General features: G+C 36.3%; 2 protein-coding genes across 2 annotated transcripts; one reads left to right on the forward strand and one right to left on the reverse strand.

The window, feature by feature from the left end:
* Positions 1 to 2,141: 2,141 nt before the first annotated feature.
* On the reverse strand, positions 2,142 to 22,440 carry LOC145116630 (pleiotropic drug resistance protein 1-like). Its single transcript, XM_079052951.1, has 23 exons — positions 22,001 to 22,440; positions 21,785 to 21,905; positions 15,055 to 15,143; positions 14,883 to 14,967; positions 14,606 to 14,765; positions 14,413 to 14,489; positions 13,864 to 13,917; positions 13,698 to 13,788; positions 13,322 to 13,623; positions 11,727 to 12,008; positions 10,290 to 10,606; positions 10,047 to 10,207; positions 9,546 to 9,649; positions 8,287 to 8,443; positions 8,054 to 8,214; positions 7,614 to 7,946; positions 6,943 to 7,233; positions 6,443 to 6,526; positions 6,210 to 6,343; positions 4,012 to 4,239; positions 3,753 to 3,924; positions 2,739 to 2,993; positions 2,142 to 2,639 (listed from the first exon to the last, which is right to left on the reverse strand). Exons 1-23 carry the CDS (start codon positions 22,339 to 22,341, stop codon positions 2,382 to 2,384), a joined length of 4,257 nt encoding a protein of 1,418 aa, XP_078909077.1. The 5' UTR covers positions 22,342 to 22,440; the 3' UTR covers positions 2,142 to 2,381.
* Positions 22,441 to 37,500: 15,060 nt separating this feature from the next.
* Positions 37,501 to 38,959, forward strand: LOC145116633 (caffeoylshikimate esterase-like). Its single transcript, XM_079052952.1, has 2 exons — positions 37,501 to 38,143; positions 38,276 to 38,959. Exons 1-2 carry the CDS (start codon positions 37,601 to 37,603, stop codon positions 38,729 to 38,731), a joined length of 999 nt encoding a protein of 332 aa, XP_078909078.1. The 5' UTR covers positions 37,501 to 37,600; the 3' UTR covers positions 38,732 to 38,959.
* Positions 38,960 to 72,089: the final 33,130 nt, after the last annotated feature.

Genomic DNA, 72,089 nt, shown 5'->3' on the forward strand with positions numbered 1-72,089 from the left:
ACTCAAACCATGTTATCTCCTCTCAATCTGCTACGAATCATGGTACCCGAACCATGTTATCTCCTCTCAACCTGCTACTTAGAACTTCTGGTATTTTCCCTGTTTCGAGTACTTGTCCTCTTCTTTCAGTAGTACGAGCCCATACTACCTGCCACATCTACCCATACTTTCCACATGGATCATCCCAGAATTCCTAAGTAGCTGCTCAACCTTCTCGATCACCAATCCCGTTAATCCTGGTCGCTATCCAGCGAATACTCTCCTCTATCAGTGTACTCTTCTGACTAAAGTTACTTCCCAGGCTCTTCCTAGGTTCTCACACTTCGTTGCCATCAGCTGCTGAAGAACCCATCATGATGCCAGCCATCTACCTCCTGAATATCGTCATATTCACTCGGTAGCTGAATCCCATCATCAAGAGATCCACAAAGCACAAAGCAAGCAACATTCGGGGATCGAATAATCTCCACGAACTCGTAAAACCACTCTAGGTTACCACTCCACTTGCTCTACTCATGCTCAAAAGGTATCACCAAACTCAAGCAACTCTACCCCCCGCGAGTATCTAACTACTCTCTCTGTAGGCTCCTCCGATGCTCATCTAGGTATCTCTCCTAGATTACTCCTCTACTCAAAGTTCCCTCTAAAAGATTCCTGTTGGACACTCTTACTCCACACATAATCAAAACACATCACAGATAGAAAAATTCCTAAGCTAAGACATCACAAATCAGGCAACTCTAGCCCTAAAATATGAAATACCTAGCCTATCTTCTAGCATGCATCACTAATATCTCAATAATAACTCATGACACAATAAGTAAGAGTATTTTGGGAAATCACTGTTCGGGCTCTGGCTGATTGTACACACTGCTCCTTCTCGTTTTTCTCTTAGAAACTCTTGCTCGTTTTAGAAAAATCATTTCTTTTGAAAATTTTTCTCAAATCCTTATTTTGAGTCCAGATTTACCCGAAGGTGCATCCGAATCCCTCAAACCAAGGCTCTGATACCAACTTGTAACACCGTAAATTTTCAAACAATTTTTCATTTTAAATCACATAATTCTCATAACACATTTCTCAAAAATCCCATTTATTTAATTTACAAATCGCAACTCCATAATTATTTGATTAGTAATCCAGGATCCTCCAAACATAACTCTTTCTCTGGTGTGTACAATCAAGCCGGCGCCTTCCCGCGATCCTGAGAAAAACCTGAAACACATATCACATAACACGGTAAGCACGAAGCTTAGTGGGTTCTCCAAAATACCACACATATCTTATTAGCCTTCAAAATATGGGAAGAGGTGTGCAATGAAAGATTAATCCACGCAAGCCTTCAAAATATGAAGGTAATTCCATCAAGAACTAAACCAAACGTTGCCCTTCCCTTCTATCAGTATAAGGCTTAAAAGCGTTCAACTCAACAGGTTCTGTAAGAGCCAACTGATCCCAAAAATACGACATAGTTGCATAGAATTCCTGAACATTGAGATTGTTCTGTTGGAGGGCTCGGATATCAAACTCTAACTGGTACTTCTTTTCAAAATTAGACTGAGTATACAACCTATCTAAGTGATCCCAAACATTTTTTGTTGTGTCATACTTCGCCAACTAAGTACCAATAGATTGGATAATAGAATTATTAATCCAAGTAATGATCTTGGAGTTATCAGTCTCCCATAAATCCAGTAAGATTGCATAATTCACAACCTTGTCATCTGTTGGTTTTTCTTGTCACCTTTAACAATCCCCCACAAACGCTTACCTCGCAAGAAATTCTTCATAAAATAACTCCAATAGGCATAGTTCTTGCCATCGCGTTAGGTACTAATGGACTGAAGAGAGTCATCTTTCGGGGTCATACTTCCAATAATAGTCAAATGAAAATAAACAAAACCAACAGCAAATACGAATAGCCGCAGCAACAATCAAGATCTTGAAATAAAAAAAAAATCGAACAAATCATACTAAGCAGAATACAAAAATGAAGCAGGAAAACATACCCAAACCCTTAAAATTTTCCAAGCATAATACAGTTCGATCCGCCCAACGCCGTGCCTACTACAACTCACCCCCAAAAACGAAAATACAAATGATCAACCGCGCTCTGATACGATGTAAACTAACAAGAAAAAGACATAGAACAGCTAGGGTTTCATATTATTATCAAATGAGAAGTACAATTACAATGAAAGGGAGACATAATTTATAAACTAACTAATTAGGGTTTCCTAGCTAATGTGCCAACATAATACCCAATACAAAATAAAGCCCAAAATCTTATTAGGCCAACACAAATCACATGCCATGCATGAACGTAACAAGGTGTTTCATCTTCAATAGAATGCTCATATTTAAACTCCCTGATAATTGGCCTACCTCCTTTGAAAATTAAAGGACCTGATGGCAAAGGCAAAGACAAATGCAAATAGTAGGGTGAATCCAACATGCATACCAGCAACTACACCAAGAAAACTTCTCTCAAATCCAAAATATCTCTCCAAGAAATCTTTTACAGTTTCACCATTCTCAAGCATATCTTCAGAGTCTGCAAACTGTGAAGTAACCAATCCATAGAGAGTCCAAGCAGACGGACATGCCCAATAGTACCATCTCCACCAGATAGGTATCCTCTGTTTACAAAATGGAGAACAAGAACATATGTGTAATTAATAAGGAAGATTGTAAATCTCAAATTTGAGGCAAAAATGTTGAGGATTAATGGAGCTTACAGTTCGTGGGATAACAAATCCTGAAAAGAGATTCCATATTCCATAAAATGAGGCAGCAACAATGGCAGCAACAGTGGGGTTGGGTGTCATGGCCACAGTCATCATGCCATAAAAGGTCATGTATAGTAATGTGAGGTACATGAAAAATAAATACCAACAGAATTTGGCTGCTGTCCATTGAAATCCAATCATTGCATACACTAGGAGACCGTATGTTGATGTTTGTACAAACACGTAGGGTAGTTCCACCAGAACCTGCGAAAGGAATTTAACAGCAGGTTCACATTTATAACAAATCATGTTAAGGGTTATGTACTAAGGGGTTGTTTCTTTTCTACTTAATGGGCTTAATGGGTTAAGCACATTATCTTGAAAACTATACATGGTTGTTCCTTTTTTCCTTAATCCGGACAGAATGACTTAAAAGATTAAGCAAAAAAAACCCTGGCTTAATGTATTCAGACACTAACCCTCATCTATTTCCCCTTCTTTTTTCCTCCAACCTCCTCTCATGTTAAACTTGATGATTATAGTTAGAAAGTAAGGATAAACGGTCTTCTAGTCTCATTTGGACAGTTATTCGTTCTAGAAAAGAAACATACCTTATGTGTACAACACTTAATTTGTCTAGACAGAATTCGTTACCTATTCAAACACTTTCTGAATAATAAGCTAAACTTATTATTAGTGTTAGGTGTTAGTTTAGTAACAGATTATGTGGCAGTTACAGTTATGTGACCGTTACGGTAGTTATAGTTATTTTAACCGTAAAATGAAGGGGGTGTGATGGTTAGGGATGAAGAGTCAAGTTGATTTAATTTCAATATATACATATGTAAACAGATGTAAATGTTGTTCTTGGGGTTTTGATAAGAAATCTTTGTTTGTTGTACAAGAATCCATCTTCTTCATAAGTTTCTTCCAACAATCTCTCCAACAGATTCTGTGTTTTTGGTTTGTTTCCAACACCACTTAATCCATACAGGACTTGATGAAAAAAAATCCCTTAAGTACCTGTGCGAAAGCATATGATAGGGCGGAATACATTCCTGCAGCTTTTTCTCTATAAAATACTGTCCTCTCAACAGCAACCACTGGCTGCACGGATGACGCATTTTGGGTCCCAATAAAAAGAACAGCAGCATACATAGAACCCATTGCATTAAGCAAATCTTGTTGTGATGTCCTGAAATTACAATCACACAAGTAAATTAATAAAAATACAAAACTAAGTTGAGATGTTTTCAATTCTATTACTCTTAAAGTATCTTACCTTTTGCCACCTAGATCCCAGAACATTGTCCCAAACATCAATCCAATTCCCAAAGTGAATAAAAATCTTACTGCAGTGTAAGAAGGATTTCGCCAGTATGACAGGCGTTGTTTCCATAGGCAAGCCATGCATTGTGTGAAGAAAGACTGAGAGTATCGAGTTGGGAAATAGAGATCTTTTGATCCGGGAAGCGGTGTATTCAGCTCATTAATAAGAGCTTTATTTCTCCTATCAATACGTGTAAGACATTACTAAAAGACAAAATTGCAAAAATGGTCCCCGTGGTTTCTTATTTTATGTGGTTATGGTCCAAACGTTTGAAAAGTTGCAAATTTGGTCCTTTTCAACAAGTTTTATTGTGGTTTTGGTCCATGATCCGTTAAGTTTAACTGGTTGGCTGTTAACTTTTTTAAAATGACAATTTTACCCTCAGGGACCATTTTCGCAGTTTTGTCTTTCACCATACCATAAGGACCATTTTTGCATACATTCTTTTTTATTTTATTGAAGTATTATATATTAATAAATATTATTTTTAATATATAATATTATATATTAATAAATATTGTTTTATTGGATTATTAATTTATTATAGTTGATTTTTTTTTATTTTTTTTTGTTAGAGTAATTCTTTTTATTGAGTTATTATATATCAATACATATAGTTTTTAATATATAATATTTATATCATAATAAATATATTACTAGATTATTAATTTCTTTTAGTTAATATTTGTAATTCTTTTTTTAAAATTATTTTTATTGGATTATTTAATTTATTATTTTCTTCATATACTAAATATTGTTTTATTGGATTATTTAATTTATTATTTTCTTCATATACTAAATATTGTTTAATTTATTATTTTCTTCATCTAGCTTATAATGAGAAACCATAGGGAAAATACCACCACCATCACTCGGTCACCACCACCACTTATAAATGTTATAGGGGTTTGCTGCGCATTATGTGGGATATGAAGGATTCCAGTGGATTATGAAGAGGTTGTCGCAGGTGGCTACCAGCAACGCTAGGTGGAATAGGGTAGGGTATCTATTGAACCTCCAATGAAGGTGTTTGGAGGTGATCCTGCTAATTTTTTACGATGATAAGCGACACTTTTACGTATTTCGACGACTTTGTGGTGAAACTAATAAAATTAAAAACAATTAATAGTATACATTAAAAATAAAATAATAATCCAATAAGATAATATTTATTATATTAAAAAAATAATAAATTAAAAGTAATATTTCAACAAATTAATAATTCAAAAAAACAAATTACAAAAATTAATAATCCAATAATGTATTATTTATTATGATGTAAATATTATATATTAAAAATAATATTTGTTGATATATAATAATCTAATAAAAAAAATTGCTCCAACAAAAAAGAAATTATAATAAGAATCAATTAAAAGAAACTAATAATCAAATAAAATAATGTTTTTAATATATAATAATCCCATAATATAATATTTATTATGATATAAATATTATATATTAAAAACTATATGTACTGATATATAATAATTCAATAAAAAAGAATTACTTCGACAAAAAAATTAAAAAAATATATAATTAACTAAAATAAATTAATAATCCAATAAAACAACATTTAGTATATCAAGAAAATAATAAATTAAAAGTAGTAATACAATAAAAAATAATTAAAAATTACAAAAATTAACTAAAAAAATTGATAATCCAATAATATAACATTTATTATGATATAAATATTATATATTAAAAACTATATGTATTGATATATAATAATTCAATAAAAAGAATTACTCCAACGATTTTTTTTTAAAAATCAACTAAAATAAATTAATAATCCAATAAAAAATATTTATTAATATATAATATTATATATTAAAAATCTATTAATATATAATACTTCATTAAAATTAAAAAGAATGTATGCAAAAATGGTCCTTATAGTATAGTAAAAGGCAAAACTGTGAAAATGGTCTCTGGGGTTAAAATTGTCATTTTAAGGAAGTTAACGGATGAGGGACTAAAACCACAACAAAACTTGTTGAAAAGGACCAAATCTGCAACTTTTCAAACGTTTGGACCGTAGCCACATAAAATGAAAAACCGTAGGGACCATTTTTGCAGTTTTGTCTTACTAAAATCATGAAACAGTTTAATGAAATGAAATTATTGGTATTGACTACTTGACTTACCTGTAAAGTTCAGAGTTTTTGTAGATTTGTGTGAAATCAATTCCAAGAGCCATTTCTTGTGCTGAGGTACTAACTTCTAACATCCATGTGGCAGGGTTATAACCGTCTTTGATCTTACTTATTCCTTCGATATCCTAGAGGCTAGAATGCTCAGTGGTGTATCACATTTTAAACCATTTTATGCAGATTGTGTTTTGTTATTTAAAACTTGTTAATAATGTAACCTTAATTACCTCAAAATACTTGATCAAATGGCAGGAATGGCGACCGACTGGTCCAACATATAACTCTTCTCCTCCTCGTTTCATCAAAAATAGCTGCAACCCATATATAAATTTTAGTATTCCCATTCAGGAAGTATAATCCCGAATGTAAAGTTTTGTTATCTTTACAAAAAGATATTGAAAGAGTACTGTTAGGGGCTGATTGATTAAATTGAATCATTTAGTGTCAAATGATTTCATCCTCTTAATGATTAAGAGAAGGTAAGGTTCCTTAACCGTTCACAGGCCTTATCAAACGCGTCGAGTGCTAACCAATTCAGAGGTGACCTCTAAATGGTTCCATCTAGAGGTTATCAAACAATCCCAATCAATTTGTTAGATTTGATGATGACTCAATAGCAGTTTGAACAGGTATCGGTTTGACCAGATAGAGAAGTGTCAACTACTTCCTTCATTAAGTTAATAGTCAATATTATATGATATTACAAGAGATCCTTAATTTATTATACCTCATCAAAAGCTTCAAATATATCAATGCTAGGTTGATGAATGGTGCACACAACGGTTCTACCCGTGTCCACGGTGTTCCTAACAGTTCTCATAACAATAGCAGCCGCTCTAGCATCAAGACCAGACGTTGGTTCATCCATAAATATTATAGATGGGTTAGCCACCAGCTCAACCGCTATGGTTAACCGCTTACGCTGTTCGGTTGATAGTCCATTTACACCTGGCAACCCAACTAATGCATCTCTTATTGGATTCAGTTCCACAAGATCCATAACTTCATCAACAAACATCTGCACATGTAGTTTTACTATTAAGTCTAAATTCTCCTTAGGGGCTGTCTTTTCTTCCAGTTAAGTTCTATATAAGTAAAGTGGTTGAATGAGTAATAAATTTTTGTGTGGATAATATGTTATATACATAAGAGTTGTTTCTTTTCTAGAATGAATAATCCATATGAATGGAAGTAAATTACCAATTTACCCTTACATTCCATGTTTTCCTCAATATTCATAAATTTAAACAATATTCATCAATTTAAAATGACAGGAGTTGGGAGGATAAAAGAAAAAAAAAATAGTAAAGTGTTAGTATCTTAATACATTAAGCCAGGTTTTGTGGCTTAAACCCTTAAGTCTTTTAGTAAAAAAAGATCAATATATTCCTTAATTACCTTTCTGGTTTCAGAATCAACATCTGCTGGCAGCCTTAGCCAAGCAGAGTAAATCAAGGACTCATGCACTGTGACATGAGGTGAGTGGATGTCATTTTGTTCACAGTATCCTGAAATTCGAGCGAAAGTTTCCTGCCTCTTTGGGTACCCTGAAATGACAATATTACCCTCTATATATCCACCTGTTTTCCTTCCTGCCAGCACATCCATCAAAGTAGTTTTACCAGCGCCACTAACACCCATTAATGCTGTAAGAACACCCGGTCTGAATGCCCCACTCACACCCTTTAATAACAGCAATCGGTCCTCAACTACTCCTTGCTCTTTCATTTCCTTTAATGCCAAAGTTCATTAGTTTCAATCAAATATGATAAAGAATCTTGATTAATATTAGGAAGTAGGAACTAAAACAAGTTTATAACAAGTGTGTTTATAACCACCTGGGGCATATCAACTGAGTATTTAACATCATCGAAGGTGATACAATGTGGTTCAAATGGAAGAATCATTCCCTTTTTCTTGCTCATGGAATGTAACTCAACAGCTGAAGGATTTTGGGCTTCGTTTTCATCTAATATAACAGTTTGATGTTTCTCCAAAGCTGCATATGTGTTCCTATTTTGTTAAAGTTCTATGAATTAATTCATAAATAAGAAGAAGGATGGATACGTACGATTTAGAAATGTGAGAGCTAGCGTGTAGGTAAAGTTGAAGAGGAACACATATCCAATCAAAGCCGCTACTGCAATCCAATACCAATATGCATATGGGAAGAAACCTCTAGATGTTATAATCCTCACTCCTAGGGACTCTGTTGAGTTAGGCAATACCTGTACTTAATGTTAAAAACGGTTAGCTTGAATGAACATATAGTGTGTATATATATATATATATATATATATATATATATATATATATATATATATATATATATATATATATATATATATATATATATATATGTGTGTGTGTGTGTGTGTGTGTGCGCGCGCTCTTGTGCGGGGAGAACTCTAGAAAAACCTAAATTATTATCTCCTAATAATGGAAAAACCATTATGTTATTATGTGTACAATAAAACCATTTTATTTTTAATAATGCCTAAAATAATGCTTCGTAAATGACAAACACTTGATATTCGGTTATCTAGCATTTGTGGTTATAAATAAAGTCGATCATTATTTTCTAATGCGCGAAAAAATCATTATGTTATAGTTTTGTACAAAAAAAACTATTTTATGTTATGATTTTTTACAATAAAACCGTTTTATATTCTTGTTTTATACAATAAAACCTTTATTTTTCTTGGCCCATATTTTTTTTTTGTTGAGAAATCATACTTGATAAATTTTTTTAATGGTTCCACAGATGAAGCATAAAAACCCAACATAGGCCAATATATATATATATATATATATATATATATATATATATATATATATATATATATATATATATATATATATATAATTTGGGTCAAATAAGAGTAAATATTTGGTAGATATTATAAGAAGTGTATTATTTGTATGTTTTTGCCAAAACAGTAAAATTAATCATTAGATAATACAAAAATAACATAATTTTTGGAAAAAAAAATTGCCAAAAATACATCTCGATAATTCACTTTTTGTTGAATCAAATTTTGATGTGTTTTTCGAACAATTTTATTGAATCATTACAAAAATGAATCTTCGGTATTTTTGGAGGTTTTTTTTTTGTGAATGATATTATTTATCATTATTCAGTGATTTAGTTTTTTTAGTTCATCATAAAACATGCAAATAGTATTTGTTACCTTTCCCACCAAAAGTTTCTTTCTTACTATATATATATATATATATATATATATATATATATATATATATATATATATATATATATATATATATATATATACACACACATTATATTATTGTGGTATTTAAATGACTTACTCGGTTCCAACTATGCCCAAGAAACTCATTAACTACAATCCCATTCATCGCATACATCATTGGTGATGACCAATATCCCCAAATCCACCAAGACTTTATAGCATCTGTGATATTGCAAAAAAGACCACATTTCTTAATCAATATTTGATGGAAGATTTTCTTTTGTTTAGGAGTATATTGGGTGTGATGGAGTGAAATCGCAAAAGAATGAAAAGACTATAGAATGGAATGGATCATTATGTTTCATTATTATGTTTTGTTGGCTTGAATGAACAAAGGACTCATTCAAGCATAGTTGTAATATATTCAGCCATGCCATGAAGGAATGGAAAAATTAACATCCATCCCCCATAGAATGAAAATCAGCTGAGAAGAAAGGAATGTTGCATTCCATTCATATATGAAAAACAAACATGATTTTTTTTATTCGGTCATAATGCTTAAGTTTTATTCCCTCGTCTATTGCTGCATATACCAAACACTGTCTAATTAATTATGTACCTCGTGATAGGACAAAGCCACCCAAAGCGAATAGTATGAGAAGTGCAAATGAACCAAATGTGCTTGCAACAATCATATTTCGACCTAGTGCTGCAATAAAGCGAAATAATCCTGATGCCATCTGGTTGACGAGAAAGAGTAGCAAATACTGTTTAAAGAATCTGTAAAAAGGAGATTATTTAGTCATATATGTTACGCCCTAGGAGGCAAACAAGTAATGTTAGTTAATTTGAAGTAACAAACCTTTCAACATTTGAATCAAATCCAACTACATAATATGTAAGAAGAGTCCAAAGAAAAGTATCCATAAATGAGCTGGGAATCTTGATGATCCATGAAGGAAGTGTGTAAGCCCACGAGGGGTAAAACAGGAAATCCCTTTGCTTGTAAAAGACAGGAAGCTTTGCTATGGTCATGGAAAGCTCAGAAAATCCATTGAACATGATCGTAGTTACACCAAAAAAGAGTGCACCTGTGTATATCCCTCCATCTTCCACCGACCTTTTGTGCATTTCGGTTCGGAAAAAGACTGTCATTGTCAGAAATGACATCACAAGAAGCTGAAAGTAGGTAAGAAAATAAATTCTTTAAGTTTTAGAATTAATCTTTGAAAAATTAATATATGATTGTTTTTTTTTCTCATATTAACTCGTAAAGAGGTTGAATGAGCAATGATCTCTCTCCACATAAAGTGTTATATATATAAGGTCTGTTTTTGTTTCTTTATCTAGACAATATCAACCATCTTCATGAGACTAAATGACCATTTTACCATTACATTCCATAAAATAAATTTTACAATTTTCATCAATTTTAACGTGACAAGAGTTGAGAGGAAAAAAGAACAGAGAAAAGGTAAAGGGTTAGTGTCATAATACAATTAGCCATATTTTGGCTTACCTCATTAAGTTATAATGTCTGTATATTAAGTAAAAATAGAAAACAAAAAAAAAACTGTGTGTGTGTCTATATATATATATATATATATATATATATATATATATATATATATATATATATATAATAGGGTTAGGTTATTTTGTTTCTTACATTTATTGTGTGCTAGAATGCACCAATAGGAATTTAGTAAATTAAATAATTATTTAATTAAATAAACATAAATATATTAAATGATTTCCATAATTATAATTTTCTTTTTATGGAAACTAATTAAATCCATCTTTAATGTCAGCAATAACATTCTTTCAGAATGAATTCGCATGTAGGTTTTTATATAGGAGTTCGTATTTTGTTTCAGGACTCACTCACTTAAAATACAATAAAGTTGCATGGAATATGAAGAACGATAGTGTATTCTACTAGAATACACTCTCATTCTGCTGGAATACACTCTCATTCTTCTAGATATGGATTCATTCTGAAATAATATTATTGTTGACAACGAATTTAATAGGTTTCCATAAAAATGAGTTATAAGTATGGATAACATTTAATATACTTATAATTAATACTAAAATCATATTGGTACATTCTAGCACACAATAGATGTGAGAAACATTTGAACCTACCTATATATATATATATATATATATATATATATATATATATATATATATATATATATATATATATATATATATATATTCCGATCAAGTGCTTAACACATTAAGCCCATTAAATAAAAAAGATACAACTCCTCCAACTTAATTGAGTACGTACTTGAAATAGTTTGAATATGTAGACGAATGAGTTTCTCTTCATAAGCAAAAATTCTCTTGAAATGCAGGCTTTCAAGAGCTCCTTTTTGTTCACTCCATATATTTTGGTTGTCAATGCAGCAGGATGGCTCTTGTTTTTGTCATATGGGATCGAAATCTCTTCTGCCATTCTCCTTCCTTCATGGAAGGATTCATATGCCTCAGCAAATTCTTTGGATGTGATAAACCTGTAAGGTTGGTCTCTCTCTATCCAGTATTGCTCCTGGTCTTTCTTTGATGTTACCTATGGATATATGTGTGTTTGAGCACGCTGCTTTTACATAAGCTTTTCTTGTCAAATAAGTTCTTGAAAGTCAAATACGCTATAGCGGAGCTTTTTCATGATTCATTTTATTTTTTATTCTTTTAGCTTATTATATTACAGATAAAAAATGTTATGCCGTTTAATATAAATTTTCTAAAACTCACTAACCCAGTTTTTTTAGTTTTAGAAAAATGTAAGTAAGAAAAAGTTAATTAGAAATACTAGTAACATTAAATAAACATTTATTATATTATATTATATTTCAAGTATTGTGTAATGAAATATTGCTTACCAAAGGGCTTCTAGCCCAGCGGTATCCGGTGTTGCCTCCCTCTTTGAGGTTGAGGGTTCAAGTCCCGTTGACATAGGTGGATTTAAGGTATAATTTAGGAGTAGATTAGATTTACCGTTTTATAAAAATTTAAAATATTGCTTAATTCATATTAGTAAGTTTAATTTATTTTCATTTGTTGTTTGTAGAAAGATAATGTATGTATACTATTAATTCAAAATAATTAAATTTTAAATATATTTATTTACATAAAAAGAGTAAGTAGATCTCAATTAAATTGTATATATTTTAAATTTATTTTCTTTATTACGAAAATTAAATATACTACTTATTTATTTTAAATTTAATTTTTTTTATTTTTATATAAAATAAATGATATAAACTGAAATTGATATGACTTGTTAATAAGCTTAGTGAAAAATGGATATTTTGAGGTTTTTGACTTTTTCGTTTGGTGATCTGTTGACCTGGTTGACCCTTTTAGCGCCCGGTTCTTTTATCTACCCCGTCCGTTCTCACGAACTGAATTCTCCTTAATTTTAGGTAATTAAAAGTCACCTCGACAATCCAAAAAAGCTTAACATATGTCAACTATATAGCAAAGCAAAGCTTCTTCAATAAGCTTATTTGTGGGTCCCATTATCAAATTAGTAGTTATTTTTGGTGTATTTTATACACTAAAAGAAATAAAATATATTAAAAATGATGAAAAAGCTCATGTAACAGCTTGTAACTACACTAGCTTATTGAAAGAGCTTGTAGATGTAAAAGCTACCACTAATAGGAAATAAGTTTTTTCAGGAGCTTTCTCACCCAAAAAGCTTTTTGAAAAAGCTTGGGAATGAAAAAGCGAACATCATAGGAGATAGGCTTTTACATCCAAAAATACTATTGAAAAAGCTCCTGCTATGGATGATCTTAGCAATTAAGAAGTTAGTTACATCCATATTTGTTAGTTTGCATAAGAAGAAGCCGAAACAAATCTAGAAATAACACTTACTTCTTGCAAGAAGTCAGCAACACCTTTCCTTTCTGGACATTTAAATCCCATTGATTCAAAAAACTCAAGCACTTTTTCACGTGGACCCTGATACACAATCTTGCCATCCGTGAGCAATATTATGTCATCAAATAGATTATAAGTTTCGGGTGCAGGCTGTAGGAGTGAAATAACAGCAGTTCCTTCAAAAATCTGAATATATTGCCTCAAAGAATTCACAATATGAAACGTTGTAGAACTGTCTAAACCCGTAGATATCTCATCCATAAGAAGAACCTTTGATGGGCCCACTATCATTTCACCTACACGTTTTCATCAAATCCAGAAAACATGTATCAAATGTCACTCTCTGTGTGTCATATGAAAGCTTATGTACCTGTAGTGACTCGCTTTCTTTGTCCACCAGATATGCCTCTTATCATTTGATCCCCTACCATGGTATCTGCACAGATATCTAGTCCCAAGATCTAAATGGGACACAAAACATTATTGTTATAGTTTAATGTTTTAGAAGTCAATAATTTTTAGTTTTTATAGTATACCTTGAGAATATAATCTGTGACCACACTTGTCTCTTGACCTTCTGTTGCTGCTGCCTAAAGCATCATAGAACAATCACAAGTTATTTTCTTTTTCAAGTTAAGTCAAGGGGTTGTTTCTTTTTTAGTTAATGAGCATAATAAGTTAAACATTTAATCTGGAAACCTATATATCGTTGTTTCGTTTAACTTAATTAATCTGGAAAGAATGACTAATGGAATAACCCGAAAAAATTGGCTTAATGTATCAAGACACTAACCCTTTACCTATTTGTCCTTTATTTCTCCCTACTCCTGTCACATTAGAATTTATGAATACTGTTATAATCGTTGAATATTATGAATATTGTTTTTTTTGGAATGTCAAGGTAAAATAGGCATTTAGCCAGGTTAAGATGGTTTATTAGGTCCAAAAAAGAAACAAACTTATGTATGCAACACTTCATTACAAACATCATTACCCATATTTAAGCCCTTTGACCCAAGTAAGACTTAATGGAGAAAAAAAAGCAGCCCTTAAGGCATAATAACCTAATGTAACTCCTTTATTACCTTCATGTATATATCAATATCAGGATCGGGATGAATATTTGCATCTTTTTCTCTTTTTGACAACTCTGCCAACATTTCTGTAATTTATTGGACAAAAACTATGTCAGTAAAAATATTCCACCACAAGGTACATAGTGAAAATATACAGGTTGACATAGTGTAGAAATTAACAGCTAGGGTTATGCCAACTAACCATAACGTGATCCAATGCCCTGACATCTAGCAGAAAAAGCCAAGGTTTCTCTAACAGTCATTTCACCAATATGAAGATCATTTTGACTGATGTAAGCAGAGGTTCTCTGAGGCACGAACTCATGCATATCATGCCCATTGTATGACACCCTTCCTGACCACTGGTTACAAAAAAACAAGTTTTTTTTTTTTTTTTTTTACAAAATTGAAGTGAGAGATAACATAATATAAGTTTTCCTCAAAAGGGTATTCAAAAAAGTAAACGCATCGTAATTTACTGTAAGCTCCTTGGAAAGCTTCCCAGCCAAGGCTAATAACAAAGTTGTTTTTCCAGAACCTGGAGGACCTAAAAGTAGTGTCATCCTGTAAAAGAATAACATTAATAATTAATATATAGTTCATGTTTACTCAAATGGGATGCTTAAAAGTTAAAAACTCGGCTTTTTTCACCTGCCAGGTTTTATAATTCCACTTAGATCTTCAAGTATAGTGATATGCTTCTTCCTGTTTGGTAGTAAATGGAATATATTCAAGAATGCCTGCGAAATTCAGCATGACCATGAGCTAGATAGTTGTTGGGCTAAATGCAAAAAATAACAATATACTTTCATGCATTTGTGCATAATACTATCCTACTTTCATTTCTAGATATTACAACAATGTACTTTCAATTCCATTTCTTATTAGCGCCTCTATAATAGGAGCTTATTGAGGAGCTTTTCCGGTCAAATAAGTTTCGCATGATACGGGTAATATTTCCGATGATGATTTCCATTCAATACAACAAAAATATATACATGTACACTGTGGACTAGGCTTTAGAATACATGGAGCGACTAATACTAATACAAATACAATAATACATATACACACTAACATCCCCGGCAGTTGAAATGGGAGTAGATGACCAGACATTTAAACCGGATATGAACTCCTCGAAGAGAGACATAGGAAGCCCTTTAGTGAAGATGTACATCGACTGTGATGAGGAGGGGATATGAAGTACACGAATATGTCCCATGCATGACAACTTTGCCGCGAACAAAAAACGGATACACTACAAGGAAAACGATCATTAGCGGCGACAAAAGTCGCCGGTAATAAGTCAAGTTTTCATCGGTAATAGTAATAGTGGCGACGCGTCGCCGGTAATAAGTCGCCGCTATTGCTTCGTCGCTATTGATCAACTTGTCGCCGCTAATGAGAGATGTCGCCGCTAATGAGGTGTGTCGCCGGTAATAACGAAGTCGCCGGTAATAACTCTATCGCAGGTAATAGTGTCGCCGGTAATAACAATTTTCATTTTTTTAATTTTTTTTTAATTAACGATTTTGGTTGCCGGTAATATTGTAATAATGTCCTCGGTAATTAGATAACAACATTCGATTAAATATCAAAAATAATAGTGTCGACGTTAATTACAAAACAAACATCCGATTATAATTAACTAAATATCAAAAGTCATAATATCCGATTAAATATAAAAAGTAATAATGTCGCCCGGTAATTACATAACATCCGATTAAATATAAAAAGTAATAATGTCGCCCGGTAATTACAAAAAACAACCAAAGTTTTACAATCTACCCATGTGATTGGTCATCTGATGTTGGAACGGATTGGTTGATAGAAAGACCATGTTGATGTAATCACAAAACACAGGGGGTAGATTTCATGAGCGGAGAGTGAAGCTCATGAAGATTGGCGTAACCATGTGGTTTTTGCAACGGCGTTTTCAACGTCCTGAGACTCTACTTCAGCACTAGAACGTGATACGGTGCCTTGTTTTTAGAAGTCCGAGATCATTGGTTGTTCTCAAGAAATACACAATAAATCGAAGAAGATCTCCTGGTCAAGTGGCATCCCCTAACCGACGTCGGATTAAGCAATAAGACCTCAAGCTGGAGAGGCATGGTGTTGAAAATGATCATGAGGAATTGCATTTTTCACATCTAGCTGATGAATCGACTAACGATATGAAAGAAATAGACTGAGGACGGTACGTATCCTTTTCGGTTTGTCAATCAGACTAAAAGTCTCATCACATCGGATACCTGGTCGTTGACTTTTGCCATTAGCAACCAAATGTGCTTTGTACTATGCCTAAGACTCATCAACGTTATGTTTCTTCTTGAATAATTAAATGGATCAGGCAACATTATAACCTATGTGTCTTTGAACAAGTTTTCATCATCTGTTAGTAATAAGAGCATTGTATTCATCATTCATTGCATTAAACCAATTATGGTTATTAAAAACCTATAAATATGAGTGAGAGACTGATGACTCATTTTGAACAAGAATATTAACTCATTTTGAACAAGAATATTAACATGTTGAATGGGTTTGGTCACACTAAGTTTGCTTTGTGTCATACGAGTGATCGTCAAAATAGACTGGTTTTCTATGATAAGAGCCTTGACTGATTGATCTTGTGTCAAGGGGGAGTGAGACGAGAATGCGGTTGTTGGGGTGGATGTGGCAACATGTAGAGGGGCTGTCGAGAAGGTATTGGCAGCAAGTGAAGCAAAGATGGTGGCAACAAGAACATGAGCTGCCAAGTGAGTAGATATGGGGTTGATTAGTGTTTATGAATTGGAGTTGGAGGTGGAGTTAGAGGGCCGGTGAACTAAGAAAGTGTTGAAAAATGAGAGAATTTTTGTAAATGTCATCTAGAAAGTCATTAGGGAGTTTGGTCACAGTATCATAAGCATTTCGGGAAGGAAAATTTTCTTAGAGTTATGGTCACAGCATCGAAAGCCTCCGTGATGGGATGGGTAGTCGAGAAAGGTGGATGGTGATGAGCAAGGAGCTAGCTTGTGGGTGGAAGGTAATATGTTGAAAAGACGACAAGACATATGAAGATATTCCTCCCAAAATGTTGGCGGAAGATGACCGGTAAAGAGGAAAGAACGGATGATGTTGTTAATGGTACATAACATCTAGTCAGATTTTTCGTTTTGTTGAGATGCATGAGGACAAGCAAAATCTTATTTATATATATATATATATATATATATATATATATATATATATATATATATATCATTTGCATCACAAAAGTTGTAAAAGAGTTTGTTATCATATTCACCCCATTATCATTTTGGAAAGTTGGGTTCTATTGGGTTGAGCTTGATGCAACGAAATGGGTTTGCTCCTGATTCGACAACTAGGTTAGTTTTGTAAGCCCGGTGACGGATTCTATGCAGTAGGGCTTTGTTAGTGGGCATTAGGATCGTGGTTTTGATGAGGTGGAGTAGGAACCATACCATTACCGAGAGAAGTAGGATCAAGGGTAGGATCTAAGGTTCCTTCGACGACCATAACCCCACAAAGAGCCAAAGAAAGCAAGGTAAGGCGACGAATGTTTCTGTTTGAGGTAAGGGTGCTGGCGGTTGTTGCTGAAATTGATGACGTTGTCGGCTATCAGAGGAACAACGATGTCCATTACATCCTCCCCTCCGATACTGTCACAACAGTGAAAATTAGGTCAATTTTAGTCAAACAATATCACTCTTAACACTTATGTAATAGACCTAATGAGGAATATTCGATACATTTTCATGTATGTAAAGTTTTACACTTCGAAATACATAAGAAATATCAATTAAATATTAAATAGTACGTATTTGTGACAAACAAACATTTTCATTATACATAAGTAATGATTTGATACATATGATTGCAAGAGATGTATGTATTAAGTATTATTATGCATAGATGATACGATAAGCATATAGCACATGTAATTACGAAACCATTGACAAAAAGAACGTTGAAAACAGAGTTTATATGTAAAAGTTATGTCAATCCGTAGAAAACAGACAGTTGAACAAAAGCACATGGCATGTTGTCGTAATAAAGCAACTTCAAACGAGTTCTACTACGTATTAGAGAATGAATTTTCAACTCCTAACAACTTTTCCTAAAGACTAACTGAATTTATAAATTTATCACGTTCCTAACTTTTTTTACCTGAAAAAGCCCAATACAACTATGGATAAGATCAAGCAGTAACGATAACAGCTTTTTCATAAAGAAATCTTTGATCAATTTGTTAGGTTAGTTACGGGATTCGTCACAAAAATATATTTATATCTTACAAACTAGGAAATGGTGTAGTGTTTGAATCAATCGCTAACTTTTCCATTACATGACAAACCGACCCTTTCGCAAAGTAAAAATGCGTAATTGCAAGCAAGTTTCTACCGAAAACCAACCTTCAACTGACTCGTTAGGATAGCTATGCTATGACTCACAATCTAATTAATATTTGCGTTTTCTGAATCATGAGAAAGTATATTATTTGAATTATTAGACGGAAACATTGCAACTGAAATTCCACGAAATACCTACATCTTGTTAGGATAAGATCAAAGTCACATCAAAGATTCGGACTGTTGGATCATTTTTGGAATTAGTATAAATATGAGGGCACCCTCATCTCTCTATACACATCAAAAATCTATCCCATCTCTCTTCCAAGCCTCTGCCCCTCTCCCTCTCTTTTCCGGTCGTCGATTGGTTGCCGACATCCCTCCTCGGCACAGCCCTCCTCCGCCCCTTTTCGTCGAGCACCGTCGCAGCGGACCATCGTCATTGCTCTAATCAATCGGCTTCCATCCTTCGCTGCTCCAACCAACCACACCACAACTCTGTCCAGCCTCCTCTCCATCGACAACATCCCTCCGCCACCTCATCACCAACAACAGCTGCCTCCAGTCGTCGTTACGTCTCCGATCGCCGCCACCGGTTACTATTCACCGACAAACTTTATGACCAAACTCCGATAAAAGAACTTTTCATCCATCAAAGTCACTATTCATCAATAGGAGAAGATCTTTCCAACTATTTTCTAGATTATCTCGATAAATTTGGATTAAAGCTACGCAAACTTCGAAGTGAGTTTACGGCCCCACTTTTAAACCTTAGCTTTCGGGGAAGAATACATGCATAAAACTGCTATATACATATTATTTAACTCGCATTTTATACAAACGGGTATGTAAAACACTGCGAACCTCTGCTTACAAAACTAATACAGTAGGGTTATATGGACGGTCGAACCTCTGCTTATAAGAATAATACAGTAGGCTTATATTATCAAACCTCTGCTTAACTACTACAATAAGAAGTATACTTTCAAATATTTTCCTAATAGACTTTGGCATTAAATGTTAAGGCTTATAAACCTATAAACTATTTTATTTAATGGTTTATGTGAGAGACAATCATCAACTAATTACCAAATACTTAGGAAGACCCCTAACTTATAACCTTAATTCTTCGGGAGAGAATGAATTATGTATATATCTATACACAGGTTGACACCCCTACCTGTGGTTGCTAGCTACGACCTGGACGGTCGAGTCAAGCCAGGTGATAATTGTCTACACTACTATGACGTCAGGAGGGCATAACATACAGTCAGGAGCTCAGTTGTAGGAACTCACAATAATGTTAAATACATTTATATATAGGGTAGGAAACTACCTATATACATAGTAACACACTTTTGGTATAGAAAGTACATTTAGATTCAGACATTACAAACATGTGAACTCACCAACTTTAAGTTGACACTCTTTCAAAACACATGTATTCTCAGGGAACTAAGAAGCTAGAGGTCATACTCTTGGAATAATCATGGGATTGTAGTCTATCTATCGTATTCTAGTACTTTCATAGTTGCCTACTTTTCTGGCATGTTCTGTAGTTTCTGATTTTCATATACCCTAGACTAGGGAATATGTAATTTCCCCTTATCAAGCAATAAAACTAGATATTTCATGTTTTACTGTTGTATTGTTCGGTGTATGCAAACGACTGTGATCCATGATGTCGTCTCACCGCCCAACGTTTTCGCCGCCGACTAGGGGTGTGACACCTACCATGGAGATGATTTCCACCACTGTGAGTATGGTTCTCGTCCAACAGAATAGTAGGAGAATAGGGATTGTCATAATGAGAAGCTTGAACATGCCTTACTTGATTCATCCAATTCTCCTCGAGAAGGAGCATGGATCGAGTCACTAGAAATGAAGGAAGTAGGGATCAATGTCGGATCAGACTCGCGATGTAGTCATATTTCGGGGAAAGACTATTGATCATGTACATCACCAAGTTCTTCTATGGAACCTTACAGTCAACGTTGTCCAGTATATCAACAATCGTTTTTATCCTAGTGTAGTAAATTGGTGATTGACGAGTCACGATTGGAAATCGTTATGAGTTCACTATCAAGTTGTACAATCTTTGTTGTCGCGAAATAGGGTTTCAATACTTAACCTAACTTATGAGGTTGTGCATGTTTTCATGTTCATTTGGAATTGGGACTGAGAGATCCCATATATTAGGTTTTGACAAGAGAGTCTATAGGAGTTCATTATTGATTTGTGTTTGTTGGTGAAGCTTTGTCATCTAGGTGTTTGTTGGGACTGAGAGATGGAACGATGAATATATGTTGGTGATTTCATATGTTTTCTTCATATGGTGGAGGATTAGAGGTTGGTTTGAGAGAGAGATAGAGAGAGAGAGAGAGAGAGAGAGAGACCATGATAAAGATAATATTTCCCATGATGATTTCCATTCAATAGAATAGAAATACATACATGTACACTATAGACTAGGGCTTACAATATGAGAAGTAATTCGTACACAATAATTTTTTTCCATACATAACAAATTATGTTTTGTAGAGTTGTACGATATAATATTTTAAAGCACAAATTAATACAAATACAATAGCACATAACATGGCAAGCTATTGTGAGAGCCTTTGCATAACTAGTTTTTTCACTTTGCTTCTAAATTTACAAGCTTTCTACATAGAGCTTTTTCATAATATATATTATATTTTTTATCTTATTAATTACAAATAAATATGCTTTGTAAAAAAAGCCTTACGGTAGTAGAGATTTTAAACTTTATGGTTTGTTGAGTTGACCTTGATCTGGTATAGTGAAAAAAAAAATCTTTTCTAAAAGCTCTTAACACGGTATCCAATGAAAAATCCATCTAATTATAGCATTGTACTTACAGTGAAAACTGTTTTTTATTAATTTTCAAAAGTAAGGTATTTTAATAAGAAAAAATGAGAGTAGGATCCTATAATAAACAAACAATGAAGATACATTTCTATTTCTAGCAATAGTTTACTGTATATTCCAAAATATCATACCTCTAGGATTTCAATGATGAAATTAAGGAAACTAGGCAATGATCTGCAGCCTGTGAAAGCATCAGCTTCCACTGTCAAATGCTCAAATCTCACTTCAATTGTAGGCAAATCAATTCCCACCCTGAAAATTCAAAAAAAAAAAAAAAAGACCGAATTTTAAAAATAATAATAATAATAATAAATCAAGTTTTTGAAAGGTTTTAATGCTCAAATTACGTGTCAATTCTGTCTCTGAGCTTCAACAAGAACTTCTCATTATCTTCTTCAGGTACTTTTACCAGTCTATCGAGCAAATGCTTCCTGTCTTCTACTCCAAGATTATCAACAAAAATCTCATCAGGTGATCCACTAGATCCATAAAGCAGACCTTTTTTCAACCTATCAGAAGTTGGTAGCTTTTCAAGAACAGCACATTTCAGAGCTTCTTCATCATCATCATCATCTTCATGTCGATTTGACTGAGAGAAAACGTCCAATCCACTGTCCCTCCACGAAGTGGTACGACTACTCCCTAAATTAAAACTTCTACTAGCCTTGTATATATCACTTCCATCCATTTTCACACTCTGACTAAAAAATATTCACGATTTGAAATGGGGTTTCACTGTCTATTTTAAAGCTGATCAAAAATGCATTATGTATATATTCTTTTAGAGGAACAACTTTTTGTTGTTGTGGATAGAAAGGAAAGTAGTTGTCTTTATAAAAGACTCCGAATATCCAAAAGGCAATAATTGGTTGAGATATTTTTAGTCATAGTAATCATTTTACTCATGTCTCACGTTGGCACTCACCACATCCTTAGCGACGTTAATTTCTAGAATAAAGCATATCACTAAGCTTCATAGTGCTTGCGAATGTAAGATATGTGTATCACGTTTATGCTATTTGGGGGAAAAATCAAATAATTATATATAATATCAAGTTAGCAACAGATCCAATAGTAAAACACAAAAATGGTGAGTTTTAAACATTGAAATTGTGTAATCAATCCAACCAAATACTAAAATGGTGTATTTTAGAGGTCAAACATTTTGGCCTTCATATTTAGTGTTTGAGTGTATCCCACACACTAAAATGGTGTGTTTTAGAGGTTGGTTGGAATGCTAATGAGAAAAACCAACACTAACATGGTGTTTTTTAGTGTCCCATTGGAATTGGTAGCCATATATAACTTGAAACTTGCAAAATGCTTAATTATAAGTTTCACTTACTATTATTATCCGTAAAAAATGAAGTGTACTTTACTATTGTGGGTGAGAAATGTGAGTAATGGTTAAGAAAATAAATAAATATATATATATATATATATATATATATATATATATATATATATATATATATATTGTTTTGATCTATAAAAAAATCATTTTAGAAGTTTCAACAATCTGCTTTGTTCAAGCCATTCTAAAACTGAATATTGAACTTAAATTACCTAATCTTTTAAAATTAATAATCAATAATTATTTTTCAAAAATGATAATTTAATAATAAAAGATCAAAATCGGTTATTAAATAGTCTTTGGTCTAGTTGTATCAAAATATATGAAATGTGTTTCTCCTTCAAAAAAATTAAGAATCCTACTTTAAAAAAAGAGTAGCCAATAGCCACGTGGCATGTTTCTAAGCCCCCACCAGCTAATTTTCCCGCTCATTTTTTCTATCTGACATGCCTAAAATCCTCTTATTCTATTTTGCCCTAATTTGAATCTAATAAGTAAACGATTTATCCTTTCATATTCCAGCTATCTATACAAGATATCAGCTTCAATACCGAGATTCTTCGGTTGATTAGCAAAATCTCACTGATTTTACTCCTACCTATCCGTAAATCTAACCAAAAACATTAATCGGCCCATCTTTCTTCTCTATCTTTCTTCTTCGCCCTCTCTATCAATGGTTGTGTTGCGATGCGTCCATATCTAGAGCTTCTACACATTCCTTTTTTCCTATCCAAATACCTACTCCGCCCTTCCCTTCCATTTTCAAAGAATATTCAGAACGAAAAATCAGGGCTTCTATCTATTCATGAGAAACCTTAATCATTTCTCTAGCTCGGCCGCTTTACGATACAGATGCTTACATGTGGGGTTTTTGGTCAGGGTTTTTACAAAAGGGTGCCGCCAAAGACAAATTAGATAAGTCTCAAATCCAACGGGTCTTAATTTTTTTCCTCATTAATATTTCCCTTGTTTATTGGCTGGCTCGTCTGACAACCTGATTATCATCATCTAAATATATTCATCTAAATCTTCATATTCATTTTTATCGATATGTTAGCTCAATGAAACCATGTAATCTTTTATGAATTTCCTGTGTAATTTTCTCTCTTAAATACCTAAACTAACAAAAAAAATATGTGGCAGATATGTTGATTTGGGTCACACATGAATAACATTTTCTTTTTTATTTTGGTATCACATGAGGTTAAGAAGAGAGAAATACCAAAATCAATATCTAATTGGTTGTTGTTGAGTGTTTCGGTTCTAAGCCTCTTAAATGTGCCAAATGAGAAACCTTAAATTCAAAATCTTGTAAAAGATAAATCATCTTTGTGGAATCTGCCACTGAAGTAAGGTTCTAAGCCTCTAATGTTATACTAATTGTAACGTCCCAAAAATGAGACCCAAAAATTTCATTTTCAAATTAATAAAAACATTATCCCAAAACATCATCATAAATCCTAAGTGGAACAAATGTATCAATACATCATAGAATATCAGAGTCATCATGAAAATGCGGAACAATATCGTGTGTGCACTACAATCACCCCAAGCTCTTCCCCTTTGCACCAGAAGTGTCTGAAACATAAATTGAAAACCGTAAGCACGAAGTTTAGTGAGTTTCCCCCAAATACCACATACCACACATATCAAACATATAATGGGCCCCGCCTTAACTCGCATAACGGGCCCCACCCACTTATTATAACGGGCCTCTCCCTAACTCGCATAATGGGCGCTGCCCAATGAGTATAACGACCTCGCCCTAACTCGCACAACGGGCCCTGCCCGGCAAACATACAAGTATAACGAGTACTAGCATACAGAATACCCATTGGTCCCCGCCCTCTAAACATACAAACACATACACATGCAAGAGTCACGCAGACCTCTAGCATCCTAACATAAAAAACCATGGGTCGCATTGGTGCCTTCGAGCCGCTAAACATGGTGAGGACTCTCCTCAAGCTGCTGAATCATTAGAATAAATCTCTGGATGTTGGTCCGGTAAATCCACACTCTATCAATATCAACAATATCCAATTTATTAATTGGATCTCAACCCATAACCATAGGTCTAATCTATTGGCCCAGACCAAGGATCAATCCATTTACTAAGAGAGCCCAAACTCTAATTGACAATCCACGGCCCAATTATGGCCCAATCTCTCAAATTGGGCCCAAGACCCACCATGGGCCTAAAATGCAATGAAGCCCAACAAGCTAGTCCAAGTCTAACACAGAAGTCTGGTGGCCCAATAAGGCCCAAGCAATGGAAGCCTAAACAATGGCCCAATACCGAGAACGTCTAATCCAAGCCCATTTGATGAGTACGTGGGGCGTACTCAGCTCATACGCTAAGCGTACTCCTTTTGGGGTTAGTACGCCCAGCGTACTCCCCGGTGTGCCACCCCCACTCCATTAAGCACTTAAACGATTCAGCCCCTACTCCATACTCTCAGACCTTGTCTCAAAAGATGACTTAACACGTAAAGTTGGAAACTTTACGTGCATGTGTGGCTTAATGTGGCTCTAGAGCTCAAAAGAGCTTAACAAGAGTCTTAACACATGCATGAGTCAATACACACCATAAAGTTTGCATTTTTATGCATAAGGGGCCCTAAAATGTCCAGATCTAAAGGGTTAAGCTTCTAAAATGACCTTAGCTCACAAGGACCAATCAAAAGGGACCAAAATAGCCATAAAGAAACCCTAGAGTAGATCTATACAAGGAGTTGACAAGTTATGGACTTTATACCTCAAAAGTCACTAAATGATGATGTCAACTCTAGATCTCTAAGCTCTTCTCCGAAGAATAAGTCTTCAATCCCCTTCTACCACTTCAAAATACACAAACACACACCAAAATGCTTCACAAGAGCTCAAAAGCACCAAAACAAAGGGTAAGGGCGAGGTTAGGGTTTTCAAGATATGGAGGTTGTGTTAGATTAGGTGTCTAAGCCCATAACTATTTTGGTATGTACTTGAACCGATTATGAGCATGGTCCTTTTGGGTTGCCTTCACCATAGAAACTGATAGGATGAACTAAGGAGAAAGAGGATTAATTATGATTTATTAATATATTATGTGAATAATATATTAAAAGAGAAATCATATTGTTTAATTAATATTAGTCAAGAATTAATTAAGAATTAATTTTGTGGCTAAAAGAGATTAATTAAATAAAGGGGACTGATATTGCAATTATATGATAGTTACAAATTGGGCTATGGATTCCTAATGGAAAGGGCATTGGACGAAATCTATGGGAAGCCCATATGATTTTCGTCCAAGGGCTTCTAGAGCGACTCCATGGGTTGCTTAAAGCCTAAGCATAGAATTAGGGTTTCACCTGAAACCCTAGTAGCCCTCACAAGTATATAAAGACCCCTAAGGCTCCCAAAAACGTGGCTAACCTTCTAAGAGAAACCCTAGACGTTTTTGGTGCCTCCTCCTCCCTCTCCTAAGTCGTCTTGTTGCTAGTGGTGTTTGTGACTCCATTAGAGGTGCAACACTTGAGTCACTAAGCTTTCAGAAGTCAAGATCAAGAAGGTTTGTGATTGTTATTGCTACATAACAATCAAGGTAATTATTCTAACCCTAACCATATGTCAATTTCAGATTTGTATGCTAGTCAATTAGGGTTCATTGCTTTGGTATTCAATGTTGTATGTTTACTTAGGAAAACCTAGATCAAAGCAATTAGGGTTGCATGAACACCATAAGAATGATGTTATGCTCATAACCCATCAGTGGTATTAGAGCCTAGGTTGTTTTTCTAGTGAATAGATGCAAAAGTGTACCACCAAAGTTCAAGAAAATCGAAAATTTCACCTTCTGACAGGCAGACTCACCGAGTCCATGAATGGACTCGACGAGTAGGTCCTACTCGACGAGTTCCATTGTGGACTCAACGAGTCCAGGGCTCTGGTGCCGGGATTTTCGATTTTTCTGCCAGATTTTGTTGAGGATAATTGCCAAAACTCGTTTTTCTTGCCAAAATCCGATTTTTTAAAGTTTGGAATAGTTATCCTCATCAAAATTGATGGATTTGGTTAAATATGGATAATATAGGATTACTGTTAGTAAAATATTTAACCTAGTAATTTGTAAAAGTTTCAAATTGCACCCTATAAACTGAAAGTTTAAATTTGAACTTCAAAGTTTTAGTTTTTGAAATTTAAATAGTTAAACCCTAATGTTTTGAAAGGTTTCAAAATTTGCCCTCAAGTTTTGGAATTTAATTTTAATTAAAAAGTATTAATTTTGAAATATTAAATTCTAAAACCCTAAAGTTTTGAAAAGTTCAATTTACACCCTTATGGTTTATTAATTTAATTAAGAGTTTAATTAAAAGAGATAATTAATAAATCATAATTATATGGTTTAAGATTAATCAAATTAAAGGTCTAATTTATTAATAAGTTTAAACCACTTAGTATTTTAAAAGTATAAAATACACCTTATAATATATAACATTTAAAGGTTTAACATATTTTATATATATATAAGTAAAGAGTCAGTCTTACCGTTAGTAGGCCTCATTCACGAAGCTGATCTCTAAGGGGTGTTTAAGGAAATTGCCTATAAAATGGCGATTGAATTGGTATCCACTCTTACCCACCGCACTCTTGACTAGTGGAGGGTCGTTAGCCGAACGGGTAGGATAGGACACAACCTTCCATTATAAGTATAATGTAATGCAAGTAACTAAATCTTTTATAAATTCCCAAATCTTAGTTACTTTAGAAAAAAGGTGGAATTGTTGCTATTCCATGACATTACACTTTGTACCCTTGCCAAGACGTTAGTGGAGCGTATGTGGTTACCCGGCACACTAATTTGAGTCTAGCGAAGGGGGCAAAGGGTGACTCGATGTTTGTCATAGATCAATGGAGTGTGTGTGGCTAACCGGCACATTGATTAGGTGACTGCAACATTGGGGGCACCACGTATATTTGCATGGTTATCCACACCTTGTTTGTGATCCTCGGCATCCCAGTCACAAACTTGAAGGGCATAATCGAGATTAAACATGTCATTTAAAAGTTCAGTGAATCTCAAAATATCTAGGAGTTTCAATTCATTTAAAACCTAATTTTCAGTTTTCGTTTTTCATGGTGGAAATTGGTAAATCGTCATTTACCTACCTTCAAATGTTCTGCGATTTGGATTACGGCATCCATCTTCCAAATTGTAGAATATTGTGTTGGATCCTAGCCTCAATATTTCATTTGGGTGCTATATTGAGTATTTTGTCAACTAACTTGAATTTCTCCCGTTTTGTAGATGTCAAAATCTAACAACTATGGTCTTCCTGAATCCGTGGAAAAAGTTTTCCGCTTGAAGATGATGTTCCAGGATTGGATTGTGGAAATGGAAATCATTCTTCACTTCCTCCACCTCCTCCAATAATTCTCCCTGACTCACGTGCTCGAAGACTTGAAAAGTTCAAGGTCACTCAAGCCCTATTGGCAAAAGACACGAAGATGGAAAGTCTGTATGTGCTCATGTCTTGGATATGAAGTTACATATTGATAGATTAGGAATGTTGGGTGTCGATGTCTCAAGGAAGTTGGCTATTGACTTGGTTAATCAGTCACTTCCCGAATCATATAGTGAGTTCATTAGAGAGTACTATATGATGGACCACGACATGACCCTCATTGATTTGACTTATTTGCTTATTGCTGTTGAATCAACAATGATTTGGCGCACTGGTCGAGCAAATTTGTCTGGTAAATCAATATCCCAACCTTCTATGGGCAATGGCAAGATTGGAAGTCCAGAAAAGTTTTCTCTACGCAAGAGAAAGGCTGAGTCTGAGATAGTTCTGTGTACCATTCCAGAAGAATCCATATGTTTCTACTGCCAAAAGAGGGGGCATTGGTTACGAAGCTGCCCTGACTACCTGAGAGATCTAAGAGATGGGAGAGTCAAGATGTATGACTCTGCTTCAGGTAAAATCCACTATCTAACTCATTAAGTTTTCTATTTTAGATTCTTAATACATGATGTGATAAGATTACATTTTGATGTTTTGTAGGATCGAAGAAAAGAAAGGAAGCTTAAAGGAAGAAGTGAGCTGAGTCTGATCATGAAGAAATGGATTTCGATCGCATGATTCGATGATCGGATTTTTGAGCTGCTGCTTAGAGTTATGATAGATTGCTTAGGAATATGTAATAGCATAGTTTTCATTCGAATTTACGTTGTAAGGACAAGTTTTACGCACCTTTTTTATAAATAAAATAAATTTTGAGTATGTCTTATTTATATCTCCTTGCAATGTCATTTGTGAAAATTGATGCTTTTGCGTTTCTATTATAAGCAATATTAAGTGGATGTGATTCTTAGTTATGTTATATATGGTAGTGTCGTAATTTTCTAAGTAAGGAAAGATTCCCATCACCCAAGTTCCAATTGGACAGAAGCTTGGAATCGTATGATTTGAGTCATGTGATGTATGGAAATCTTGGTACTTAGAAAATTAAGATTAATTCCTTGTTCACATAAGTATGTGAGTCAAGTGAAAGACTAGGAGATCTAGATCTGGTACGCAATGTTGTTCACTGGTCGAGTCCACCACAAATAACAATAAGATTATTCGTCATGATTTACTAAAAGTCTAGTAAATGTGGTTATGCTTACAAGATTAAGTGTAATTCTGAATCATTGAAAAGTTTCAATGAATGGCAGAACGGATAAGAAGAATCAATTAGGCAGAAAGATAAAAGTTTCTCCAATCTGAAAAGATGGGAGAGTACTTTAGTATCATGTTTTATGACCGTCTTGTTGATTATGAAACCATATCACAATTGATCCTCTAAGGACACCTTAGTGTACTAGTATGGCTAAGAAGAGGAATCAGAAATTGTTGAAATGGTTAAATCAAAAGACGAATCATACTTCATTCCAAAATCAAGTCTTAGAGTCATACTCCAAGATTGTGACTTGAGTGACACATCTTAGGAAGTTTTAACACACTTATCAAATGTGGAGTAGAAAAATGTTTTTCTTACTCTTGCACGTTTGAAATTGGTAAGTTGTGATGTCTTGGATAGGACAAAGACCAACTAAAACCAATTGTTTGTAGTGTTTGTCTTGATAAAAATTCTCACTAACTCCTGAATATTTGTTTGTCAAGAAATGTTTCTTGACAAAAGAAACTTATATGTCAAAAGGTCAGTAGGAGTCTAAATGATCTTGAAAAGGTTCAAGAACTAATCAAGAGCAAACTTATTAAACACTAGCACACGACTTGAGGTTTGTAACCTATCATGTTGACATATTCCTGTTTCTGTGCCATTCCAGTTTAGTCAACTATGCATGTGAGTTCTATGAGTTCTCAATGGGTTGCATAGAGGCAAGGCACCCTGATCAATGGAAAGTACATTGATAGGTAGGGGTGAGCTGCTCAATAACTTGGAAGCAATGGTGGGACCCTTGATGGCAAGAAATTAAGAATGAACAAGTTCTGTCCATAAGAGTTTGGATTTGTCACAAACATTATCTTATGATTATGGTTATGACAAATTCACATGGATAAGAGCACATACACCATAAAATCTAAGTGTCATAAGGTTTCTCTCTGTTTCATGAAAATGATTGTGAGGAAACGCTTTCACTAAGAGAGATTTTAAGGAGATAGCAATTGTGATATTTGCATTCTCAAATTCGATTATGATTACAACATCCCTCTTCATAGTTCGAATTGTGAGATTTGGCAATTAGTTCGAACATTTAAGACTTATTGCTATAAGTTCTAAAATGGTTTAGACACACATATGAGCTATCTAAGGAAAGGTGTATGAGTTTGAGAAGCTTAGATAAAGGCTTATCGAATCATATCGTATTAGAAAAATTAACTTTGGAAGTCAATAAGTATTGATTTCTAGAAGTCCAACTGTTTTCTGAATACGTGTCAAAGCTAGTGGGAGCATAAATGTTATGCTGGTATGGATATAATTATCATGTTAGTGGGAGCATGATTATTATTTTAAGTGTTGCAAGTTAGCAATATTAATTATAGAAAACAAAAGTTTCACTTTGCAAAGTTGCAGGGGTTGAAAAGTTGTTCTGCTATAATTAAGGGAGAGAATATTATACTTCATGTCAAATCTAAAAGCTTAGATCGAGAAATTTTAATTAAATTTAGTCAAAGGAAAATATATGGATGTTATGTTGAAAAGGTTCAACTTAAAAGAATTCTATATATGGCAATATTATAGCAAGAAACTGGTAAAGTATCACGTTTTTCATTATGAATCGTGTCCCACACGCTTCGGGTATAGGATCGATTGCATATGTTGTAATATTCGACCGTTCTAAATTTTCCAAATGCCTAGGGCATTAAGAGGGAAAAAGGACTAGAACCAGATTTGACTAAAATAATTAAACGACTGTCAAGGACAATCTAAGGTTCGCCAAGGATTGGTCACTTGTGGGCAGTTGGAAGTATAGTAACGAATGGACCATAATGACATTATTATGATTAGATATGATTCTATTAATAATGAGTTGTCGTATGGCAAATATGGAAATGTTTCCATATTGGGAGTTGGATATCGAGAATCTATGTCTAGATTAGAAACTTTTATGCAAGAAGGATGTTCAAATGAATGTACTTTGAATATGAGACTTCACATCTATGGAATTGCCTTGTAACAATCTCCATTAGAGCACTTTGTAATATCATTGGCAAAGTCTTTGTAGCTTTGGTATTGTGACATTACAAAAGGTTCGTTGCATAAAATGTTAGAATCTAACATATTCTACTAGTGGCGAGAATTTTGTATTCTTACACTTATGACAAGGATTAGGAGTTGTGAAATGAGTATCATTGGAAATGTTTTCAATTGATCTATTTCACAAAGTATGGACCATAGGTAAATAGAGTGTGCATGCTTGGAGCATGGGACAACTGTTGTTATAATTCAAGTAATAAGTTGATTATCCGAAACATTATACAATGAATAATGTGTAATCAATATGGTGACTAAATAAAAGGTGTTTTATTTATACTCACAAGTTTGAGGCCATATTGGATTCGATTATTCTTGTGTTTCACTTTGCATGTTTTGACTTCCCGAATAATAAGATTATTCAAACTATACACAGTCGATAAATACTTTGGAAGTAGGTATTGATGCTAGACTGTTGTGAATTGGTTTGTAGACTGTCTAAAGTGTATTAGACATAGCAAAAGTTTGCTACAACGTTCATGAGTGCTTATGAATTAAGATTTGAGCATTGGATTAAACCCACGCTCACTTGAATCACTTCATGGATTTTATCACGAGTGATTAGTGAGACGATAATATCTTATATTCTTGAAACCGAGACGTCTGAGTTGTAGTTTACAAGTCGGTTGCATATTGATAATATGTAAACGCACCAGTAACTTGGTGTTATAAAACATATTGTTGTGTGTGATTTGATGAGTAGGTACAAGCGAGCATTTGAGTCAAAGTTTATCCGTTCCTTTTACCCAAAGTGGGATAAAAGCGATATTTGTGGGCCCCTCGATGATTTAATGATGACACCCTAAGCGCTTGGCCAAGCCTGGACTAAGTTGATGTGTTCAATTGTAGTCTGTTGTCAGTCGTCATAAATCGGAAATCGGGAAACAACACATGAACAGAGAGTATGATTAAATCCATGTCTTATTTCATACGATATCTAGAATGGAGGAATATATGATCCCTAATCTAAAGGACGCGTTACTGATAAGATCAGAGTTGACAGCGGCTTTTGAAAGCTACGATTGCTGATCAGGTTCTGAAGTCATATGCAAAATAGTTATTAGACTTATCCAAGTGGGAGACTGTTGGATTAGGTGTCTAAGCCCATAACTATTTTGGTATGTACTTGACCCGATTATGAGCATGGTCCTTTTGGGTTGCCTTCACCATAGCAATTGATAGGATGAACTAAGGAGAAAGAGGATTAATTATGATTTATTAATATATTATGTGAATAATATATTAAAAGAGAAATCATATTGTTTAATTAATATTAGTCAAGAATTAATTAAGAATTAATTTTGTAGCTAAGAGAGATTAATTAAATAAAGGGGACTGATATTGCAATTATATGATAGTTGCAAATTGGGCTATGGATTCCTAATGGAAAGGGCATTGGACGAAATCTATGGGAAGCCCATATGATTTTCGTCCAAGGGCTTTCTAGAGGGACTCCATGGGTTGCTTAAGGCCTAAGCATAGAATTAGGGTTTCACCTGAAACCCTAGCAGCCCTCACAAGTATATAAAGACCCCTAAGGCTCCAAAAAACGTGGCTAACCTTCTAAGAGAAACCCTAGACGTTTTCGGTTCCTCCTCCTCCCTCTCCTAAGTCGTCTTGTTGCTAGTGGTGTTTGTGACTCCATTAGAGGTGCAACACTTGAGGCACTAAGCTTTCAGAAGTCAAGATTAAGAAGGTTTGTGATTGTTATTGCTACATAACAATCAAGGTAATGATTCTAACCCTAATCATATGTCAATTTCAGATTTGTATGCTAGTCAATTAGGGTTCATTGCTTTGGTGTTCAATGTTGTATGTTTACTTAGAAAAACCTAGATCAAAGCAATTAGGGTTGCATGAACACCATAGGAATGATGTTATGCTCATAACCCATCAGGCTGGTCTAAAATGGTCAGGAGGTGAGTTTATGATCCTTAAATAAGGCACAAACCTAAATATTGGGGTTTGTCTCGGGCCTGCATACCCCCAGCGTACTCCACATACGCCCAACGTACGTGGGTGGAGTCCACGATTAAAACCTCGGGCTAGTATGCCCCGCGTACTAGCTCAAAGACCAAAATGCAAGGTTTTTAAAATAAAGAGGTTAAATGTGAAACTTACCAAAATTGAGTGTTACACTAATACTATTGTTTCTTCTTCCCTTTTGTTTATAGAAATGAACATTTCTTTTACTTTTTATATTAAATCAATAAAAGCAAGTTGATATTTATTCTTTTACTTTTTTTTCTAGTAAGATGCTCTTACACGAGTTAAGGTGTGATCATTAAAACCTACTTTGAATGTTTAATTCCATATACATTTTTTTGAATGTTACTTTAATTTTTTCCAATTTTCCTTTGCATGTTACTAGGTTAGAGATAAAACTTAAGGCTTGCTCATTTTTTCTTACCAATTTGTGAGTTTGGTTAGATTCATAAAACTAAAAAGAAAACATTTTTGTTATAGATTCAAGGTCTATGGAAGGTAGGAATTTAAAACATAACCAAGTTGTAGGAAGAAGCAAAGAAACTGAAACGTCCCAAAAATAAAACCATAATTTTTTTTTTCATTTTTAGATTAATAAAACATCAAACCATATCATTCTCATAAAACCAAAATTATCAAAATATATCGATACATCATCAATATCAGAGTAAATCACAAAATGCGGAATCGAGTGGTGTGTGCTCTGCAATCATCTCGAGCTCTTCCCTTTGGAACCAGAAGTACCTGAAACATAAACTGAAAACCGTAAGCACAAAGCTTATTGAGTTCCCCAAATACCACATATCATGCATACATAAATAAACATATAATGGGCCCCGCCCGACATCGAGCTCCGCTCGGTATATAGATCTGTCAGTCACTGGGCCCCACCTAGCATACATATAAACATAATAACATGTAAACACATAACACATGCAAGAATCACGAAGATACATAGCATACAAAATGGCTATCAGGCCCCCACCCGGTAAGCATATGAGTACATAACACATGCAAGAGTCACGCAGATATCTAGCATCCTAACATAACAAAATCATGGGCCGACATTGGTGCGTTCGACCTGCTAAACATGATGAGGAAACTCACATCGCACTGCTGAGTCTCACAGGAAAAATCTCTGACTGCTGGCCCGCTAAAATCCCTGTGCTATCAATCATAAAATAACATCCAATTAATAATTGGATCCCGACTCACACTAAGAGTCCAAATTAGGGTAAAAGACCTTTTTACCATTTCCCTAACTTGGCCCAAAGCCAAGGCCCAATCCAATTAACCAAAGGCCTAAAATCTACGGTGCAAACTCCAACAGCGGGTTCTCACGTCGTGACCAGACAATGGTCACGTCGTGAGGACCAACTTGACTCAGCCCCGGCTCAGCGAGTCAGCTCAACTTATCCAAAAAGATTCTAGTCCCCGTCACGTCCCGACCCACCCTTGAATCACGTCGTGACCTAATCCGGACAAAATAGACGGGATGGCCAACTTTCTCACGACACGACAGTCTTAAGCCTCACGTCGTGATATCTGAACAGGCCAACTTAAGACATTAAGCTCTTAATCCTTACAGCCATGACTTGGGACTTTCCATGGGGTCTTCCTTTACCCAAATGATGATAAAAATCGAGACTTTTCATTCATGCATGTCCAATGACTATGTTGAAGAGAATGAGTCAATGATCCATAAAGCTGCCAACTTTATGGACCCCATGCAAGCAATCCCACTCAAACATGCAAAAAGGAGCTTATAACTTAGATCTAGAATGAAATAGGTTGAAAGGTCGAAGCTTGATGATTTACAATGGTCCAAAAGATCCAAGAGATTGCAAGGTGAAAGCCAAAATGCCAAGAGGTTGCTCAACCAAGGTCTTCTTCCACTTCAAGTAACCAAAACCACCAAAGAATGCTTCAAGGATCTCCAAAAATGCTTAAAAGCTTCAAAAGGGTCGAGATTAGGGTTTTCCAAAGGCTTAGAGGGTGAGATAGGTTAAGGATGGATAACCTTAGCCTCTCATTCACTTAAATACCCGAATATTAGGGTTTTAGGTCATTAAGTCGCGCTCACGTCGTGAGACCTTATGCCTCACGTTGTGAGTTTCCAGAAACGCGGGTCAGCAGGTCAATGGTCCATCACGACATGATCCCCAAGATCTCACGTCGTGAGAACCCTCATAATGCAAATAAAATAATGAATTTAGTACCTTAGGGTTCCAGATGTTACAGAAACTAAAAGGATCAAGTTCTCAGTTTTCATATGAATCATGTCTTTGTAATTTTTTTTAGTTTTTCATCCATACATGCTTTTGTATGTGAAGGTAAAATTACAATCTGATACTTGTGTTGCTAAAGTGTTGGCTAACATGTACCTTATTTATAATAAACAAGGCAAAGTTTGGAGAAACGTTTTATTAGATTTTAGGATTAGTTGGTCAGTGGTTTACATGGATAGTTCAAAAATTTGTAAAACCAACTCAAACCAGAGACAGAGACATGCATTCTTTTCCAATTAATGCATCAGAAATATGGTAAATTTCGTTATGGATGATTAAAATATTATGGAATCATGTAAAACATTTTTGGGTAAAATGAGTTATGCATGCAAGAAAATAGCAATGTATTTTCATTTACAATGTTATAAAAGGAAAAAATAAAAATATGATGCTATAATAAACAAATATATGAATATACTTTCTGTTTCTTGTATTATAACAAGAAGGAGCTTCAGCTAATAGTAGAAAAAACTACTAGAGCTGAAATTCTATGAAACATATTTTGGAATTTTTGTGTGCTCTTTTTATGTGCTAACTTGTACTCTTCCATATCAAATGTTATGAATTAGGAAGCAAAGTAAAAGGAATATCGAAACAAGTTGCTGATGTGGAGGAAGTAGACCTCAAAGTTCAAGAATATGAAACATGTTTTATTTTTTCCAATTATCTTGCCTAATTTGGATGCATTAAGCTATTATAAGCTATTATTCTGAAAGTCTGGCATGTGGGTAGTGATTGGTATGATGGAATCAGGTAAGGAATAGAATGTTTTATTCCATTGGAACGTCGTTTCTTATGTTAGATGGTATTTATTTTTTTATCACCCAATCTTTCAAGCATGTGGGAATTTGCATGTATTTCCTTTTGTGACTTATAAATACAACTTTATATATATATATATATATATATATATATATATATATATATATATATATATATATATATATATATATATATATATATATATATATATTTCCTTACGACATAAATGCAACTTTATATTGGGATTATGCTTTATATATTTCCATGACTCGCTTATGGTAATTGTTGTCAAAATTTTGGGCGTTTGTGCTTTTGTTTTACTATGGAATTGATTAAGAGATTTTTGCAATTTTTTCCATTTACCCCTATACCAATAGTAAAAAAAAAATAAGTAAGAAAAATGCATTTTCTTTTAGTTTATCAAAATCATCATTTTATATTTGTTACATATATTTTATTATTTTAGCCTTTTTTTACATTTTGTAAATTAATATTTTTTTTGCAAATATTTTATTAGCCATTACAATTTTGAATTATAAATATTTTTTTTTCTCAAACATGGTTTCCATAGGTTTAAAGTTTAAACCTAGTTTATATGGATAAAAGAGTAGCTTAAAAATTAAAATTTATATAATTTGTGTTAAATTTTTAGTATCGGCTATTTGCAATAACAATAATCAAATAATCGTTATATTAATTGCAACACAAAAGGAGCCCTTCTTAATTATCCCGTCAAATCCTCGGAAAGATTATTCTATAACCCTTTTACTCTCTTCCCACCACTCGGTCCACTCCGACCACATCCACCAACCATGCCACCGCCAAAACTTCCTCCGCTACCCCCGCCACCACCGTTCTTCTGGGGTGAAACACCAGAGGAAGAATACTACAAATCCCAAGGCGTCCGGAACTCCAAATCCCACTTCGAAACCCCTAACGGCAAAATCTTCACTCAGTCATGGCTTCCATTAGACGAAGACCAACCAGTTAAGGCCGTCGTGTTTATGACCCACGGGTACGGATCCGACTCCAGCTGGTGTTTCCAGAAGATCTGCATCGCATATGCCAAGTGGGGATACGCCGTCTTCGCCGCCGACCTCCTTGGTCACGGCCGCTCCGACGGACTCCATGGATACATCGGAGACATGGATAAAGCAGCCGCGACTTCACTATCATACTTCGTTAGTGTTCGCCGGAGCGAACAGTACAGTAATCTCCCAGCCTTCCTTTTAGGGGAATCGATGGGCGGACTGATCACCATTCTTATGTACTTCCAGTCGGATCCGGACACATGGTCCGGCTTGATCTTGTCTTCCCCACTTTTAGTGATACCCGAAGGCATGATTCCCTCCAAGGTAAAATTTCAATTTCAGTTTCAATTTCAAATTGTAAATCATCCCATTTTTTTCCACAGATCCCAGATCTAGATCGATTGTTTAATTTGATTCACTGATCCAATTACAACTATGATGATTTCTTAATTAAAGTTACATTTAACGATGTACGGACTACTCTTCGGACTAGCGGATACGTGGGCTGCGATGCCGGATTCTCGTATGGTGGCGAAGGCGATCAAAGATGTTGAAAAACTGAAGATAATAGCGGTGAATCCAAAACGATATGCCGGAAAACCGAGGGTGGGGACAATGAGAGAGATTGTGAGGGTGACAAATTATGTGCAGAACAACTTTGAGAAGGTGAAGGTGCCATTTTTTGTTGCACACGGGACATCAGATGGGTTGGCGTGCCATACTGGTTCAGAGATGTTGTATGAGAAGGCTGTGACTGCTAAAGAGGATAAGACGTTGAAGCTTTATGAAGGAATGTATCATTCGTTGATTCAAGGGGAACCAGATGATGCTGTTGCTCTTGTGTTGGGGGATATGAAAGCTTGGATTGATGAGAAGGCTCAGAAGTTTGGGTCTAAATGTACTACTGATTAATGCTTTTCTTCTTGAAGATCCTTTTAATAAAACTGGTGTGTAGATGTTTTGTAGTTTGAATGTTGTATTTTCGGATAAGGATTTTACACTTGATGAAGGGATTTGAGATCTAGAGGCTACTTTATAGCCGGATTATTTGTTATAGAAATATAGAAAGAAGCTAGTATTACATTTTATGAAAACAAAGGATGGCAATAGCTTAAAATGATAAGTTTTTTTTTTTTGGTCTTTCTTTTTAATCAATAATTGTCTTGTGTCGTGTATTCTTGTAACTTTTTGTTTTAATTGAAAGCTAAATACGAAGATGATTCAAAAAGGGTGATACTAAATAAAGAGTAAATTACACCATTCGTCCATCGTCGAAGTGTCAAATTGCACGTTTAGTCCCTATTTTTAAAAATTAACTCGGATCGTCCATATAATGCTTTTTTCTCACTCGGACCGTCCCTGACCAACATAAAATGATTATTTTACCCTTTATGTTTCTTTATATATATATATATATATATTTTGATTTGTTTATTATTAACAATTTAAAACAAAAATCAAAAAGTAAAGAAAAACAAAAAATGGGCCCACCACCACAAACATTTATCATCTACCCTAACCCCACCCACACCCTTTAACCCTTCATCAATTTATCTTCTACTGTCGGACCACCACGCAACATCGTCGGACCACCACACACCACCGTCGACCTCCACCTCTTTTTCTGTCAAAAACATTGTCGATGACCCTTCTTCCCCCGTTCTTCTTCCCACATGTCCTTAAACCATAATAATCTTCTCAACTAATGCGATATAGAGAAAGAGAGATGGAGATGAAGCCACCATCGCCACCTGTTCACAGATTTACTCTCCAAGTGGTGGTTTTTGAAGGTGGCTTCATATTCTTCATCTAATATATCCGGTGGTAACCCAAAAAATTCGGTGGTAACCCACTAGATCCAATGACAATGAGTTTTTTTTGCAGGTGGAGATAAAGGCATACAGGTGGTGGATGGTGGTTGTGGCGAAACCCTAACCGACGGAGGCTTGGAAGTGACGATTACTTGCAGATCTGCGACAATGTTTTAGTGATAATGTAGATCTGAGGCGACGTTTAGTGGTGATAGAGGGGAAGGAGACCAGAGGCGATGTCGCCGACATCCAGTGTGGTGATAGGGGCGAAGGATGACAGAGAGGAAGGTCGACGACGGCGTTGGCTAGCTAGGGTTTTGTGTTGCTGTCGGATGTGGGTGAGAAATAAGAAGATGGTGCTGGGTGTAGTGGGTTCCAAGTACCGGCGATGCATTGAGGGTGGTGGAGCACCGACGGCGATCTCACCGAAGATGGTGAAGAGGAACATGAAAGTGAGAATATGCGGTTGGTTCTTGAAAGAAAAGAGGAAGAAGAGGATGAGGGTGGGGCCCATTTATTTAATGTTGTTTTAAAATTATAATTATTAATAATAACAATCTAAAAATAAATCAAATATAAAAGAATAAGGGTGAAATAGACTTTTTATGTCTGGTAAATGATTTAAGGGACCAAGCGTGTAATTTTTAACGATACAAGGGACGATCCGAGTTAATTTTTGAAAATAGGGACTAAACGTGCAATTTGACACTTGAACGAGGGACGAATCGTGTAATTTATTCCTAAATAAACGATTTTTTTATGGAATCATTGTAGTTGACAAAAGTAATTACAAAAATAAGGGTATTTAAAATTTTATTACGAAGTAATTGTGGTTTTTATTTATATAAAAAAAATCCTACCCGTTTTCTTCTCAGTCGTCTCTACACGTCGTTCCTCCTCGTTACCCACTCATTGCCGAAACCGCTTGTATCCGTGCTGTGCCGGTAAAACCTTTATCCTTATGATCGCTTCTGTTGATTTTTTTATTCCATATTTGATTGTATGCTAATGTATTTTTCTGCATCACTTTCAGTATACTACTGTGGATTTTCAAGGCTCCATGCCTTTGGATTTATTTATTTGATTCATATTTGTGTTTGCTACTTGCGTCACTTTTTCTTGGCAACGAACACATTGATCTCATGCTAACGCGTCTTGTATTAATCTTTTACTTCATGGTATAGGTTTATATAACGCAATATATTTTGTATATTAATATGTTTGTTTTATTAATTGAAATAATATTACATGCAGTGTTGCAAACATCAGCCTAATCGGCCGCTTAATCGGAATCGGGTAGGGGCCGAGGTGCCTAATTATGAATTGGTCAAATTCGGTCAAAATCAGTAAAAAAATCGCTAAAATTCAGTCAAAATCGGCTCCAATTCGGAATCTGAAAAAATCGGTAAAAATCAGATAAAATCGGAAAACTTCAAAATTTTCGACTTTTTTTTAGAAAAAAAAAACTATAATTATTATTGATAGTCATCTATTTTGTTATAATTTTTAATAAACTTGTTATATTTGTTATATATAAAATTTTCCTAAAATTATTTTCATATAATTTATCTAATCCGAGTACTCTCCACCTAGACCGAATACTCACCAGGCGCTAGTTGACCGCCTAGGAACGCCCAAGGAGTTTTGCAACATTGATTACATGTTTATTCAAATATTTTTATCGATATGGGATTGAAATTTACTACATTGTTATGCTATCGAGATGGAAAATTTGTGACAAAGAAGAACATATAACTTACCAGAAGTCTCGAGTATAACTATTAAGGTTTAATGCGGAATAAAATTCAATGAATGTTTTGAAATTAAGAGTTAAAATGAAAGGAAAGAAGTCATCTTTACTCCACAAGATTATGGTCCGATGGACATTTAAGGATTGAAAAAACTAATCTTTGTTGAATTTGTTGTTGAATGTGTGGACTGGTCAAAATCGAAAGACATGTCCTTCTAGGTTTAGAAAAAAGCGTGCGCTGATACAAAGTGTTCATTTGAGTATGATTTGTTAAAGTTTTTGGTGTTTTATGATAAATTTACCCTTTTATATTCACAATGCTCAAGTTTTTTGTGATTTATGTTGCACTTATTCAGATTATGTTGATGGATGTATGATTATGTAAACTTTTGTGCAAGTTTCATATTATTTATCTGTTTATGTTAATCTTATTTATTTATTTATTTATTTATTTATTATTATTATTATTATTATTATTATTATTATTATTATTATTATTATTATTATTATTATTATTTGTATCTGTAACTTTATAAAACTTATACGTTAAATACTATTTTTGTAAACAATGAATTCTTAAAACAAAACCAAAAGAAAAAAAATTATTGTTTATTGCAATATGATTTATTTATTAACTATTTCAAATAAAAATTGTTATCAAAAATTGATGAGTTATCGTGGTCTGGAAATATATAAGAAAGTAGTAGAATACTATTTTATATGAAATAAAAATATTTTAAATCAAAAGATTAAAAAAAACACATTAAAAACCACTAAAAAGATAAATAAAAAAAAAACAAAAAAAAAACACTATGTTTAGATAATTAATTTTAAACTACAATGAGTTGGTAATTATTTTCCAAAAGCAACTATGGATTAGTACAAAACTCTAGCCTATTATTTTATATCTAGTTTTTTGTTCCAAAAACAATATAATTTCAACTAATAAAAACAATTGAATAACTAAGCAGGGTGTTTATATGCTAAAATATGGTGTTTTTTTAGCCAACCTTAAAAAAAAACCCGTCAATTCACCGTTTTGTGGTACATAGTCTGTTTAATGATAAATAAATAAATTTAATTAAACTAAGAGAAAAAAAAGACAATGGCAAAAACTAGAGTGTGTTATACATGTGTCGCAGCCCAACGACATCTAATGTAGGGCGGTGGCCGGTCCAAAGATATAGTGGGCTCAAGGCGAAAAAAATTTGGCACCTCAAAGTCATAAATATAATAAAAATTAAATCGAAAATAGACACTGTTATAAATTCACAAAGATCATTAATAATATTAAAAAAACACAAATATGACAACATTACAAAAACAACTAATTTATATATATATATATATATATATATATATATATATATATATATATATATATATATATACACACACACTCTAGGATCTTTGGGGCCCCTAGAGACATGGGCCCTGGACGTGTTGCCCATTGTCTAGGCTGGGCGTGCATGCCACCCAAAAGAATATGAAGGGAGTCGCGATCCAAAAGTTACTATGAAATGCATCATTGAGATTACTCGAACTCTTAGGGCCAGCGGCTGTAGAGATGGTCAAAGGGTTTTGTACGCTTCTCAAATACTAAAAGTCAATCCATTGCTTGGTCAGAGACAGTGTGCCAGACACTTGGGGATAATGTAGAGGCAATAATGACTTGAGATGAATTTGTGAAACGCATAAATGCATAATATTGTGTTAACCGTGATGTGGAAAAGCTGGTTGACGAGTTCTTTGGTTTGCAAAAAGGAAATTTATCAGTTGATGAGTATACCAAAAAGTTCACAGACATGTTTTTGGGAGACACACTCCCAAAGGAAAAGAGTCGTGTAAGTCGTTATGTGAAAGGTTTACCTGTTGATTATCAAGTTGAAGTGAAAAAGGTGAACACTTTTGTGACACCTATTTTCATAATAGGTATTAATATGTGAGAATAAGAAAGAATTAGAGGAAGAAAGTGATAGAACATTATGAGATGATTATGTGGATATAAAGTTCGTCAAAAACAGAGTTCGTATGAGAAAGTTATGGTCGTTTGAAGTTGAGATGAAAGTACGTTGCTATTTCTAGAAAGTAAACGAAAGTCAAAGTCAAACGGTCAACTCTCGAGTCACCATGACGTGGTGGCATACTCACCACGACACGGTGATGAATTGAGTCATGAGGACACGTGTTAGTTAGAGAGCGACATGTGGCGAGCGGTGGACACGTGGCAAAAAATAGAGTATCCTCATCACCACGACATGGCGCGTCCAGATATATAAATAGGATCCATTTGTGTCGTTGTAAGGCTCTTGGCACATGCGGTCGGGGGAGCGGCTCAGGAGGTGTTCCCAAAGGCTTATAACCGAAGAGTCATATTGGTGTGTGGGGGATACGAGGGTTGAATTACGAGATTAGCCAAGGTATCTTTTATCCTGTTATTACATAATTACATGTATGCGTAATATTTCGTAGAGGGTTGTTAGAATCGAATCACGAGTATGTGTTATGAGATTTCATGATATGGTGCTATTACGAACCCAGCGAATTGTTAATTGTTAATTATTAATCTGGTCATTACGGGTTAAATACCCTAATTTACCGAGATTTGTTGATTGGGTTAACGGCTTACAGGGTTGAGTCGTTAGGTGATTATATTTGAAATTTGAGTAACCGGTGAAAATTGGTTACCGATTCTCAAATAATTTATCATTGTAGTTGATACAGTGATAAGATTAGACAAGTTCTAATGAACTTGATATATTGTTTAAATAGGGTTGGACAAGTGATGAATTGGAAAACAACGTTGAGTTGGAGGCCAGAATATTAGTTAATCTTCACTAACTAACCAAGTGAGTAACCTTACCTCTTTTTGGATTAATGATATCTAGATATCTGAAAACTATTGTACATATTCAGAGTTGAATATAATATTTGAATTGTCATTTATTAATATCGTATGAGTTCGGTATTTATGATAATTAAGAAATTTAGCTGCCTAATTCTATATGAGTCATTAAATAGAATAATTGAGAATTATAGCTCTTCATTACTATTTGAGTAAATATATGAGAATAATTGAGATATACTGTGAAGTATAATATTCATAATGAGTACATTCGAAATATAAATAGAGTATTAAAAGATGAATTAATAAACGACTATGATTGAGACATATAGTTGTATATTACTATAGGAGATACAGAGTGAGTATTATTGAGATAAATAATTGATTATTGTCATACGAGTTAATGAGTTAGTATAGTTGAGATATTGAGAGAGTGAGAAGGAGACATAAAGGGAGAGATATTGAGAGAGATAGAGAGAGAAGGGGAAGGATACATAGAGAGGGAGAGAGAGATAGAAAAAGAGGGAGATGGATATATATATATATATATATATATATATATATATATATATATATATATATATATATATATATATATAGAGAGAGAGAGAGAGAGAGAGAGTAATGGAGAAGAAAAGTATATAGACAGAGAGCGATAGAGTGTGAGTATAAAGATAAGGAAAGATATTGTATAGGTATAGCGATATATATATATATATATATATATATATATATATATATATATATATATATATATATATATATATATATAGAGAGAGAGAGAGAGGGGGGAGAGAGAGAGAGAGAGAATGTAAATAAGTATATAAATAGTAGAGAAATAGAGATGGAGTAGAGAAAAAGAATATGATGAATTGAGTAATGAGTAAATGTAAACTTTAATAAGTAAATGAGTTTCGAGAAACAATACACGGATGAGTGGTGCATTCTTATATCATAATAATTATGTGTGTCATTGTTAAGGATTACTCACTAAGCTCTTTATAGCTTATCATTTTTTATATGTGTTTTTTAGGTAACTTTATTTAAGGAGTAATGAATGAAGAAAAGAGAGCGTGATACCCAGCTTGGATCATTGTATTTTATTTTCTTTGAACTGATCATGTTGATAAACTTTTGTACTGAATTTTTAATGTCAGCGTACACCAATGTGTTTTATTAAATAAAAGTGAAATTTTTGGGCGTGTCTTGTGTTAAAAAGTCGGGTGTTACAACTTTGTAAGATGCAATTAAATGTGGAAGATATGATAAATCGTAAGGCGTCAGAACAAAAAATAAGTGGGTGAAAGGAGTTTGTATAGTGAATCTTCCAATCCAAATAAGAAAGTTAGTTTTTCAACTGGTGGTTCGAAACCTGAAGAAGTTCCAAAGCGTAAGAAGTGTGGAAACTTTTATCGTGGTGAATGTGGAGGTTTTAGTATTGAGTGTTTTAGGTGTGGCAAAAAAGGTCACAAAGCGGTGGATTGTGAAATTAAAGATTTGAAAGATGTCGAATGTTATTTATTCCATGAAAAATGACATTATAGTAACAAATGTCCAAAGAGGAAACTTGATGTTGTGACTCGTACAACAAGCAAGAAAGAGGAACCTACAAAAATCAAAGCACGTGTGTTTCGAATTTCTTTGGAAGATGCATGTGGGACACATGATGTGGTGTCAGGTATTTTACTTATAAATTCATTGACTGCAAGTATCATGTTTGATTATGGTGAAAATTATTCGTTTGTGTATTATAAATTTCAAAAGAAATTAAATGTTCCCTTTGAACCTTTAAGTGAAGAAGTTGAAACAGAGTAGCTACTGGGAACATGTCAGTGTACAAAATATATATAGAAAGTGTCTTATTGAGATAGACGGGGAAATTTTGATATTGATTTACTACCGATTGATAAAGTCAGTAAAGTCGATAGCCAACATAAAAGTCTTTATTGACGGAGAAAGAAACCTGAGAATGCAAAGCTTAATTACTGCAATAAAAGCTCGAAAATGTGTGATAAAAGGTTGTGAATTGTTCACAACCTATCTTCTAGACTCCATGAAAGAAAATATGAAACTAGAAGATATAAAAGTAGTGCGAGACTTTCTAGAAGTTTTCCCTGATGATTTACATGGATTGCCACCCGAACGTCAAGTAGATATTTGAATTGATCTAGTTGATGGGTTTTGAGCATTCTAACACTCCTATGGTGTGTATGCAACCCTATGTGCCTTGGATCTATGTTTTCACTATTATACATGAAAATATACAAAATTCCAAAGCATCATCCTAACTAGCATATTATGGAGCAATTATACTACAAGAGTCTAGTTAGATGACAAACCTTTTGATGAATCTTGAAGTCTTGAACCTTTAAGAGCTTAGCCCCAATAGTGTGGAAGCCTCAAATGGAATCACAAATCACAAAAACAACTTGGAAAGCTTGAGAGAATAGTGTACACTTGTTCAAAATAGGCTATGCCCTCTTTCTTCACACTCTAATGCAAATTTCAAGTGTCAATGACCTCTTTATATAGTATGGTGGATTAGGTTTACATCCATGTAAAACCTAATACCCATGACCTTTCATTTACATAGGATCCATGGGTTAAATGCTCCATGGACTATCCATGCAAGCTTAGCCCATCCTAAATAATTATTGGCCCATTCTATATATATATATATATATATATATATATATATATATATATATATATATATATATATATATATATATATATATATATATATATATATATATATATATATATAAGAGTCCATATTTAATTAGTCTCCTTTTGATCACATAATTAATTCCAAATTAATTTTTGACCAATACTAATTAAATAATATTATTTCATATTAATATATTATAACTTATAATATATTAATAAACCATAAACATACTATTTTCAAAAGACTATCCATACAAATTGTTCCGGTAAAGTGTAACCCAAATGGACCATGCTACTCTCGGGTCGAGTACATACCAATAATAGTTATGGGCTTAGACATCTAATCCAATAGTCTTCCACTTGGATAAGTCTAAAACTATTATTCAAGTATGACTATAAGATCCCGACTAGCAATCGTAGCTCTTAAAGCCGCTGCCGAACTCTGACCTAGTCAAATGACGTGTCCATTAGATAAGGGATCATATATTCCTCCATTCTAGATATCATATGGACCGAGACATGGATTATAATCATTCTCTCTGTCCATTTGTTGTTTCCCGATTTCCGATTTATGACGACTGACTAATTGAACAAATCAAATCAGTCCAGGCTTGGCCAAGCACTTAGGGGTGTCATCACTAAATCATCGAGGGGCCCACAGATATCGCTTTTATCCCTCCAAGGGTAAAAGGAACGGATTAACTTCGACCCAAATGTTTACTTGTACTTACTCATCAAATCACACACAACGATATGTTTTATAACAACCAAGTTACTGGTTGCGTTTACATATGTCAATGTGCAACCAACTCGCAACTACAACTCACACGTCTCCATTTAAAGAATATAAGATATTATCGTCCCATGATTCACTCGTGATAAAATCCATGAAGTGATTCAAATGAGCGTGGGTTTAATCTAATACTCGAATCTCATTCCAGGAGCACTCATGAATGTTGCAGCAACTTTTGCTATGTCTAAACACTTTAGACATCTACAAGCCCAATTCATGACAGTCTTGATTCATACCTACTTCCAAAGTATGATTGACTGTGGAGAGTTTGAATAACCTAGTTATTCGGGAAGTCAAAACATGCAAAGTGAAACACAAGAATAATCGAATCCAATATGGTCTCAGAACTTATGAATATAAATAAAACACATTTTATTTATCACCATATTGGTTACACGTTATTCATTGTATAATGTTTCGATTTATCAACTTAACACTTGAATTTAAAACAATAGTTGTCCCATGCTCCAAGCATGCACACTATGTTTTCTAAACAATAGTTATGCCATACTCCAAGTATGCACAGTATGTTTGTCTATGATCCTTACTATGTGAAATACATTAATTGAACATGATTCCAATGATGCTCATTTCACAATCCCAAATCCTTAATGCAAGTGTAAGAATTCCAAATTCTTGTCGCTGCTAGGAAGTGTTATATTCTAAACTATCATGCAATGATTCTTTTGTAATGTCTAGGTACCAAAAGTCACATAGACTTGACCAATTACAAAATATTCCTTTGGAGATTGTTACAAGACAATTCCATGGAAATGAAGTCTCGAATTCAAAGTACATTCCTTTAAACATCCTTCTTGCATAAAAGTTTCTAACTTTCTCATCTATTCTTCAACCCCCCCAATATGGAAACATTCCACATTTGCCATACGACAATTCATTATTAATAGACTCCTGTCTATTCATAATAATGTCAATATGGTCATTCCATTACCATACTTCCAACTTTCCTTAAGCGATCAATCTTTGGCGAACCTTAGATTGTCCTTAACAGTTGCTCAACCACTTTAGTCATAACCGATTCTAGTCCTTTTTGGCTTTTTCCCTCTTAATGCCCTAGGCATTTGGAAAAATTTAGAACATGAGAATATTATATTATTTGCCATGTTCTCAAAATTCGAATTATGAAAAGGGATGCCGTAATCATATTCAAAATTTGAGAACGCAATTAACACATCCATATATAGAATTTCCTTATGTTGAACCATTCCAACATAACATTCATATATATATTTGACTAAATGTGATTAAAATCTCAATCTAAGCTTTTAGAATTGAAATGAAGTATGAATTCCTCTCCCTTAATTATAGCAAAAACAACTTTTTCAACCCCTGCAACTTCACGAATTGAAACTTTTTGTTTTCTATAATTAACATTGCTAACTTGAAATATTTACCATAATTAATTATGCTCCCACTAGCATAATAATTATTATCTTATTAGCATAACACTTATGCTCCCACTAGCTTTGACATGTATTCAGAAATCAGCTGGACTTCTAGAAATCGACACTTTGTTGACTTTCTTACCAAAGTTCAGATTTCTGATACTAGATGCTTCGATAAGACTTTATCTAAGCTTCTTAAACTCATATACCTTCCCTTAGATAGCTCACATGTGTGTCTAAACAATTTAAGAACTATGAAGAGGTATGTCGTAATCATAGTCTCATTTGTTTAGACCTTTGCCATTTCTCACAAGTCCATGTTAGTGTGCCGGTTAACCACACACGCTCCACTAACGACTTTGAGAATGCAAATATCACAATTGCTATCTACTTAAAATCTTCTTTGTGAAAGCGTTTCCTCACCATCATTTTCATGAATCGAAGAGAAACCTTATAACACTTAGATTTTATGGTGTATGTGTTCCTATCCATGTGAATTTGTCAAGACCATAATTACAAGACAATGTTAGTGACAAATTCAAACTCATATGGACTGAACTTGTTCAATCTTAATTTTTTGCCACCTGGCAGCACAAGGGCCTACCATTGCTTCCAGGTTGTTATGCAACCAATTGAGAACTCTCAGAACTCACATGCATAGTCAACTTTAACTGGAATGGGCACAGAAACAAGAATTATGTCAGCACGATAGGTTATAAACCTCAAGTCGTGTGCTAGTGTTTAACAATAGGTTTATTCTTGATTAGTTCTTGAAACTTGTCAAGATCTTTAAGACTCCTACTGACCTCTTGACATATATGATTCACTTTGTCAAGGAACATTGCTTGACAAATAAATATTCAAGAGTTAGTGCGGACTTTTATCAAGACAAACACTTCACACAATTGGCCTTAGTTGATCTTTGTTTTATCCAAAACATCACAACTTACCAAATTCAAATGTACAAGAGTAGAAAACATTTTACTCTACATTTGACAAGTGTTATAAACCTTCTTTAAGATATGTCACTCACGTTACAATCTTGGAGTATGACTCTAAGAATTGTTTTGGAACGAAGTATGACTCATCTTCTTGATTTAACCACTTCAACAATTCATGACTCCTCTTCTTAGCCATAAGAATGCACTAAGATGTCCTTAGAGGCTCAATTGTGATATGGTTTCATAATCATTAAGATGATCATGATAGTAAAGTACTCTCCCATCTTTTCAGATTTGAGAAACTTTTATCTTTCTGCCTAGTTTGATTCTTCTCATTCGTTCTGCCATACATTGAAACTTTTCCAATGCTTCAGAATTACACTTAAACTTGTAAGTATAACCATATTTACTAAACTTTAGTAAATCATGACGAATAGCCTTATCGTTATTTGTGGTGGACCTGATCAGTGCACAGCCAAGTGTACCCGGTCTCCTAGTCCTTCACTTGACTCACATATACATGTGAACAAGGAATTAGTCTTAATTTTCCAAAGATGAAAATTCTCATTCATCATACAATACAACTTGCATGATTCCAAGTTTCAGTCCAATTGAAACTTGGGTGATGAGAATCTTTCCTTATTTGGTAAATTTAGACACTACCACAAGTGGAAGAATCAAATTCATATTTTCAATATTGCTAGAAACATACAAACATCAATTTTTCATAAATGCCGTTGCAAGGAGATATAAAATAACACAAAAACAAAATTTTATTTATTTATAAAATGCGGAAAAACTTTTCCTTACAATGCAATTATAAGTGAAAAACTATGCTATTACATATTTCCTAGCAATCTATCATAACTCTCAAGCAGTAGCTCAGAAATCTGATCTTCAAACCATGCGATTGAAATCCATCTCCACGATCAGATTCAACATACTCTTCTTTTAAGCTTCCTCCCCTTTGCTTGATCATGCCAAACATCAAAATGCAACCTAGTTACATCATGTATTAAGAATCAACAATTAGAAACTTAACAGCGTTAGATAGTAGACTTACCTGAAGCAGAACCATACATTTTGATTAAACTTCTCAGGTAGTCTGGGCAGCTTCGATTCCAATGTCCCTGTCTTTGGCAATAGAAACACACAGGCTCACATGGAGCAGTCTCAGATTTGGCCTTTCTCTTATGATCAAAACTTTTGACCATGCCCAATTCCTTTCCTTTAGGAGAAGGAATCTTTTCTGGGATGTCCATGTCAACTTGGTATGTAGACCTTCCAATCAGGTTTGCTTGACCATTGCGCCAAATCATTGCTGATTCGGCAGCAATTAGCAAATTGGTGAGATCAATTAGGGTCATGTCGTGATCTGTCACATAGTAGTCTTTAACGAACTCACTATATGACTCAGGAATTGACTGAAGGACCCAGTCAATAGCCAACTTCCTTGGGAAGACGACACCCAACATCCTTAGCCTGTCAATATGCAGCTTCATGTCCAAGACATGAGCACATATAAGCTTTCCATCTTTGTGTTTACTATCCAATAGGGATTGAGTGATCCTGAACTTTTCAAGTCTTCGAGCTTGTGGGTCAGGGAGAATTATTGGAGGAGGTGGAGGAAGAGAAGTATGATTTCCATGATCCAATCGCGGGACATCATCTTCATTAGGAAAGATTTTTCCAAGGGATTTGTGAAGACCATAGTTGTCTGATCTAGACATCTACAATGGGAGAAATTCAAGTTAGTTGATTTAAGTCCTTAATATAACACCCAATCTGAAATATTAAGGCTAGGTCCCAACACAATATTTTATAACTTGGAAGAGGGATGCCGTAATCCAAGCTATAAAATATTTGAAGGTAGGCGAATGACGATTCACCAATTTCCACCATGAAAAACGAAATAGTATTAAGTTTTAATTGGATTGAAACTCCTAGATCTTTTGAGATTCATTGAACTTTTCAATGGCATGTTTAAATCTCGATTGTGCCCTCTCAAGTTTGTGACTGGGATGTCGAGGATCACAAACAAGGTGTGAATAACCATGCAAATTAACTTGGTACCCTTAATTGTATCACCTAATCGATATGCCGGTCACCCACACGTGCTCCACCGATCTATGATAAACATTAAGTCACCCTTTGCCACTCTTACTAGTCCATGTTAGTGTGTCGGTTACCCACACACGCTCCACCAACGACTTGGTAAGGTACAAAGTGTAATTTCATGGGTTCGCACCAATTTCACATTTTCCTAAGTAACTAAGATTAGGAATTTATAAGTGTTTAGTTACTTAGTATTTATCATTATACTTTTAATGAAAATTATAGTCCTTGTCCAACCCATTCGGCTAACGATCCTCCACCAGTCAAGGAAGCGGTGGGTGAGAGTGGACACCCATTAAACTGTCATTTTATAGGCAGCAACCTTATACCCCCCTTATAGACCGGCTTCGTGAATGAGGCCTACTAACGGTAAGACCGACTTATTCTTATACATATATATAAATATTAAACCTATAATATTATAATAGTATAAGGGTTGAACTTTAAGGTATTTAAAATTCTAGGGTTTGGAACTAAAGTATTCAAAAGTGCAACTTTACAAATTCCAAAACTTGAGGGCAAGTTTTGAACAATTCAAAAAACTTTTGGAATCTATAACATATGAGTTTAATATGGATTTTAATGGCAAGACTCTTGGAAATCCATAACTTGAGGACAAGTTATGGAAGTCATAAAACAATTTATGGAAAAAACTCTTCAAAACCATAACTCATGACTTTTAAAGACTCATTAACAAGAAAGACTTTTGGTTTTCCATAACTTGAGGACAAATTATGGAATACATTAAAGGCCATTTAGATCATCTAATAAACAAACAAACATGTCAAGAAAAACTATGATCTAGATTAAACTCATATGAACAAGACAATTCAAATCAAACAATTTTCATGTAATTAGCCTAACCACTAAACTAATACAAAAAATGAATCTATTGACAATTATCTTTTGAATTGGATTAGAATGATCATTACCATATCAAAACTGGTTTATAAGATCAAAAACAGCTTAGGGTAATGATTCTAGTCCAATTCTAGCCTTAAAAGTTGAAAATATGCACTCAGGGCCTCCTACTCGTCGAGTGTATGAACCTACTCGACAAGTAGGATGAATTTCCTCTTGGACTCGGCGAGTCCACTGTCCAGAAGGCCAGATTTTCGATTTTTTCAGCAATTGCATCAAGTATAACTGAAAACCAAGCCTAGGCTCTGATAACACTGATGGGTTTTGAGCATTCTAACACTCCTATGGTGTGCATGCAACCCTATGTGCCTTGGATCTATGTATTCACTATTATACATGCAAATATACAAAATTCCAAAGCATCATCCTAACTAGCATATTATGGAGCAACTATACTACAAGAGTCTAGTTAGATGACATACCTTTTGATGGAGCTTGAAGTCTTGAACCTTTAAGAGCTTAGCCCCAATAGTGTGGAAGCCTCAAATGGAATCACAAATCACAAAAATAACTTGGAAAGCTTGAGAGAATAGTGTATACTTGTTCAAAATCGGCTATGCCCTCTTTCTTCACACTCTAATGCAAATTTCAAGTGCCAATGACCTCTTTATATAGTATGGTGGATTAGGGTTACATCCATGTAAACCCTAATACCCATGACCTTTCATTTACATAGGATCCATGGGTTAAAAGCTCCATGGACTATCCATGCAAGCTTAGCCCATCTTAAATAATTATTGGCCCATTATATAAGAGTCCATATATATATATATATATATATATATATATATATATATATATATATATATATATAAGAGTCCATATTTAATTAGTCTCCTTTTGATCAAAGAATTAATTCCAAATTAATTCTTGACCAATACTAATTAAATAATATGATTTCATATTAATATATTATAACTTATAATATATTAATAAACCATAGACATACTATTCTCAAAAGACTATCCATACAAATTGTTCCGGTGAAGTGCAACCCAAATGGACCATGCTACTCTCGGGTCGAGTACATACCAATAATAGTTATGGGCTTAGACATCTAATCCAACAGTAGTACCAGTAGCTCTTCCGATATCCTATTCTCCGTATTGTTTCGCTCCTACGAAGATTCATGAATTAATGTCTTAGTTGCAAGAATTGATCGATAAAGGCTTTATTCGTCCTAGTTCTTCAACATGGGGCACACCGGTGCTGTTCATGAAAAAGAAATATGGATCGATGTGAATGTACTTCGATTATCATAAAGTTAATAAGGTGACTAATAGCGTATAAGGTTAATCACTACGCCTACACCCTCACGAAAACTGAACTACAAATACTACCGAACAACAAATACCATTGAACCATAAATATCATCGAACTACATTATGGACCGAACTAAGTGGAAGTGTCGAACCGCATCCCAACACCGAACTATACCTAAAATTCCGAACTTCATGAAAGAACGAACAAAGTACGATTTGATGTCACCACCATGTATCAAGGACATAGGAACTCAAAGAAGTACAAGTTGTATGCAGAAAGGTGATTGATAGAACCATATACTTACAAGCAACAATTGTATAATGGTTTCCAAGCCTTTTTTCTTGTACCTTCGGGTGTACGACCATAAATATGATAAGACACTAGATCAGTTCGGCACATAGGAAGATCGGAATGTTTCCACTTCGGTTATCAATGTAACACCTCAAAAATCACAATAAATTTAAACTTTTTAAAATAACCCATTTACTGAAAAGAAGTGTTTACATAATCATTGTTTTCAAAACATTATTCAAATACAGAGTCTCCCAAGATCTAATCAATCATAAAAAAAGGATGTGTACGGTCACGCCTTCGCCGTGCCATGGTCCTCTGAAGTACATGAAACAAAACTAAAATTGTAAGCCAACACTTAGTGAGTTCCCCCAAAGTACCACCACATAAACATAACAAACAAGCATGCAAACATGAGCAACCAGCCTGACTGGACTGCCTCACAGGGCCTACAGCCTATCTGGACCGCTCCAAGAGCAGTCAGCCTGACCGGACCGCCTCGCAAGGCCTGCAGCCTATCTGAGCCGCTCTGCGGGCCGTTGGCCTGACTGGACCGCCTCTTAGGGCCTACAGCCTATCCAGTCGTCCCCGGGTGTCTTGGCCTACAACACAAAGCATGACCGCCTAACCCAAACCAACATATCGACATATGCAACAAACAAACATGAACATAAAGCCGGTAAATACAGATAATCATACGGATCTTACGGATCATAACAACATAACATCATACGGTAAACAAGATATCAATCCAATGGGCTGGCCTTGGTGCCTTCGACCCATAAGTCTAGTGAGGAAAACTCACCTCAGAGTCTGACGAATATCTGATCAATACTCTACTCCCAAATACCGGATCAACCCAAATCCTAAATGTCAAAACATTTCTGTTCTAAATTAATAACATCGCCCCACAAATACCCTTGATCAAAACTGGTCAAAGTCAACAAGTCAATCGAGTCACACAGCCGGGTCAACTCAGGCTTCGTACGTGGGGCGTACTCCGGAGGTACGCGGAGCGTACAAGCACGTCTGATGCAATTGGGCCAGATCTACATACGTGCAGCGTACCCTGTGGTACGCCCAGCATACGCAGCAGCCCTCCTCTTAGCCTATTAAGCACTTATTTCTTCGACTTAACACGTCCAATTACAGATCCAAGGCTAAAATAGCATCATGAGTCATAAAGTTTCCAACTTTATGACTTTGCCTGTCCATTAAGTGCTTAAAACACAAAATATTAACATCTTAATGCATTAAGACCTTCTATAGCATGCATGGAGTAAAACTAACCATCAAGACCACATTTTTACGACTTAAGACCCCCCATAAGGTTTGAAAGGACGAGTTATTTGATAAAGAACATGCTATGCTCAAGAATCACCATATTTGGGACCAAAAAGTGCCCTAAAGGAGGAAATGGCTAGATCTACAAGATAGAGTGATTAAGATGTGAACTTTTTACCCCCAAGATGTTGCTAGCAAGCGTGGAATCCCATATCTAAGTTGCTTCCAAGCTTTAAGGTTCCTACACCAACTTCTCCTTCTTCAAGAACACCAAAAAGGCACACAAATGAGCTCAAAACACTCTTTCTCACTTAGGATTTGATAGAGGGTCAAAATCTTAGATGGGGGCTGATGAGAGAGTGATAAGTGAGGCTATAATGGTGTTTATATATGGACCAAACCATAAAAATTAGGGTTTGGAGTTTCTCCACATACGCCCAAAGTACGAGGTGTACGCCCTGCGTACTAGGGTTCGCCATAGTACGCTCAACATACGTAACGTATGCCCAACGTACTACTCCAATGCCTAAATTACCAAAATGCAACTATGGACCATTTTGTACACTTTCTTATACTCAAGGACCAAAATGCAATATTTAATCATACATAGGGTTATAATTGAAAAAACCTCAATATCAGGATGTTACAATTCTCCCCTAATTGAACTAGACTTCGTCCTCGAAGTCAGCCGTCGCGAACAACTTAGGATAATGCTCCACCATCTCCCCCTCCGGCTCCTAGGTCCACTCGTAGCCTTTCCTATGCTCCACTGAACCTTTATCAAAGGTATCTCCTTGTTGCACAGAATCTTCATCTTCCTTTCCACTATCACTATCAGCCTCTCCACATAATTCAGGCACTCATCAACCTGAATATCATCCAAGGGGACCACTGCCTCATCGTCCAACACACACTTCCACAACTAAAAAACATGGAAAGTGTTGTGGATCTGGCTGAGCTCACTTGGCAAATCCAACCGGTAGGCAATCCTTCCTACCCTGGCTATCACTCGGAATGGTATAATATACCGGGGACCCAATTTCCCCTTTTTCTTGCAGCATATCACACCCTTCCAGGGAGAGACCTTCAATAGTACCATATCACCGACCTGAAATTCGAACTCTGATCGGCGCCGGTCGACATAACTCTTCTGCCGACTCTGAGCTGTCTACAATCTCTACCTGATCTATTGAATAGGATCCATGGTCTGAAGGACTACCTCAGTCCTTCCCATGACTCTGTGGCCAACCTCCCCCCAACAAACTGGAGTACGACACCTCCGACCATAAAGGAGCTCAAAAGGAGGGCACCAATGCTGGAGTGATAGTTGTTGTTATAGGAGAACTTCGTAAGAGGTAGGTATGAATCCTAACTTCCACCAAAATCTATAACACAGGCCTTCAACATATCCTCAAGTGTCTGTGTGGTCCGCTCACTTTGGTCGCCTGTCTGTTGATGATAAGCAGTGCTGAAATGTAACCTCGTTCCCAGTTCCTCATGAAACTTCTGCCAGAATCGGGAAGTGAACCGAACATCTCGGTTTGATACAATGGAAACTGGAAACCCATGATGAGCAAAAATCTCTCGAACATACACCAACGTTTCAGCCGAAGAGCTCTCCCGGATGGCCAAAAAGTGGGCACTTTTGGTCAATCGATCCACGATGACCCATATAGCATCAAAACCCTTAGCAGTCTTCGACAACTTGGTGATAAAATCCATGGTGATTTGTTCCCACTTCCACATAGGAACCTTCAAAGACTGCAGCTTTCCATGTGGCCTCTGATGCTTGACCTTGACCATCCTACAGGTCAAGCACCTCTCAACATACCAAGCTATCTCCCTCTTCATACATGACCACCAGTAACATAATCTCAAATCCTGATACATCTTGGTGGCTCCCAGGTGTATAGAAAAGGGAGACTTATGAGCCTCCTCCAACACTATCTTCCTGATCTCACTAGAAACTAGAACCCAAACCCAACCACACCGGGTCAATAACCCCCGACTATCGGTGACAAACCTATCGATCTCACCCCTGATCCTCTCCTGTTTCCAGTTCTCCTTCCTAAATTCATGTGGTTGTGCCTCTCTGATCAAATCCAAAAGTTAAGAATCAATGGATATCCTCATACACATATCTCTCGTTGAAGGTCCAACTGACTTGCGACTCAAGGCATCCGCTACCACATTCACTTTACCCGGACTGTAAAGGATCTCGCAGTCATAATCCTCGACCACGTCCGGCCACATGTGCTACCTCATGTTCAGGTTTGGCTAGTCCATAATATATCGAAAACTCTTGTGATCTGTGTAAACAGTACAACGGACCCCATATAGATAATGTCTCCAAATCTTAAGGGCAAACACCACTGCCCCCAACTCCAGGTCATGAGTAGGATATCGCACCTCATACGGATTCAGCTGCCGCGAAGCATAAGCAATCACTCGTCCCCTCTGCATAAGGACCGCCCCAAAACCAGTGATGGATGCATCACAAAATACCACGAAATCCTCAACACCCTAAAGAAGGGTCAACACCGGGGCCTCACATAACCTCTGTCGCAGTGTATCAAAAGAAACCTACTGCTCAGGGCCCCATCAGAAATCCACTCCCTTCCTCGTCAGACAAGTGAGGGGTACTAAGATCTTGGAGATGTCTTGCATAAATCTATTATAATATCCCACCAAACCCAAGAAACTCCTTATCTCTGAGGGAGATTTTGGAACCTCCCACTGCATCACGGTCTCGATCTTGGCCGAATCGACCAAAATCCCATCTCGGTTAACGAGATGTCCTAGGAACTGGACCTCTCATAACCAAAACTCACACTTCGAGAACTTGACATACAGTCGTTCCCGCAGGGTTGCGTAGGATATGTCGCCTATGTCATGGATGCCCAGGATAAGGGTAAGGCGATAGTGGATGATGTACCAGTGGTTTGAGAGCACCCGGATGTGTTCCCGAAAGATCTACCCGGAATACCTCCGAAAAGACAGGTTAAGTTTCGGATCGATCTGGTCCCTGGTGCGGCACCGATAGCCAAGGCACCATATCGGTTGGCTCCTCCCGAGATGCAGGAGTTGTCTACACGGGTGCAGGAGCTGCTAGACAAGGGTTTTATCAGGCCGAGCAGTTCACCATGGGGAGCCCCGATCCTGTTTGTGAAGAAGAAGGACGGATCGCACCGTATGTGCATAGATTATCGGGAGCTAAACAAGGTAACGGTAAAGAACCGTTACCCACTCCCGAGGATAGATGATTTGTTTGACCAGCTTCAAGGAGCATCCTGGTTCTCCAAGATTGATCTGCGGTCCGGATATCACCAGATGCGGGTCAGAGATGATGATGTGTAGAAGACCGCTTTTAGGACCCGCTATGGTCATTATGAGTTCATGGTGATGCCGTTTGGGCTCACCAATGCTCCAGCCGCGTTCATGGACCTTATGAACCGCGTGTGCGGCCCGATGCTGGATCGGTCTGTGATAGTGTTCATCGATGACATCTTGGTTTACTCCAAGACTCAGGAGCAGCATGAGGAGCACCTGAGAGAGGTATTGGAGACACTGAGGAGGGAGAGACTTTATGCGAAGTTCTCCAAGTGTGACTTCTGGTTGCGCGAGGTGCAGTTCCTTGGGCACCTTGTCAACCAGAAGGGTATTTTGGTTGACCCGGCCAAGATAGAGGCCATAATGCAATGGGAGACTCCGAGTTCTCCAACTGAGATTCGGAGATTCCTGGGCCTGGCAGGGTATTACAGGAGATTTATCCAGGACTTCTCCAAGATAGCAGTTCCGTTGACCTGACTGACCAAGAAGTCAGTGGTGTTCCGATGGGGTCCTGAGCAGCAGACAGCCTTTGAGACGCTCAGACAACGACTGTGCGAGGCGCCGATTCTCACCCTGCCAGAGGGAATAGATGACTTTGTAGTTTACTGTGACACTTCGATCACAGGTATGGGAGCAGTGTTGATGCAGCGGGGACATGTGATAGCTTATGCCTCAAGACAGTTGAAGCCTCACGAGGCTAACTACCCGACGCACGATCTAGAGCTAGGGGTTGTGGTAGTTGCCCTCAAGATATGGCGGCATTACCTCTACGGGGTTCGGTGTACCATTTACACGGACCATAAGAGTCTGAGGTACCTCATGGATCAGCCGAATCTGAACATGAGGCAACGTCGGTGGTTAGACGTGGTTAAGGATTACAACTGTGATATCCTTTACCACCCGGGCAAGGCCAACATAGTGGCCGACGCCCTGAGCCGCAAGGCGGCAGCACCCCCGATCTGAGATATCTGTCTGTGGATGACAATGATTACTCCATTACTGGAGCAGATCCGAGAGGCACAGGTCGAGGGCCTGAAGGAAGAGCGTCAGAAGTGTGAGCGGATTGTAGGTCGGGTGGCCTCGTTTGATTATGACACCCGAGCCCGCACTTCATATCGATCCAAGAGAGCATCTCTGCCGAGAAGCTAGCCGAGATTTATATGCGAGAGGTAGTAGCACGCCACGGGGTGCCTGTCTCGGTGGTGTCAGACCGAGATGTCCGTTTTATTTCCAGGTTTTGGAAGCGGTTTCACGACGAGATGGGTACTCGTGTCCATTTCAGCACCGCCTTCCACCCTCAGACAGACGGGTAGAGCGAGAGGACGATTCAGACTCTTGAGGAAATTCTCCGAGCATGTGTGTTAGATTTCGGTGGCAGTTGGTATACGTACCTTCCGTTAGCGGAATTTTCGTGTAACAACAGTTACCACTCCAATATAGACCGGCCTCCCTTCGAGATGCTCTACGGGAGGAAGTGTAGGACCCCAATCTGTTGGGGTGAGGTCGGTCAGAGGGTCATGGGGAGTATGTAAGTAGTACTTAAGACCACGGAACGGATTCAGCAGGTCCGGAGTAGGCTCCAGACTGCTCAGAGTCGACAGAAGGGTTACGTCGATAGACGACGTTCGGAGTTGGAGTTTCAGGTGGGCGACATGGTTCTCCTGAAAGTGTCGCCCTGGAAAGGTGTTATTCGGTTCCGGAGGCGGGGCAAGCTGGGCCCCAGGTTCATCGGCCCCTTCCGGGTCATAGCCCGGGTGGGCAAGGTGGCATACAAATTAGATCTTCCAGCCGAGCTCATCCAGATCCACAACACTTTCCATGTCTCTCAGCTTCGGAAGTGCCTAGTAGATGAGTCAGCGGTTTTACCTTTGGAGGACATTCAGGTGGATGATAGCCTGAATTACATCGAGAAGCCAGTGACGATCCTGGATCGCAAGACGAAGGAGCTGAGAAATAAGAGAGTCGAATTAGTGAAGGTTCAGTGGCAGCACAGGAAGGGCTCGGAGTGGACGTGGGAGTCCGAGGAGGAGATGAGGGAGCACTACCCGGAGTTGTTTCCAAATTCAGCAGCAGTAGACTTCGAGGACGAAGTCTGATACAAGCGGGGGTGAATTGTAACATCCGTCTCTCGAGGTATTAATTAATTTTGCAAATTAATATTGGTTTTGGACTAATGTTTGGGCAATGGCCCCTTTTGAAATTGACCTTAGAAGATTGGGCCAAGGAGTGGGCTGCCCATAAGTCGTACGCGGGGCGTAACCTGGCGTACGCGGGGCGTACCATGAGGTACGCCCAGCGTACGCGGGCAAATGCCAAACCCTAATCTTTAGGGTTTAAGACATATATAAACCCCATTATAGCCTCCCCTTTGGCCTCCTCACCTGCCCCTCACTCTCAGAAAACCCTAGTTCGTCCCTTACTCCATTGTTTTGTGTGCTTGACCTCTTGAGTTCATTTTGGTGAAGAAGGGCTTGGAAGAAGTGAAGCAAGGTTGAAGGAAGAAGCACTTGAGTATCTTGAGCTCAAGGGTCTGGAACAAGCTCACCCTTTGGCACTCAAAGGAGGTATAAAGCTCCTACCTTTCCTTTTTGAATCATAGATCTAGGGTTTTGAAGATTTGGACCTTTTTAGGTCCAAAGATTTGATCCTGAGCATGCAATTCAGTTTTTGAGCCTAGGGTTGCCACCCTTGAAGCTCAATGTGTTCCTTTAGCTGTAAAGTTACAAGCTTTGAGGCTTTCATGAAGCCATGCAAGAGATCTATCCATTTCCATGATGGTTCTTTGTCACCTTTTAGTGTTGGGCTCATTTGGTGGCTTGCAAGCCACCAAGTGATCGACTTTATGGGCTAGCACGAAGTATTGGACTCAGATCTGTAGTTTGGACATAGTGGCTTAAGGGATTAAGCAGTTTTGGAGAAAAGAGCTTAACTGGAGAGTACGCTGGGCGTACACATCAGTATGCGCAGCGTACAAGCCCTGTCAGTTGTACGCGCAGCGTACAGAGAGGTACGTTCAGCGTACGCTCAGTCAATGGACTTGTTGTTATTGGGCTCGGTTTGGGCCAAGTTTTGGATAGAGTAGCTGTGGGTCGTGTTGGGCCTGCAAAAGTCAGTTAAGGGCCTAAGGTTTAGTAGGGTTGGAAAGGAAAGCCCAATTTGAAGAGTTGGGCCCAATTTAGAAAATTGGGCCATTTGGGAATTAATGGGCCTTAGTGAGTTTAGAAGGACAAGAAAGGATAGGGCCTGGGTCATGGCCCAAATTGGATCAGAAGGGTAAAATAGTCATTTTACCCATAGAAGAATCCTCATTTCTGACTAAGTGTTTATTTGGTCATGATAGCCGGAGAGCAGCCGGAACAGCAGTCAGGGATTTCTCACTCGGGTTTTCAGCAGTCAGTCATACGAGGTGAGTTTCCTCCTTTAGGAACGGGTCTACGGCCACAATGCCGGCCCGTTTAGATGTTAGTAGTTCCGGACTTCGGTCCGATGTCGGGGGTTAGCCCGATGCAGATTACATGTTTCCGGACTTTGGTCCGATGCCAGGGCGGTCCCGAGAAGTAGTTATGTATGCTTGATGTCTTTGTGATTCATGCATGTTATGTTATGTTATGTTATGTTATGTGCTCCGGACTCCGGTCCGATGCCGGGCAAGCCCGATGCAGTATATGTGATTATGTTATATGATTATGTTATGTTTGTTCAGTCTATACCAGAATTCGGTCCGATGCCGGGCGGGGCCCGAAGCAGTGGGCGGGGCCCAAGTTATGCCGGACTTCGGTCCGATGCCGGGTGGGGCCCGATGCAGTGGGCAAGGCCCAATATGTGTTAAGTGTTATTGTATAGTATGTGGTAGTTCGGGGGAGCTCACTAAGCTTCGTGCTTACAGTTTTCAGTTTTGGTTTCAGGTACTTCCGGTAGCAAAGGGAAGAGCTCGGGGTGATCGCATGGCACACACCATAGTATTTCAGCCTGGGATGATTTGAGACTCTGATATATTATCATTTGCTTTGATACAGTGTTTATTATGATACTTCGAGATACTTGACACTTGGTTTTTCTTATCGATTATGAATGATTATAGTTTTTATAATGTTTTTCAAACGAAATTTTTGGACCGTATTTTTGGGATGTATCAAGTTGGTATCAGAGCCTTGGTTTGAGGGATTCGGGCACACTTTCGGGTGTCTCTGAACTCAAACTAAGGAAGTGGTATAAAGTTTTCAAAAGAAAAACCATGTTTATAAAAAGATTCTGAGAAAAGAAATGTTTTTTAGAAAAAGTATAAAGAAAAGAACTTTGAAAGGAGGAAAGGGTGTGGTGCATGCAATCAGCCGAGCTCAAGTAAGTACTCCTAAATTACCCATACAAGTTTATATTATGATATGTTTCCAACTTTATTAGAACAACATGCTAGATTAGGACTAAGGATCTAGGAAGGATGCCTTATGTGCCTGTTATATGTATCAGCTTTATGAATTGCATGATAGTACAGATTAGTCAGTATGATAGCCAGAGTAGTATATGTTTGATTATGTGTACTCAATACCCGAATGCTGCTTGCTTTGTGATTTTAGGAGTTCTAGTTGTCTTTCACTAACTAGTAAACAAATATGTTAAGTTACATATTGCAAGGACTAAATAATTTCATAAGGTTAGGTCTAGCTCTATTTCGCAGCTCTTGTTTGAGTCCAACCGTTGGAGGGTAGGATCTCTCATTCGAAGAATTATCTAGTCTGAGTAATATATAATAGTATCCGCGAGCTAGTTAGGGGAAGATAGCAGGGACTTCTTATGCAACTGATGGCGGAGAGTGGGATGGTGATTACCCTAGGGCAAGCCTAGGATGAGAGTAGCAGAGAGCAGTAGTAGTAGAAGGGACTTGGTGGAGTCAAGGAAGTTCTTGAGGAAAGTACGGATAGATGTGGAAGGTAGTATGTGTTGGATAAGGTGTCTAAGTCCATAACTTATTTGGTATATACTTGACCCGACCCGACATGGTCCATTTGGGTTGCACTTCACCCAAACTATTTATGGATAATTTTATGATAATTGTATACTTACGATTTACTAATATATTATAAGTTATAATATATTAATATATAGTCATGTTATTTAATTAGTTTTAATCTTGAATTAATTATGAATTGATTTAGTGATTAAAAGGAAGACTAATTAAATCATGGGCTATTATATTTATATGGTGTGGGCTAATGCTCATTTGTTAATGGGCTAAGCTTATATGGAAGTCCATGGATGATCCATGGAGCTTTTAACCCATGGATCCTTGGAAGAGGAAAAGACATGGGTTATTAGGTTTTCACCCTAACCATGTACACTATATAAACAAGCTTATGTTGCATGAAAAACGCCCTAAGTGTGTGTGTAATAGTGGTGGCCGAAATCTAAGAGTTACTATACTCTCTCATACATTTTCCAACTTTGTGGTGATTTGTGATTTCCATTTGAGGCATTCACATTATTGGTGCTTGGCTCTCAAACTCCAAGGAATCAACAATCAATAAAAGGTATGTAATTCATCTAGTTCTTTTATGTTTAAAAGTACCCCATTCCATGCTAGATAGGTTATAAACCTTGGAAATTAATATTTTGCATGTACCTTAGACAAACATAGATCCAAGGTTTATTAGGGTTGCATGTACACTTAGGAAGTGTCAGAATGCTCAAAACTCAACAGTGGTATCAGAGACTAGGCTTGTTTGTTTGATACTTGATGCAAAATAGTGAAAAAAGTCGAATTTTTTGCTGTCTGCCTGATGAACTCGTCGAGTCCATGGGGGGACTCGCCGAGTTCATGAGTAAACTCATCCTACTCGGTGAGTAGGTTAGTGCACTCGGCGAGTAGGAACCTCAGAATGCAGATTTTCGACTTTTGCTGCTGGAAATGGACTAGAAACATTACCCTAAACTGTTTTGGTGTTTTAAAACTTGATTTTGGTTGGTGTAATGGTTGTTCTAATCCATTTACAATAGCATATATCAAAATTTCATGCTTTGTATGTGTTCATATAATTTTTGAAACTTTGATAATCATGTTCATGTTCTTATGAATTTAGAAGATGATAGGAATTATTTGCTGAATTGTTTAGGATTAATTCTTGATCATTTATGTGTTTTAATGGAGTCCATAATTTGTCCTCAAGTTATGGATATCCAAAGGACACTTCTTTTAAACAGACACTTAAAACACATAAGTTACATGGAAATGAAGAGTCTTCATTTTTATGAACCTTTAATTCATAAGTTATGAAATGAAAGGTTTTGAATAGTTTCAAAACTTGTCCTCAAGTTTTGGAATTTGTAAAGTTACACACACTTTAATATACTTTAATTCCAAACCCTTAGAGTTTTAAAAGTTAAAATTCAACCCTTATACTATTTATAACATTAATGGTTAATTATTATATATATGTATAAGATCAAAGTCGTCTTACCGCTAGTACGCCTCATTCACGAAGCCAGTCTATAAGGTGGGTATAAGGTTGTTGCCTATAAAATGGCAACTTAATGGGTATCCACTCTTACCCACCGCTTGCTTGACTGGTGGAGGGTCGTTAGCCGAACGGGTAGGACAAGGACTTATAAATTCTCATTAAAAGTATAATGAATATTATAAAGTAACTAAACCTTTTATAAATTCCCAATCTTAGTTACTTTAGGAAAATGTGAATATGGTGCTAACCCATGGAATTCACACTTTGTACCTTACCAAGTCGTTGGTGGAGCGTGTGTGGTTAACCGGCACACTAACTTGGACTAGTAAGGATCACGAAGGGTGACTTAATGTTTATCATAGATCGGTGGAGCGTGTGTGGTTAACCGGCACATTGATTAGGTGATAATATTAAGGGTACCAAGTGAATTTGCATGATTATTCACACCTTGTTTTGTGATCCTCGGCATCCCAGTCACAAAACTTGAAGGGCACAATCGAGATTGAAACATGCCATTGAAAAGTTCAATGAATCTCAAAAGAATCTAGGAATTTCAAAAACCAATTAAACCTAATAATTCATTTCGTTTTCATGGTGGAAATTGGTGAATCGTCATTCACCTACCTTCAAATATGTTATAGCTTAGATTACGGCATCCCTCTTCTAAGTTATAATATATTGTGTTGGATCCTAGCCTTAATATTACATTTGGGTGTATTATTAAGGATTCGACATATATCTAATCTAAACTTGTTTTCTTCTTTTAAGATGTCTTCCAACAACAATGCTTCGGGCTCTAACCCTACTGGCTCCTTTTCCCTTATGAACCTTTGTGGGAGGGTCATCTTTGATGGTTCCAACTTCATGGATTGGATCCGGAACATCAGGATGGTCACTCGCTACGAGGACAAGGAATATGTCCTCGATAAGGAGCTAAAGGAGCTTGATGAGTCCACTGCTACTCCTGAGGAGGTCGCTGAGTATCAGGCACATGAAAGAGATGCCACCAAGGTGGTATGCATCATGATGGCCACCATGACAGCTGAACTCCAAAAGTCCTATGAGGACTATTACCCTTTTGAGATGCATCAGGATCTGATGGAAAGGTACCATCAGAGTGCTCGTCAAGAGCAGTATGAAATAATCTCCTCCATGATCACTACCCGTATGAAGGATAGCGAACCAATCACGAGCCACATGCAGAAAATGCAAAGGTATGTGGACCGTCTAATGAAACTGAATTTGAACTTCCCTGAGGAGTTGGCAATTGATATCATTTTGCACTCCTTGCCCTCGTGTTATGATCAATTTCGTATGACATACCACATGAACAAGGAGGAAGTCACACTCAGTAAGCTTCAAGGACTTCTGAAGACTGCCGAAAGTGGTCTTAAAAGTAAGTCGGTTGCTACTCCTACTCCTACTACTACCCCTGTTTTGGCTATCGGGCAAGGCAAAGGGAAGAAGAGGAAGCACCCTTCGAAGGGTACCAAGGGAAAGTCCCTTGAAGGCTCCTCATCTGGAACCAAAGGTGGTTCTATCACTCCTTCTGCCATCCCTAAGGATGATGAATGCTTCTACTGTCAAAATAAGGGGCACTGGAAGCGAAACTGCCCAAAGTACTTGCAGGATGTCAAGGATGGAAAAGTGAAACCATCCCATGCAGGTATTTACACTATATTGTCTAATAACTCACCATATTCTAATTCTTGGGTTCTTGATACAGGTTGTGGTATTCATATCTGTTGTGACTTGCAGGGCCTAAGAAGAAGTGAGGATGTGGAGCACGGAAAGATAAACTTAATCATGGGGAACAAGAAGTTTACACATGTTACCAAGATTGGAGTTTATACTTTGTTGCTAGATAGTGGGTTAAAGTTAGATTTGAATAAATGTGTTTACTCGTCTGAAATGGCGAGGAATATTATTTCCTTTCATGCTTTGTATAAACAAGGTTTTACCTTTTCTTTTGATAAATGAAGTTGGTAGTATTAATGCTTTCTTTAATAATATTCTTTGTTTTAAAGCATTACCTTGTGATGGTGTGTATGAAGCTGTATCGGTTGTAGATAATTTAGGGAATAATGTATTGTGTATTGATTCTTCTACTAGCTTGGATAAAGCATCTTTGTGGCATTGTCGTCTTGGACATGTAAGCAAGAAACGCATAGGCCAGCTCCAAAAGGATGGAGTTTTGGAGTCGTTCGACCTCAAGTCGGATGATAGTTGTGAGTCTTGTCTACTTGGAAAAATGACAAAATCATCCTTCACTGGTACTTGTGCAAGGGGTGAGGGTTTGTTGGACCTTATACATACTGATGTATGTGGACCATTCAACACCGCCACAAGGGATGCTAATCGCTATTATGTGACTTTTATTGATGATTTTAGTAGATATGGTTATGTCTACTTAATCAAACATAAGTCAGAAACTTTTGAAAGGTTTAAAGAGTTTAAACAGGAAGTAGAAAATCAATTGGGCAGGAACATTAAGATGCTTCGATCCGATCGAGGTGGTGAGTATCTTAGTACTGAGTTCCTCGACTATCTTAAGGAGTGTGGGATTGTCTCACAATTGACACCTCCCAGGACACCACAGCTGAATGGTGTGGCTGAGAGGCGTAATCGAACTTTATTGGACATGGTTCGCTCTATGATGAGTCGAGCTTCGCTACCAATCTCTTTTTGGGGGTATGCCTTAGAGACTGCCGCCCACAACCTTAATCTAGTCCCTACAAAGAAGGTTGCCAAAACACCTCATGAGATGTGGACTGGGAAAGTTCCCAATTTGGACCACATCAAGATTTGGGGTTGCGAGGCTTTCGTGAGGCGTGAGACTCATGACAAGCTCGAACCTCGAAGTGAAAGGTGTATTTTCATCGGCTATCCACAAAAATCCTTTGGTTACCTCTTCTACAGACCCAATGAGAATGTGGTCTTTGTGGCTAGGAGAGGAGTCTTTCGAGAGAGAGAATTTATAAGCCAAGGAGACAGTGGGAGGCAAATTGACCTTGAAGAAATTCAAGAGTCAATTGGTGAAGGAACCTCAAATACTAGCAATCAACCCGAGGAGGAAACTCCTGTTGATCCAGCTGATGAGTCTGTTGATAGGTTTTATACAAACAATCCTATGTGTGCATGCAACCCTAATTGGATCTATGTTTTCACTATAAGACATACAACTATATGAACACAAAATAAACCCTGGCATGCTTCTATTATTTTCGAAAATCATATAGAAGTGTAGTAGACATACCTTTGTTGTTATATTGCAATAACAACTAGTTTCCTTGATCTCTTGAACTCTTGAAAGCAAGCACCACAATTGTAGTGCCTCTAATGGCTCACAAACACCTTGAAGCAAGAAGGCAATTAAGAGAGAGAGGGGAAGGATGCTAATTTCGGCCCTAGGGTTTCCCTTGGAATCAAGTGGCCTAAAATTGAAGCATAGGGCATCTATTTATACTGTAGGGTGCTAGGGTTTCAGTCTAAACCCTAATGGATAGCTTAGCCACCAAGCAGCCCAAGGAACCTTCTGGAATGAGGCCCTTGGACGAAAATATGATGATCCCTCATCATAATTTCATTCTCCCTTAGTCCATTAGGTTTCCCAGCCCAAAACTCAACTATCACACATTTGACAGTTTATACCCCTTTATTTAATTAATCTCTTTTAGTCACCAAATTAATTCCTAATTAATTTATGACTAATACTAATTAAATAAATATGATTTCTCCTTTAATATATTATTCTTATAATATATTAATAAACCATAATATCTTCTCTCTCATATCAAATTACCTTGTCAAGTTGCTTTGGTGAAGGCAACCCAAAAGGACCATGCACACTCGGGTCAAGTACATACCAAATATAGTTACGGACTTAGACACTAATCCAACAGTCTCCCACTTGGATAAGTCTAGTAACTACATCTCACATATGACTTCCGTATCCGATTAGCAATCGTAGCTTTCAATAGCCGCTGTCAACTCTGACCAATAATCTGTCCTTCAGATAAGGGATCGTATAATCCTCTGTTCTAGATATCATGCTAACAATACTTATTGTTTAGCATTTTATTTCTTGATCTCTGATTTGTTCGACATAGAACTCAGTTGAACACATCAACTTCATCCTGATCGGGCCCGGCACATAAGTCAAACCAAATCATCAAGTGGCCAAGATATCGCTTTTATTCTCATAGAATAAAAGGAACAGAAAAACGTCGACTAATATGCCTTTATCATTTACTAGTTAAACCACACACAATAATGCGTTTTATAACATCAAGTTACTGATGCGTTTTCGCATTATCAATGTATAATCAACTAGCAAACAATAACCATATCTCTAGGTTTAAAGATTATATGATATTACTGATGGGTTTTAGGTAAAACAAATAAACTAGAAAAACAATTCCTAAGTTCACATGCAACCTACTTTGGATCTATGTTTTAACTATTGAACATATAACTTTGAATTGCAAAACAAGAACCCTAGAGGAGAGAGGCTATTTTCGAAAATAGTAAACTAGGGTTTAGGGTTTACATACCTTTCAATTGTTATAGCAAACAATTGATATTCCCTTGATCTTGATCTTGATCTTCTTGGAAGCTTTAGCACCACAAGTGTAATGCCTCTAATGGAATCACACCCAATGACTAGCAAGAAGGAAAGTAGAAGAGAGAGGGGAGAGGGAGTATGCAAAATCTCGGCCTTAGGGTTTCTTCAAAAGAAAGAGTGACCAAAAACATGAACCAGGAGGCTCCTTATATAGCTGAGGGATCTAGGGTTTAAGGGAAACCCTAGTTATCCTTTGCTTAGGGCCTAAGCAAACCCAAGGGCCTTATCCAAGCCCCTATGGACGAAATTATTATGGTTTCCCCTAAAGATTTCGTCCACCCTCTTCCAAGGGGGTTCTAGAGCCTTCCACTCAACTATTAGATAATTGCAAACTAGTCCCTGCACCTTATAATTAATTCTTTTAACCCCAAAATCAATTCTGATTAATTTCTGGCTAACAATTAATTAAACATAATGATTTCTAATTAATATATTAATCCATTAACATATTAATAAATCATTTATATTAATTTATTAATCTTATAAATTAATATCTCTCCTTTCACAATTTCCTTGTCCAGTTGCTAGGTTGAGGGCAACCCAAAAGGACTGTGCTGCTATCAATTCAAGTACATACCAATTATAGTTATGGGCTTAGACACCTAATCCAACAGTCTCCCACTTGGATAAGTCTGTAACTATAATTGCTAGTATGCCTTCTAAATTTGACCAGCAAATTGTAGCTTCCAAAAGCTGCTGCCGAACTCTGACCCAGTCAGTTACGTGTCCTAAGATAAGTGATCATATAACCCTTTGTTCTGCTTGATATCCCCAGACAAAAGACATGGAATGTAATCAATCTGTTTGTCCAGAATCTATGTTTCCCGATTCCTGATTTGTGATGATGTAGGACTTCTAATCGAACACATCAATTTAGTCCTGGCTGGGCCCAGCACATAAGTCAACACCAAATCATCGAGGGGCCCACAGATATCGCTTTTCCTGTTAGGGCAAAAGGAACGAATAAACGTTGACTCATATGCTTGTATCTTTTACTCATCAAATTATGCATGACAATACGTTTTATAACACCAAGTTACTGATGCGTTTTCGTATCACCAATGCACAACCGACTTGTAAATTACAACTCATATATCTTCGTTTCAAGATTATAAGATATTATCGTCTCAGTATTACTCGTGATGAATTCCATGAAGTAATACTCTGAGCGAGGGTTTATCCAATACTCAAATCTCAATTTCTGAGTACTCATGAACATTGCAGCAATTCTATTGCCATGTCTATCCTTAGACAATCTGCAATCCAATTCATGACAGTCTTAATTCACTACTTACTTCCAAGAGTACGAGCGACTGTGGAGTTTGAATAATCTCATTATTCAGGAAGTAAAACATGCAAAAATGAAACACAATAATAAACAATTGACAAAAGGTAGTAGCCAAATTTATAAATAATACTTTATTATTTAATCACCAGAAGTCAATTACATTTACTTTGTTACAAGTTTCAAAAACTAATCTAACTACTAAAACTAATATCATCTTTCAGTCCTATGCTCCGAGCATGCTGAATATGCTTAGCCCTACTCAGACCCTTTGTGAGGGGATCTGCTGGGTTATCTTCAGATGACACCCTCTTTACTATAAGATGGCCTTCTTCTACTCTATGTCTGATGAAATGGTACTTTCTGTCGATATGTCTGGTCTTACCATGATCTCTCGGTTCCTTTGTCAAGGCAACCGCTCCTTCATTATCGCAGAACAGTTCCATAGGCTCCTGGATGGTTGGAACAACTCCGAGATCCCCGATGAAG

This window comes from Lactuca virosa, chromosome 5 (genome assembly GCF_052849685.1).
Source record: "Lactuca virosa cultivar CGN04683 chromosome 5, Lactuca_virosa_CGN04683_v6, whole genome shotgun sequence".
Classification (NCBI taxonomy): Eukaryota; Viridiplantae; Streptophyta; class Magnoliopsida; order Asterales; family Asteraceae; genus Lactuca; species Lactuca virosa.

Excerpts from the sequence above, each read along its gene's own strand:
- LOC145116630 (XM_079052951.1), bottom strand. The coding sequence starts at position 22,341 with ATGGATGGAAGTGATATATACAAGGCTAGTAGAAGTTTTAATTTAGGG. Across the intron at positions 13,918-14,412 it reads ATATTGATATATACATGAAG|GCAGCAGCAACAGAAGGTCA; the intron begins GTAATAAAGGAG and ends ATGATGCTTTAG. Across the intron at positions 12,009-13,321 it reads TTGCTGACTTCTTGCAAGAA|GTAACATCAAAGAAAGACCA; the intron begins GTAAGTGTTATT and ends ATATATCCATAG.
- LOC145116633 (XM_079052952.1), top strand. The coding sequence starts at position 37,601 with ATGCCACCGCCAAAACTTCCTCCGCTACCCCCGCCACCACCGTTCTTC. Across the intron at positions 38,144-38,275 it reads AAGGCATGATTCCCTCCAAG|TTACATTTAACGATGTACGG; the intron begins GTAAAATTTCAA and ends TCTTAATTAAAG.